Raw genomic sequence first — 72,089 nt, forward strand, 5'->3', positions numbered from 1 at the left:
TCGAGAGGTATCAGTCATGGCCCTCATACGGTATTTTTTTCAAATAGTTTTCCAAGGAAATTGCGCGAGGCTCCGTACGAGTCGTACGATAAGTAGTCTTATTTGTGTATTTTATTGTTTTTAATTGATCTGGTGCAGATCCAGACAGAGGCGTAACGTACTATTGATTGAATAAAACTCGTAAATCATCGTTATAGTTACTGTGGTTAATGAACAAAGCTATAATCTCGTTCACATACGTGCCACTAGTATTCCAAGCGGAGAGGGGAGGAGGGGAGGACGGCAGGAGGGGAGGGAGACGAACACCATGTTAGCTATAACAAAACTAATACACAGCTTATTACTTGACAAGTAATACACACCTGTACATTTAGTTTGTTCTTTTTTAATGCGTTCTTTTTAATTTACAACACTGCATTTCTAACACTTCTTTTATCTTATCCAGAATGTTGGAAAAATATCCAACTGGCTTATTTAGTTGACCATTACTGCTACATGTTCTTTAACTTATCCTTTAAATCTTAACGCTTTTGGCTTTCCTGGTTCTTGGTTGTTGATTTCTAACGTTTTCCTTAGCAACAGCGGAGGAGATAGCCACAGAAGACTGTGTAGATGCAACCCCGCTTGGCCTGATCTTTCGGCGCGTCACTTTGGAGGTTATTCTTATAGAAGGTCGTCACTTCCTTGCCCCCAGCCACTTGTTCGTTCTCGTCTGCGTCGTCATTTGCGTTGTAAAATGTCTTGGTCTCTGACTTATTTTCGTCCGCAGAACGTTTACGGCTGGTGCAACAGCGGAGGAGATAGCCACAGAAAACACGGTAGGTGCACCCGCGTTTCTGAATCGGCGAGTCACTTTGGAGGTCCTTATGGTAGAAGGTCACAGTTTTGGCCCCTGCCTCATGTTTTTCCTCATTTGCAGGTTTGCCAAAAGTCAGAATGGCAAACATCACCAGGAGGCTAACAATAACTGCGGGCTAAAAGGAAAAAAGAGAAATAGAAAAAGAGAAATACAAGATATGCCAACTTTAATATTGTTCATCCAGTTATAAAACGATTTACTGAAGGTGGCAGAACTTTTACCGTGACTGCTTTTAAAGAATGGAACAGCCTAAACATATCTATGCGAAAATTGTCAACGATTAAAGCTTTTAGGAACTCTCTTTGGAAGAGAATTTTTAAAGAACAGCAGTTTTTAAATCATTTTATTCTGTAATTTAGTTACACTTTTACTCTTTTTACCTTTTTAATATTTTATCTCGTATTTCTTGCATTTTTATTTGTAATATTTCATAGTTTATCCATAGTTTTAATATTCGTATTGTTCTGTGTATTTTTATTTTTTATTGTAAATAATTATTGAGGGCCACTGGTTTGTTAGTGTTTTTATGCTATTTTAGTGCTACCCTCGTTAAATAAAGACTTCACTTACTTACATACAAGATGAGAAACAACACAGAGGGGCCAGGCTCACGTTACTACCACTCGGTCAAAATTTGTAAGGATTTGAATGAGACTTTTGATATTCACCAGAATTAAATGTTCCATCAGGTGCTCCTGACTTAACAACAGTTTCGAGTTGCTTTGATCACGGAAATTGTAGAGCTATTTAACTGAAAAATTATTGTATGTATATAGTTTGTATGATGCAACAGAAACAGAGAAAAAAATTAAAACTGCAGTTGCAGTGCATAACAAGGGGCTACAAAACGATCATATCCATTTTGAAACAATTAAAAGAAACACCCACAAGGGAATTTAAGAAAAAATATTGAAAAGGCGTTTTCTGTTTTTTTTTTGACATTTTACGGCCTTTTTAAGGCTCTTGATGCTAAAAGAAAATAAAAAATTAAAGTTAACTAAATTAATCTGTTCCGATATTTTTTTGCGAAAAATTGCAATGGCAGAAACTTATAAGGAACAAAGCACTATCACTGAAATTTGTTGGGCTGTTGTTTTTTGCTTTCCCAAAAATTGTGGCTGGGGAATTTTCCCCGTCACCAAAACGACATTTTCACTTCTTCCAAATCAGAAACCACTATATTTCCCATGTAATAACTGATGGAATTACAGGATTTACGAGTAAACATTTACCAAAATTATCAATTTGAAGGACCCTGATAAATTAACAACAGCTTCGACATGCTGTGATCTTGGATCTTTTAGTGCAGTTTGACTGAAGAATATTCTAATTTCCTTATTGAAGATTCCCTAAAAGTTATAATATATAGTCCCTCAGCTTATTAATAGTTGAAGTCTTGATTTTTTGCTTAGGCAATAACAAAAGGGGCTTCTCGGCCAGAGTACAAACCCATGAGCGAGGTTCAAAATACCTACCTTCATTTTGTCTTCACCGACTGCAAATTGTTCTCAGCAAAACACCTGCAAGATAAAAACAGTCCAGTTAACGATTCGTGCTCAAAAAAATGCGACAGAATTTTCTCCAAAAAAGGCCCACTCATTAAGAACTGATAAAAAGTACCCTTAATTCTGTTCTATAAGGTTTCCAAGCCAATTAAAACCGCGCTTAAAAAAGAAATATTTGTGTGTGTTTATCTTGTTAAAAAGCTCGTTTAATGTAAAAAATGCTTACTCGTACCATTTTACTCGTACCATCGTAATTAAAAAAAAAACTTACCTATCAAAGATCTCAGCGCCTGTGTCGAAAGAGTGAAAGCAGAAACCTAAACGAAAGGAAAGGAATAGAATAAAAATGTTAGAAACACAACTACAAGCTCACATCAGCAAATTCTCCAATACTTACTTGTCGCTGTTCAAAGGGCGAATGAACTTCTCGTTGAAACACCGTCACTGTTATGCCCCAATCGTGTTTGTTTTTCAATTTGTTTGCCACGTTTTGTTTTCTCGCCATTATTGACTAGGGTATAATTACGTCTGAGTGTGATTCTGCCAGAATAAACAAAAGCGAAAGTTAAGATTTTAGATTTAATGGATAGTATTCATATGTTTTTCTTTATTAAATACCCTTAATTCAGAAAGAGATGCATGTTTTGGTTCAAAATTTATTGAGAATAAGTAAATTTTTCTTTAAAAAAAAAAAAAAAACATAACATAAATATACTCAGTATATTAAATTGGAGAACAAAATAAGAAAAAAGAACTTGGCCTCTTACTTTGTTATAAAATAAGCAGTATTTTCATAACGAGAGCAATAAATTAAACTGTCAAAACTTCTGTTTTTCAACTATGGGAACACCGTGCCTGTGTATATAAACCTCAATTTATCCTTTTAACGAAGGTTTTAGAGACAAAGCGTGTTCCTTAACCTGAACCAACACCGTATAAAATTAGAAGTATTATCAAAACTTGAGCAATGAATTAAACTGTCATAACTTCTGCTTGTCAACTAAGGAACACAGTGATTCTGAATTTTAACATCAATTAATCCTTTTAAGGAAGACATTATTCTGATTATTAAAAACAATGCCTGCTTTCTAAATCTGAACCTACACCGTATATTGCTCAGACCAGAAACTTTTAATTGTTATATTTTTTATCCACTTGGAATCAAGTGGAACATTGTTTAATAAAGAGAGGAAGCGTTCTTCAGATCTTTTTAACGAAAATGTCGTCTGACCAACACAGAAGCACTGTCTAGTTCTGTTAAAAGTTTCTTTACTAGTGCGCTAAATCTATTTTTATTTTTTAGTAAGAGTAAACTTTATTGAGATTTATAGGAGCATATTTCCAAAAGCCAATTTTCACAATTAATGTTCATAATTTAAAAACCCCATGCACTATATACTCTTGTCTTAAAATATTTTTCCCTGACTAAAAATAAACGACATTTTCTTTAAATTCGAACAATCTTTCATTTAGAAATGAAAAAAAAAAAAAACGATGAATTTTTTTCTGCTAAAAAATGAGTCTCAAAAATTTAACGATAAAATTAATAGGTTCGAGCCACCTTAAAATGTCGGGCAGTCTTTTCAGATTATGTCAATGGCCTTGGAAAAATCATCAAATACTAATAACAGTTTGCTATCTCCGGCTTCAACGGTTCACTTAAAATGTTTATCTTGTTGTTCTCAGTAGGCACATTTCATGCATAAGCGAAGGTTCTTAGTTCAATTTTGAGCACCGTTTTGGCCAAGAATGCAGCAGAATCCCCGTAATAGTGCAGACAGCTGCAGACAGGTTACGCTTTATGTATTTTATGTATAATATTCGTTAACGAACAATTTAATCCCTTCAAATATGTTTTTAAGCAAAAACAAATACACGAGAAGAAATTTAGCGTTCGTGGAACTTTACGCCTATTGACATAACTTGAGACATAAACTGGAGGAAGCGGCCCGCTTTCTCAAGCCCAAAATCTATTTAAGATTAAAATCTGAGATATTTTTATACGCTGTTTCTGACCTGACCAAAACCGATACCTCATTTCAGATCAGACCCTTACCAAGAACTACTTCGGTTTGCGTAACACTAAAGAAAGGCTTCAAATTACCCGTGTTTACAAATCATACGCGCGAAACGAGAAAACAGGATCCGTGTAGCTCTCTTATTTTTCATGGCCGCGCGAAAGATCGAAAACCGTAGAGATGAATAAATGTTGAATAAAAAATCTCAAGATTATAAGGCATTTTAGTTTACAGTATCGCTCTACATTTTTACTCGTCATTCGTAATTTCAGCAATATTTTTAGGGTAAGTTGTTAATTAAAAAAAAAATGTATTTTAAGTGATTTTACACACTAAAGTGTTTAGCATATTCCATTCATTGCGAGCTTACACAAAGTAGATTTAAAGATCTGCATATGATTGTGATTTAAGATTGAATTTTAACCGTTTTTATGTTTAAAGCAACGCAAACAGACTCAAAATGGGCTTTTAGCTTTACTTGGTTCAAATGTCGGGTTGTATGCCTAACATAATTTGCGTCGCACAGATTACATTCAGATTTATAGTTCAAGCATTAATTATTAACAATAATTGGGGGCTTCTTCTCTGTTGGGGCGGAAACAGCAATTTTCTTGGTACGAAAGACAGGTTTATTTGCCTTTTGACGGAATTAGCTGATTGCTGATCATAAAATTGTAGTTGGCCCACGATAGTAGGGTTGTCGTCACTTGTATTCTTGGATGCATGTTTAGTGTCGATATTAGGCGGAATCGCTGAATTGATTACACAAGTTATTTCGTGTGTTTTGTCTTTTGCTATCAAAGCGTGTTTACACCGACGTCATGCTTTTAAATTAAGATTGCCAAACAGAATCCGGGGAGAGTTAGGATACTTTCCAATTGAATTACGGTACCTTATTCTTACTTATTTTTGCGAGTACTAATTTTTTTGCGATTTTAAAATAATCGCGAAATCTAATACGCTCGATGAAATCAATGCGCGAAATATAAACACGCGAAAATTGATTCCATATTATATACGTCAACAGAACCAAAATTTTAAATGTTCGGAACTGCAACTATCTACCTCTGAAATTATCTTTCCGTCTTGTTTTTGACTATCAATCTTTCTTTGATAAACTGTTTCGCTCTTAAACCTCTTTAGCACAGTCACAAAGTTTCCGTCTGCAGGCTGCTTGTAGTTACATTGAGCCAGACCTTTGTATATTCCCAGTAGTTTCTTAGTCTAAGACGACTGCACCATAAAACACTGACAAAATCGCGAAATTTAATACACGCTATTTTCTTGCAATCGCGAAATTTAATACTCGCGAAATTCGGCTCTCGAACTTTCGCGAAATTAAGTACGCGCGAAAATTAGTAAGAATAACTTAAGTATGTGCAGCGCCAAAGGGTATAGATTTTGACCATTTTGTCTCAAATAAGGTATCATCTGTACCACTCAGGTCATGAATAACGTACAATTCTTGTCTTGAATAGTTGTTTTTATTCGTCTTTTTAAAAGCATGCTTTAATAAACACGGAAAATTTAAAGTCCATCTGAAGTGTAAAGACAAACAAAAGTATTTCTTGGGTATGATCTGATCTGAAAGGAGGCATCTGTTTAAGTCAGGTCATAAATAGTGTATGACAATTTTTACATTTTAATCTTAATAGGGTAAGAGCTTCAGAAGTGGTTAGATTTTCAGGAAGTACCCCTCCTCCAGTTTGTTTCAATTTCAAGGCAAGACAATATATGTAGAGTTCCTTAACGCAAAATTTGTACTCGTGTGTTTTTGTCTTTTGTTTTTAAAATATAAAAAGAAATATATAAAAAAAATTCGATAACGTGCATTATACATAAAAAAATATAGCATAAGCTGTCTGCAGCTTACTGGGGCACTATGACGCGGATTCAAAAACGGTGCTCAAAATTATGACTATAATATCATAGGTGACAAATTACTCCTTAATTTTGGCGCGAAATTTCAACGTTAATTTATAATTTCACATGTGAAATTATAAAATTGCCACGGCAACGTAGTTGGCGGCAAGACAATAAAAGATGCTTTAAGGCTTAAACTTTGTACATTTTCGCTTGAATTTCATCTTAGCCAGCTAGCCTTAGCCATGTACTAAATTTTTTGGTGATATTTTATATTTCAAAACGTCAAAACGACTTCAAGACTTATGCCAATTACATAAATGGCATCGAGCGGATTTTTGAGCGTTTTACACGGTCGCCGTTTTTAGTTCATTCAAGACGAACTATACTCATAATGTGAGAAATAATTGACAGTTGATTAATCTTGAAAACTTTTTGTCAAGGGCAAAAAGAAATCTCTGAACGTTTTTATTCAAAGACTAAAAAACCCTTGCGAACTTAAGCAAAATGTATGCTTTCAACTTATCAAAGCTCAGAGTTCGCGATGCAATGTACCCGTCAAAAACATCTAAGATTGCAACGTAATTTGTCACCTATGATATTAAAATGGAATCAAATGGTATACTCGTAAAGTTAGAAAATAATTTCACTTGCATTTTTTCAAAATTCTAAGAATTTTGACAAAACGCGCGTGAAATTATTTCCTAATTTCACTCGTCACCATTTGATTACCCATACAAAATTCTTTCTAAGTTTTTTTTTAAATTGTAGGCCAAACCTCCGTTTACGCTCTTACTAAAATTGGTCTGACAAACATGTATGTTTGTCAGACGACAGTCTCGTTATAAATATCTGAAGAACGTTTTCTCTTTCTTTATTTAGCAATGTTGCTATCGGATTCCATGTTGATTATAATATAACAATAAAACGTTTTTGGTCTCAAAAATATACGGTGTAGGTTCAGGTTTAGAAAGCATCAGGGGCACCCAACGGAATATTTCGTTAAAATATCTGTTCGAAATACGATTTGAGATCTAGAATTTTCGGAACATTCATTGTAATTTTTTTTTGCTTGCCTGCCTTTCTTAGGATTTTCGAATATCTAAAAAATGGTATAATTGTTCATTTTTAACGGATTTTTTACTCTTAAAAGGTCACCTAGAATTTTCGGGAGCCTTTCTCTTGCTGGAATTTTCGAAAAGGTTAGTTTTGATCCCTATAACTTTCGGATCACTAGACTTTCAGCTAGGAAATCCGAACAGACAAAAAAAATTTAGGGGATAAAAATATGCCTATATCTTCCATTTAAATACGAAAATACGTTCAACGGTGCTATCTTTAAGTGGTTTTGAACTATATTCTCGATGGGTGCCCCTGAAGCATGCCTTGTCTTTAAAATCGTTCTTAAAAGGGTTAAATGAGCATTTAAGAAAAAGACATTGTGATGCCATAGTTGACAAACAGAAGCGAAAAAAGTATAATTTACTGCCTCAAGTTATGACAATTCTGCTTATTTTCAGATAGCTAAATAAATATACGGTTTAGATTCAAGTTTAGAAAACACGCTTTGTTCCCAAAATCGCCGTTAAAAGGGTTAATTGAGGTTTATATACACAGGCACTTTGTTCCCATCAGAGTTGATAAATAGAAGTTTTGAATGTTTAATTTATTGCTCACGTTTTGGCAATTCTGCTAATTGTATAATAAATAATTAAAATAAATATACGACTTAGAATCAAGTTAAGAAAACACGCCTTGTTTTTAAAACCTTCGTTAAAAGGGTTAACGTTAATTTAGTTTTATAAACACAGGCACCGTGTTCCCATAGTTGACAAACAGAAGTTTTGAGGGTTTAATCAAGTTTTGGCAATTCTGCTAATTTTAGAATAAAATAAATACACGGCTTAGATTCAAGTTTAGAAAACTCGCCTTGTTTTGAAATTATGAATTATGAATTATGATTTTTTCTGATTTTTCTGAATTTTACTGAATATAATTCTGTTTTGCAACTAAAAAAAAAATCGAGAAATTTGCTTATTGTCAACAAATCGTAAACCAAAAAATTCTACCAGAATAAAGGGTTTTAAATAAAGAAAATAACATTTAAAAATAATATCCATGATATTTGAAATCCACCTTCGCTTTTGTTTATTCAGTTAGAACCATCCTAGTCAATTATGCTTAGAAGACAAAACGTGAGAAGTTCTTTTCCCTTTCAAAAACGACAAGTAAGTATTGGACAATTTGCTGATGTGAGCTTGTCATTGTGTTTTTTGCTTAAAACCTAAAATTTTGATTCTACTCCTTTCTTTTCGTTCAGTTTTCCGCTTTCGTTCTTTCGAAACGATACCGTAACAGCTAATACAAAAAACACTTAAAAAACAATTTTTCAGACTGGAGTTCTTTTTGCAGTGCAACGCTTTTATAGCAGCGGCGAACCTTCGTTTAAACAAAAATGATTAAATATTGGACCACACTTTCCAGGGGATTACCGGCGCAATAAACCGACGCGGTATGTTGGGAGAACACGAGAAAAGCTTGTAAATCACGAGCCGTCATGCGAGTAACTTTAGCTAGCTAAAATCTAAAATCATTCTAAATTTGGTTCGCTTCAGGTTGCTATAGGTACATAAATCGGATTTACATGAAAAAGCACATTAAAATGTAAATTGACCTGTTCTCTTAATGAAAGGCCTTTTTTAATTCACCAGGTTGAGAAAATTCTGTTGCAAGCTTTTGCGATGCTTAGATTGACTGGACTGTTTCTATGTTGCAGGTGTTTTGCTGAGAACAGTCTTGCAGTCAGTGAAGACCAAATGAAGGTAGGTGTTTTGAACTTCGCTCGTGGGTTTATACTCTTTCCCCTTACCTAGTAGGCCCTTTTGTCATTGCCTTAACAAAAATGGAAGAACTCGACTATTAAGCTGAGGGAATAAATCGTCCCTCGGTTGTTATATGGGAAATATAGTGGCTTTTGTTTGGGAAGGGGGAAATTCCAGCGACGATTTTCGGGAGACCAAAAAACAACAGCTGGAAAAATTCAGGTGATAATAAAATTATTTCGTTCATTTGAAGTTTCTCCCACTGTTATATTCCGCAAACAAATATCGGAGCAAATAAATTTAATTTAGATTATTTTTTTAGCGTAATGGCCCTTAAAATAACCGTAAAATATCAAAAAAAGGAAAAAGTCTTTTCAAGATTTTTTCTTAAATCCCCTTGTGGGTGTTCCTTTTAATTTTTTTGAAAGTGGAAACGATTGTTTTGCAACCCTCAAAGTTATTAAAATTGTTTTTGCCCGTATCTGTTGCATCATATGAGCTATATACATACAAGAATCTTTCAGTTAGATAGTTCAAATATTTCCGAGATCAAAGCAAGTCGAAACTGTTGTCAGGTCACGAGCACCCGATCGAACATTTAATTTTGGTGAATATCTGCTCATAAAGCCTTTAATCCCATCAGATTTTCAAGCCAATCTTCCTAAATCACGTTATGGAAGCTGCTTATGCATCGATACTCACTAGCTTTTTGGATGTAAGCCTTTTTGAATGCCCCTTTTCTCGACACTAAGTCAAGTCTGGTCGAGCCAACATTTTAAATTTTGACTGTTACCTATTTGGTGCTTGTTGTTTATCGTTGCCGATTTTTAGAGCAAAGTTATTTTTTGACTTTCACTTAGTTTCATGTTCTCTGGTTTAAATGCCTTAGAACAGTCAAGAAACGTCACATAGACAACAAACAATGTGAAATTCTAACCTACTGGCTGTTTATTATATTTCATTTCGATATAATCACAAATCATTGTAATCTTGAACCCGCTAGTTTGACCGAGTGAGCCCGGGCTCCCTGTGTTGTTTCTCATCTATTTCTCTTTTTTTCCTTTCAGGCTGCAGTAGTTGTTAGCCTCCTGGTGATGTTTGCCATCCTGACTTTTGGCAAACCTGCAAATGAGGACAAACATGAGGCAGGGGCAAAAATTGTGACCCTCTACCAGAAGAACCTCCTAAGCGACTCGCCGAATCAAAAGCGCGCATGCGTCTACCGTCATTTCTGTGGCTATGTCGTCCGCTGTTGCCAAGGACGAATTGCGGACGAAAATGAGTCAGGGAGCCGGGGACACTCTGGGTTCGAGATTGGGATCATTTTCTTGGAGAGCTTGGTAACCAGACTTGATTTGGTAGCCGTGCCTTTCATCACAATATGAGCTCGAAATTTTCACAGAATATCCACTAAAATGTTCATTCAAACTCTTTAAGAGTATCAGATGTTTGTTTAGAAATGTCAAGCGATGTCAAAAATTATTTTGGTTTTCCAGTTCTTGACAAAATAGCCGAACTTCGGCAGACCATAAAATCGCTATGTTCTCAACACTTAAAAGCGGGAGCTCCCTCCTGAAGAAGAGTTTAGTTTTAGTAAAATCGCCCTCATAAAATAAAGTCTTAGTACCACTACTACTACCACTACCACTCATCAGTACGTACTTGTTTTGAAATACTTCTCCTGCTAGATTTCACTTAAATCTTCTTGAATTAAATACTGAAAGTATTTGAAAAAGTCGAAAATCGTCCGGCTATTTCATTTGGGTTCTCTGAAACGCGCGCGCAGATGATACTGTGCTACGACCGCCAGACAGCGGCTCAATATCGGTGGATGATGGTCCCCGGATCAGTAACTTATCGATGTCACGCAAAATTTTCATTTTCGTTCTGTGGAAACAGTTCTCTCCACGAAAATCGGACTGTTGTTTTTATAGGATTTGAAACAAAAGTTACGGAAACTTTTCAATTAAACTACATTAAATTAACGATAAGTTATGAATATCATTTTTTTTTACGGCTGTATGGCAGCGGCGGCGCAATGGCACTTGAATAGCCTGTTGCGTGACATCAAGATCGGTAAATTATACTTCCGGTGAAACTTCGTGAGAAAATCCTCCCTCTCTGCCTTTTTTACGAATGAATGTATAATGGCCAACCAGCCACAAACGGTAAGACAATTTAGTTCAAGTCACTCTACATTTATATTCCTACCAGTGGAGGCTTATAAGGCAGAAAAAAATTCCAAACGAATGCACAAAATAGCTTACTTGGATGTATATCTTTGTTCTCAGCTCAACATCGCCAACCAACAAGTGGCCGATTTTCTTTCCGAACTTCCCGCTTACTTTTTGATGCGGTAGGTAAAAGTTACCTGGAAATTTAAAACAAAGATTGTTTAACTTCTTATTAGCTTTTCAAGTCGTAGCACACAACGAAAACAAAATTCACAGAACAGATTGTTAAATATTAAAATCACTATTAAAAAAATAAAAATAATAATAATAATAATTACAAATTTGTTGTGCGCAAATTCCATACATAAATGTTCAAATGCGCATTACAAAGAAAAAGAAAAAAAAAAAAGAGAAAAAAAAAAATGAACGTTACACGCCAAAAGTTAAAATTACAACTTAAAAACTAAAATTCTTAAAAACTAAGTTATAGGTTAAAAATTACAAGCGTTAAAGTACAATTTATACCTAACTAAAATCTAAAATTCTAAGAAATTACAATTCTATTCGGATTTTAATAAAAACGCTTTAGAAAACAAATATGTTTTAAGTTTGCCTTTAAAATCGGCAAAATAATATAAAAATAGTTAAAAGGTTACAAAAAAATGCTTAAAATCTTAGACTAATAAAAAATGTTGCTTAAAAGTAATAAAAATGCTTTTTTTAAAAAGGAAAGTTTTAAGTTTATGTTTAAAAAGGGACACTGAGGAGCTGTTCTTAATGTCAGAAGGTAGAGTATTCCAGAGTGTAGGAGCTGCCACGGAGAAAGATCTTGCGCCATATAAGAGTTCCTCTGGCAGATGGTTGGCCGGTTCCCATGTAATCTCTGCTGGAGAGTAGTTTTTCCAGTGAACGAAGTATTCTTCTCTACCTGCCTTAACTCGTTTTGCAACAATGCGCTCAACTTCGTAAAAACCCATAACAGATGGCTTAGATCTGGGACGGTATTTCAAAGTAAAGCTTTTGTCGCGTGCCTCGAATAACGATGCGTAATAACCGCGCGCGTGTCTCGTACGTTTTGACATGTTGACTCTTCTGAAGTCTTTTGCAACTGAAAAGTTACAATCAAAGTCGACTTTTCCTATCTTTTGATCAATCGAAACGGATCCAAAGTTCTAAAAGTTGAATAATTTTTCTTAAGAAAAAATAGAATGCGAATTCCCACGAGGCGCTGGTTTGTTGTATTTTTCAGTTTTACATGATCAACGCTGCAAAAGAAGTATATTTTGTTTATTTCATGCACTTTTCTCCTCATCATTCTTTATAAATAAAATCGTTTTGGTAAACTGTCAGTCGCTCTTTCACACAAAAAAATCACGTGCACGCTCGTCAGTCAAAGCGCTCGAACAATTTTTTTAGGACCTTCTACAGAGGAGCGGAATAAATTATTTGCGCATGCGAAATTATGTGAAACTCGGGAGAGATAAACGTTTGAAAGACAGAGTGCTACTGATACTGCTACTGCCACTGCCACTGCTACTGCTACTACTACTACTGCTGCTGCTGCTGCTGCTGCTGCTGCTGCTGCTGCTACTACTACTACTACTACTACTACTACTACTACTACTACTACTACTACTACTACTACTACTACTACTACTACTGCTACTGCTACTGCTACTGCTACTGCTACTGCTACTGCTACTGCTACTGCTACTGCTACTGCTACTACTACCACTACTACTACTAGAACACTCAAGGAAATTAGAATTTTTTAAAGTTTTTAAAAATGAATACGTTGCATCTGATTATTTACAACAGTTAAGATATTTTAATGAAAGAAAAAATCTTGTGAAATTTAAATTAAGTAATCACAAACTTATGATTGAACTGGGTAGATATCAGACTGACCATATACCCAGAGCAAATAGATTATGTCCATTGTGCAAGTCAAATCAAGTAGAAAACGAAACACATTTCTTATTAGATTGTAGCAAATACTCTTCCCAAAGGCGGACATTCTTAAAACGAATCAATGAGATAGTACCTGACTTTGAAAGGAAAACAACCTCAGAAAACATTAAACTTCTTATGAACTCTAATGATTATCATGTTAATAAGCTAGTTATGAAGTTTATTTCTTCATGTATGAATTTACGTGATGCATTGTTATTATCAGGTGAAAGCGATGTAACTTAATCAAGTTTTAGTATGATATAATAGGATCGTTTTGTTACTTTTAGTTTAGATATGCTTTTGCAACACTGTAAACGGTAACGGTCATGCAAATAAAGCAATTTATTACTATTACTATTACTACTACTTCTACTACTACTACTACTACTACTACTACTACTACTACTACTACTACTACTACTACTGCTACTGCTACTGCTACTGCTACTGCTACTGCTACTGCTACTGCTACTGTTACTACTACTACTACTACTACTACTACTACTACTACTACTGCTGCTGCTGCTGCTGCTGCTGCTGCTGCTGCTGCTGCTGCTGCTGCTGCTGCTGCTACTACTGCTGCTGCTGCTGCTGCTGCTGCTGCTGCTACTACTACTACTACTACTACTACTACTACTACTACTGCTGCTGCTGCTGCTGCTGCTGCTGCTGCTGCTGCTGCTGCTGCTACTACTACTACTACTACTACTACTACTACTACTACCACTACTACCTCTACTAATACTGCTGTTGTTGCTGCTGCTGCTACTACTACTGCTGCTTTTGCTACTGCTACTGCTACTGCTACTGCTACTGCTACTGCCACTGCTACTGGTGCTACTGCTACTACTACTGCTACTGCTGCTGCTGCTATTGCTACTGCTGCTGCTGCTGCCACTGCTACTGGTGCTACTGCTACTACTACTGCTACTACTACTGCTACTGCCACTGCTACTGCTACTGCTACTGCTACTGCTACTGCTACTGCTACTGCTACTGCTGCTGCTGCTATTGCTACTGCTACTGCTGCTGCCACTGCTACTGCTACTGCTACTGCTACTGCTACTGCTACAGCTACTGCTACTGCTGCTGCTGCTGCTGCTGCTACTGCTACTGCTGCTGCTGCTGCTGCCGCCACCCCTGTTGCTGCTGCTACTGCTACTGCTCTTGCTACTGCTTATATTACGGTTTTTGCTTTTTTGCGCTAAAGTCCCACGCTTTACTACTACTACAAGAAGTCTTTGCGAGTTTGACGTCATAATTTGTGTTATCCAGTATGAATTTTTGTTGTATGTACTCCGCTCATTTTTTTTTTATTACGAAATGCGGGTATGAATTTAGTAAGAAAAACAAACAAATCAGCGTTTGATATTCTTTAAGTTTCACCAACAATAGATCAACAGCAAACACAACCCAACTGAGTGCATGTAATTGTCGTCTGTATGGCGTAGGTACATTAATTTGAAAGAGTTCAAGTTGGACACATGTAATTGGTCGCCCACGTGATCGCAATAAATAAGCAGTAGGAGAACCAGTAAGAAACAAAAAATATTGTTGTTTAGATAAAATCCTGAACTGCACGACGTGTGGTCCAATTATCAATTCATTGAACCAAAAAGTTCATATATTCAAAGTCTGTAAAGAAGTTCTTTTGCGAAAAACATCAGTGATGAATCGAAATCCATCAGTAGAAAGGACAACAACAACAACAACAAGGAGGAACAACAACAACAACAACAAGGAAAGGAACCCAATTTAAGTGCACGTTATTGACGTGCGAATTGCATAAGACACACCTCTGTAACAGACCCAGTGGAATCTTTATCCTCACCGGGTTTTTGGAGAAAACGTCACTGGGTTGGCCAATTTCCCACTGGGTCGGCTTATCTTCGGCTGGGTCTTTAAATAGGTGTATTCGAGAAAAAATGGCCAGTTGTCAAAAATGAGGGGTTTTCTATTGTTTTTACATTATCCCTTTCCCAAAAGTGGCTACTTTATAGTGGCTAAACTGAAGGAACTGTCTTAGTTACTGCATTAGATACCCGTTAATTTCAACATTCTTTCCACAACTTCATCTCTTGCCAAGATGACAAGCAAAGAAAAATCTGTTGAGTCGTATGAGTGCAGAGGCGTAGCAAGGTTTTTTCAAATGGGGGGTCACACTGTGTCTCACCCAGGTTACTTATCAGATTATCATGTCGCCATACATGCTGTGTTTTACTTAAAGTGACATTTTTTTCGGATGAGCAATTGGACTCTCTAAAATGCCATTTCCTGGGTTCCCTTGACTGGAATTGGTTAACCGACCGGAAGGTCGTTTTGGCATTAACAAATGCTCATAAAAATAAAATGTTTCGGATTTCGACTTTTGCAGTAGCCGTTGTTTTATTATTATTATTTTTATTATTTTTTTTGTTTGTTTGCAAAACTATGCTGGGTATGTAAAATTCACACCGCACATTCACTGGGGAAGCATAAAAATAGCCAGGTAAAATCAAAATATTCGCTGGGTACTGGGGAGACTAAATTTTCACTGGGTAGGGGAAAATAATCCACTGGGTCGGGTTCCACTGGGTCTGTTACAGAGGGGTGTCTTAAGTGCGCAATTTTTCAGCTGCCCTGTGTTAAAACACTGAAATTAAACACCAACAAGATCGCGCCTTAATTGCGTTTCAATTGGGCACGCGGAAAACTGACCAGAAATGACTTCTTGCACTAACATACAAAATATCGCATTTCTATATAATAATATTTCACAGATATATACGTGTTAGTCCAAAGGCATTACGACCTTCGTGCTTACCTTATGAAATTAACGCGAATTCTCAAAATTCGCGTTAATTTAGGTCGCGTTAATTTTTGTGAGCGTTTATTTCTGCAACATTATTTAAGTGGAACGTTAATTTCCAAGACCTTATTAAATTTCATTCCAAATACTGGATACTGTCCGAACACATATAGAAACTTGGAAACAAAATATCTTTTCTTTTCTGTACACTATTTTTTACAATGGTAAATATTTTTAAAAAGATGTCATCTGCAATACTCTCAGTTAATTCAACTTTCTGAAGAGCAATACAACAGCCAAAATATCACTAAAACGTAGTTGAATCAGCTCGAACAAAAACAGAACGCTGATGTTTTGTTTACCAATTCTCCTTTTCTTCTTTATTCAAAGGTAGACAGCTAAAACAGAAGTCACGCAAACATAAATTGATCGGAACAAAATTAAATGAATTTGAGTAGCAGTACACTAATTTTAAAATCGCTTTGTTTAGCATATTTTTCCTCGGGTTTTTCTGTCTCGGAAATGAGGTAAAAAGAATGAAGATTAACCAGAGAATTATACAATAGTCGCCTTTCTACAGCTGAGCATTTTCAATTGTAGTAAAACTTGTGTGCTAGATGGAAACTGCGTGGGGAATTCTTTGTTCTGGAGCACATTACAGATTATTTCTGCTAAGCTGAGTTTTTAGCGAGTGGCAGATGGCGGGAAATTTGAGATCCTTTTTAGACTTCAGTCAGTTGATTAATTGACAGAAAATTAAATGTCAAGAGAAACTGCTAATAATAATGATGCAGAAAACAGTGGCGGGTAGCAGTACGTTAATTTCGAGTTCCCTTTGTAAACAATTATCCAAGAGGAAAAACTTAAAGTCAATAAAAATAGCTGACACCTTGTGTGTGAAAAAAAAAAACTGTTATCCAACTGCAGCTTACACTTACGCGGCGATTTCTTGTTAAGTTAAATTTGATTTTCTGTTCAATCGGGCCAAACAGACAAACCGAACCGTTCGTTCGATGTCACGCCATCGCTTAAAAAGTATAACCTCTTATCGAAAACAGTTAACAAGTAAGCCAATGCGCCAGAACAAATTTGCGTCGGGAGTTTGATAAACCCGTTGCTTCAGGCTTTATTGCAGCTTAACAAAACTGTAAAATAAAAGTGAATACAGTTTAATTTTGCTAACTGAAAACGAAGTCATAAAATGACCTTAAAAAAACTATGCAACATACGCGTGAACTATATGCAAACTTCAAAATGAAGATTTTTCCTTCTGTATGTAAGGAATAAATATTAATGCCTGACCGGTGTCCTCAAATTAATTTTGACAAACGCCTTGTTTCTTTTAAAAGCGCACACTTTAACAAGATAGTTCAAATCAACTTTTTTGGTCGTATCTTAAACGAAAAAGTGCAACGAGATTGAAGTTTTCGCTTAACAATAATTTTTTCGTTGGCTTTGTTAAAAGAGAGGAAAACACATAAACGACCTCGGTTATAAATAATCGCCTTTCCACAGCTGAGCATTTTCACTTGCATTAAAACTAATGTGAAAGATCAAAGTTGCGTAGGGAATTGTTCGTTTTGGACCACATTGCAGACTGATTATTTCTGTTATGCTGACTTTTTAGGTGGGTGGCAGATTACAAGGATATTGAGTTCCTTTCTAAACTTCATTCACTTGATTGATTGACTAAAAATTAAATGTCAAGAGAAACCTAATAAGAATGACGCAGAAACAGTGGTGGGCGGCAGTACGGTGGTTTCGTGTTCCGCATTTAAACTTTTATTTAAGACATAAAAGAAAGAAAGAAAGACTCAGGAATCGACCTCGTTTAATACCTGTTTTGGAAAAAGGTAAGAAATGATGGATTACTTAAGAAATTCGCGATAATTTAAGTTTTGTTATTACTTAATAGGGCGTTAATGTTTAGAAGCAAACTTCATAAAGTTTGTTTTAATTTTTATCACACTATTTTTATTATTTTCAGCAGGGGAGGATGACGATTTTTTTTACTCAAAATTTTGAATCTTGCTTAAAAGCTTTCTCTGCTTGACTTTTTCAAGATATTTATTTATTTTCTGGAGCCCTCCTTGTTTTCGCATATCAAGGGATTTTTTTCGTCACCTGTGAAAGGTTAGCTAATTTTACCATCCACGTTTTAAAAATTTAATTTCTTTTTTTCGAATAGTTTAACCTTCTCTCATTGAAAGAAGTTAAGAAGTAGAGCACGAAAGCTAATGCGCCAGAGCTCGAAAAATTCGTTGTTTCAGCCCTATTACAGTTGAACAAATAGAAAAAAACAAAAGTGAATGCAGTTTCGCTAAGTAAAAATGATGTCACCTTTAGATAGACCTAAAACAATATGCAGCATATTCGTGATTAAATATATTCACTTGGAAACTAAGGTTTGTTTCCTCCTGCATGTAAAGACTACATAGTTATGACAGACCGGTGTCTTCAAATTATTTTCACATTTACAAAACGTCTGCGATCGAAGGAACTTGTTACAGAAACGCTTATTTTTAGTAGCGCTTACTTCAAGAATTAACTTTATTGCTCCAGTCTTTAGCGAAGTAGCGCAACTAGACCAGTGTAGACTGGAGTTGTCGCTTGAATTTTAATTTCTTCACTTTATTTCAAAAACAGCGAAAAAACGTTTCACTTCCCTATTTTTGGAACAGAGGTAAATACCAAAAGCTGATTAATCGACCTTTCTTTTTCGCTTTCTTTCTTTCGCGGCTCAAAAGGATGCGTCGCAAATATTTAAAAATTTTTGCGACGCATCCTTTGAGGCAGGAAACTCCTTACAAACAACACCTTTAAACTTATCACAATTTAAAGCAATGGTCACCATACATCAAGCAAGGCTTCATATATATCAGCAAATTATCGTATAACCGTTGGTTTACGCAAAAACAGATAACTATGAGTGTAAACTGAGACCGAACGAACAATTCCTTTGTTTCAGAAGTCTGTTTGTCAAAAAAAATTCTGGATTGCCTAACTATAAGAACTTTTAGAAAACAAATCGAAAATATTTTTAGTATTTCTATCAAGTTATAGAAACACTCATGAAATTTGGTATAATCCAAAGAAGAGTCATAACACATTTTCTATTCTTAAATGGAAGTGGCTATTAGTACCACCTAACACGCTTTAGTAATTACAACAACAAATAAAACACAATGATCGATCACAAAGAGAGCCGAAGCCCGATTAAAAATTTACTAATAACCGATAATTGCAGTCGTGACATTTTTTGTGTTAAAAAGAAAATTTTCGTCGTGCCGCTGTCAGTAGAGAGAGACGATAACATATGAGGACAGAAAATTAGAAATACGATCCCAAAAAAGATGGAAATTACTAACAATGATTCTTTCTTCAACTGCAAACAACTTTCATTTAAATTTTTATAAATTGTCTCCTGTCCTTAATTTAAATTATTTTGCAGAATACCTAAATAAAAATTGCGTCGAAGTTTTATAAGCTAGTCTGGTGTTTAACTGTTCGAGATATTTTACCCTCCAAACTGGCATTTTATTCTACCAAGTAAACTTTAACAATAATCAAGCTTATTTGGAGAATTATACCACCGCTGAACATTTTCACTTGTGCGTGATAAAAATTGCTTATGAAAATCTTTGTTTTGGACCACAAGGCCGATTCTGTTCCCGCGCTAAGCTGACTCATAGTTTTAGCGGGTGGCAGACGGCCGGATTACGGAGATCCTTTCTAGAATTAAGTCAGTTGATTGATTGACAGAATATAAAATGTCAAAGAGAAAGCTAATAGCAATGATGCATAATTAGTGGCGGGTAGCATTACGTTAATCTCGAGTTCCGTTTTTTAACAATTATTCAAGACATCAAAAAAAAAAAAAAAGAAAGACTTGGGAATCAGTCTAGTTTAATTCTTGATCAGAAATAGGTAAGAAACGATAGCTAATTTTATAACAGAATAGAGTGTTAGTTTTAAAAACGAACCTCAAAAAGGACTTTTAATTTTTGTGACACTTTTTTTTATCAGTTTCACTTCAAATCTTGAACCCGGGCCTTAGTTAGAACGAAATTAAAATATATATACATACTAACAGCAGCTTTCGTTTCTTGACAATTTATTCAATCGATCTGTCGAATTCTTTTTTCTTCTTTTCCTGTTGTTTCTCAGGAGTTCCCTACACATATTGCTAATAGGCAAAAAATGTTTATTAAAAAAATAATCCAACAGTGTAATCTGTAATCGAACGAATTTTGTTATATAAAACTGTCCCTGTATTGTTTACAAATAGTGTTTTTTAACTGCATTTGGAAAGTGCCCCAGCAAAACAATGACTTTTTCGGTGAATTACGTAAAACGAGACAATTAAAACTCACTTCTAGCTACATAGCAAATATTCTTGGTTTTCATGTTACGTCATAAAATTCTGAAATCAAAATTCACTAGGCCTAGTAAATTTTCGTTGTCATTAGGTGAAAAATAAACTAACAATACTTATTTTTTCAAATTTACAGATCGATAGTCTCATTCGTTTTTAAAACAGAGCATTTTGAATATTTGAGTTCTACGTCGTATGTGACATCAAGCTGAGTGCCGTGACAAAGCTGCTTTGTTTGAAAATAGGCATTTCCTTTCCATTTTGTGCAGATTGAGCATTTCAGATATAATAATCAATGTTTATGTGAAAGTGTATTAGCTCTTAAGCCAAGGATAGCCGCTGTTGTTAACATTATCGAGTTCCAGATGGTTTCTCTGACATCACGGCGGCCATTACTGTGTCCCTCGGAAGGTGTTAGGGCTTACAGTACAAGGAAACAATAAAAAACTAACAGGAATAAAGAAAAAAAATAAGAAGAAGTTATAAAAGTATTTACATGCGTTACAATTTGTTTTACATACAGTGCATACATTTATCGTTAAACTTAATCATGCACGGATACAAAGAAAAAGTAGAAATAGTAGTATTGAGAAAAAGATAACGTACTTGTATTTATGAGGAAAAAAAAGGGAAAAAAAACTACAACAGATTTTTATATATTTCTTTGAATTCAGGCAGTTTGTTATTTTGGATCGCGATTTCTCTTTGTATATTAAGTCTTTCTTTTAAGAGTGACAGAAAACTTTCGAAGCATAGTTTTTCATCGTGTATGCATTTACAGAATATAGAGTATTTCGCAATGAGAAGCGTGTAGTTTAAAGAGTGCGAGTGCGTCTTTTTGTCAAGAAATTCATATAAAATCATACTGTTTGATAATGTGATCTTTTCTTTCGTTTTGCTGGACCACCAGTTTTGAAATAAATTCCAAAAAGATAAAGTTGAAGAGCAGTATAAGAACATGTGATCTAAAGAGTGTCTGTCAGTGAGACATTGAGGGCATAAATCACTATCTGATATTTTGGCTTTAAAAAGGCTAACTTTTGTTGGAAGGATATTAATGAATAAGTTTATATTGAAACATTGATATCTTTATGTCATTTTTTGTCTGGAAGGGTAATTCATAAACTTTGTTTAAGTTTGTTCGGTTAAAACCGTACCATAAAATTTTGCTTTCAGCAGTTGGGGGTTAAAATACGTTTTTTGACATAGCGGAGTAGACATTTTTGGTAGAATTTATGTTTGTTTTATGATTTCCATTTTCTGCTGCTTCCCGGGGAGTTCTTTTAATTCAGCTTGTAATACACAATCCAATATGAATCCAAAGTTCTGGCTCTCAACAATAATAGTAAATACTATTCTCACTGCATACATAATTAGCCCGTCACGCGGGAAAGTCCGTTAAATTCCGGCGTGATGCATTGCGAGCTTCGCTTCAAATATCACAGTTTCAGTCACCTATTGGCCAGTTCAACGGAGTTTGGTGAAGTGACGTTAAACGTTTCGCCTCTCCCACCTCCCCTGGTGGCGGTCAATTACTGCTGTAACCTACATTCTACACGCCAATTGTCCTGGCAGTCGCGGGTATCCTCCCATAACTTAGCTTCCCGTGTCAGGGCAATTGTGTACAGTAAGAATGTTTTACTGTTGTTATGCAATCCGTTTATTTGACAGTCAATCCAATATGAATCGAAAGTTCTGGCTCTCAGTTGCTTTCTTGATGTCCCGGATTGGTATATTTGAAGCTGCTGTCCAATGTGACCAGGAGGAAAACTCCATCGGGCAAATGTACCTCAGAGGTCACACATTCAAAACGTACAAGGTCGGATGGCCTCACGAGTGTTTTTTATGGTGTTAAGAAGAAGTGACGTGCCAAAGTTTTAACTTCCATATTGGTCAAAAAGTCTGCGAACTCAATAATAGAACTAAGGAAGCAAGACCGGAAGATTTTATGCCGGATCGGACAAAGTACTACATGAAACGGGCAAACAACAGAGGTGATTTTTTTTCTTGTTTGTTTCTTATTTCCAACGCGGCAACGCAGTCATTTTTAAGGCCACAGCTTCTTATGCTAGTTGATGTTTTTATCTAATTTCGCCTCGAGCCTAGTATGTTACAGACCTCGCTGGCACAAACATTCTAACGAAATCCATACATCTAAAAAATAGAAAAGAATACCGTTCCCACATCGTCCCAGCAACATACAATAGATCATCGGTTGTGTTTTTGCTTGAGGAACAAAGCCTCTGTTTCTATAAGAATGATAACGTAGACCGATGCAGTGTGGAGAGTGATTAAGCTACAGTCGAGAGTTCTCATAGCCATTCGACTGAGCAGTATGAAGACTATTAACGTTATCGAAGCTTAAAAACAGAGAAACTGAAGTTTATTTCTCAGATAAAATTTTAGTGTAAGGTTACATGAATGCAAAGCAGCAAGATTAAGATTGGCAAGTTTTATATTTATGCTTGTAAAATTACTTGAGGCAAAATTTAACGCGTCTCACTATTTAAGATCGCGATAGATTTGCTATAACAAAGTAACGGTCGAGAATTGGAGCCCGGTTAAAGTATAAATAATCACATCACTTTAATCGCAATTATTCCACCATGATCTTGCAAAACAATCGATTTTTAAGAAGTTCATTCCTTTATCTCGCAGTCCCTATCGGTTCTATTCCGGAGCTTCCTGCCGAATCTTGCAGTGAGATCAAGGCCAGTGAAGGAAATGAGATGGTTAACGGGGATTACTGGATATACTCTGATGGGAATGGTCAGACAATCCTTGCTCGCTGTGAAGGTATGACCTTTTAATTAACTGATAGAGTATTTTATAACCATTTATCGCCTCCATAATCAATTAACATCATCATCATCATCATCATCATCATCGTCATCAAATTCATCATCATCATCAGAGTAGCTTCCCTGGAGGAACTACTGTAAGAAACCTCACAGCGACGATTCGTAGTCTACGCCTGGGCAGTCTTCATTCTCGTTCCCAGAGCCACGATCCTTTTGGTCTGCACCAGGGATCGATTGTTAGCGCAGACAAGAAGAATTGGGGGCCCAGGGAACGACAATTTGAACATTCCTTTAGTATAAAGTTATTATCCTGCACGTGTTTCTAAAGTTTCCAAAAAAAACTATATAAACGTAACCTTAGTGTACAAAGGAAGTTTTCCCTTTCTCGGGAACTTACTCTAGGAGCTTATGCACAAGATTAGAAAAAAAAAAAAAAAAAACAACAAGAGAACTTATAAATCACAATGAACGCATTTTACCCAGTGTTATGCTCCAATCATTTTAAACTTGCAATTCTCGAGATATTCCACAAGACCTTTGCGTAGCTCAAGACAATTGTTTTATTGTAGCAAGCACAAGTACTCGCGTGCACGATTTAGTTTCGTGTCCTGTAGTCACCGTTGCGCATACGCGAAACCTGATGTGTTTACAGCATGTATAAACTTTTGATATCTGCGATAATGTCTATTGGTACTACTTTGTAATTGTATAACCCGGCAGTGTTTACTAGGTATCTAATTATGTATCTTCTACTCGGCTTGTCTGCAAACAGGCGCCCTTTGACTCCCTCTTTCTTTTACATATTACTGATTTAGAGCTAACAATTTAGCTTTTTAGTTTCTAATTGTGTTATTTAAATTATTTTTTTATATAAAATTTTAGGAAACAGGCAGAAGATAAACACAGAACCTGTCTGCTTTGGAGCACGAGATGACGAGTATGGTGCCTTCAACATCACAAAAATAGGTCACCAAGGGTGACATGAGTCTAATGCCGTATGGCATAGTGATACAGATTGCGCGGTTTTCGTAAGCCGGTTAAAATTGGTTAGAGGTTTGTGTTCGGGAGTTTAATTTAAAATGCTTATAGCAAGCTAGGGGCATCGTGGATGATTATGGATGAAAACGAAACAGTCATAAATGTTATATGCTTCACAAAATTTAAAGTATGAACAGGAGTTGATGTTACTTCTTCCGTATTGTCCGTAAAAGCAGAAACGATTAAACATTTGGACAAGATTGCGTGACGATTTACAAAAAGCATGTTCATTACAACAAGGGTTGAAGAACTTCACATCGTTTTCTTTCAGATTTTTCACCATTTTGATGATGACTCTTGAAACAGATTTTGCAATAAAAGCACTTGAAATAGTGACTGTTACTCCATTGTACTGTAAGCACTTAGTGACAGATTTTCCTAAAAACAGGTGTAAATGCTCACGTCAATATAATGATGACCTTTTGAACGCTGGAAACTAGGCAATTAATATCAAGCTACCATACACAGGAGCGAAGACTGTTTATCATGATGTACAAATTTCGCGAATCATCACTTCCATATCAATGTAACCATTTTATGATTTTTCTAGCTGTAAGAAGAACTTAAGATCTCTGAGAGTCGTAAAAGCATGAAATTCGATTTCAGTGTATGGCAAAGGCCGGGACAGTGTAATACTGCAAAGCGGCCAAACAAACGCATTTTGATTTAGTCGCGTAACTTGATTTACATTTATCCATGTACATCTTTTATTTTTGAAGGTTTTTGTTTGCACTGTAAAGAAAAAAATGGTCAAAATTCGAATGACTTAAATACAAAATACGAGGTAAAGTTTTCTATTTTTTAAAACAAAATAAATATTTGGTCGCATTGTGTAAATAAACGCGAGTCGCCGTCGAAATATTTTTTCTCAAAGACGTCTTGCTTTTTAAGCAAGACGAAAACACAAGTGCTTAACTGAACTGAAAACGAAAATTTATTTTCACAAAAAGCTTACAAATGTCTTAACTGGAAAATTATTACGTCCTGTTCAAGTGTTGAATAATCGTGACTTGAGAAAGAACTTTTAATTATGCGTGGGAACACGTGTCGCTGATTGGCTGTTTTTAATTGAAACTAATCGTGCGTGTCCATACGGAGTCCGTTCTTGCAGCTGATCATTGTTTTCTACATTACAGCGAACGATTATCGATCCCGAACCATTCCCTTGGGATTGCTAACAGCTTTTTTCATATAACAAAGAGTCTAATGCGCATGCGCAAAGCGCACGCAAGCATTAGACTCAAAAAGTGGACGTATTAAGACAATGAAGCTCATCCACAAATCCGGGTTGATCAAATGCAACCCAAACGAAAATGCATCCTACTGGGGTTGTAGATACTCAGCAAGCTATGGCAATAACGGTTTATTGACCATCATCACAAATGCCAAAAAAGAAGCCGTTCTGCCTCCTGCTGCAGACTTGAAAGTAGCCAGCGGTTGCTACAAAAAACATTTTTACCGTCTTGATGGAATTCACCACACATCTCCAGAGCTCGTTTTCCGCCACCTATCCAATCAGTTGACTGTGTCACGCAACCAGGAATTTCAGATATGGTACGGACAGGATTGGATTGACTGCAGTGAAGATAACAGCAGTGGCACAACATGTGTTGACGTGTATGCGTGGTATGCTTAAAGCAACTCACGCGAGCCTCTGGCTTTCTGGAACATTTTGGAGTATGCAATCAAATAAAGTTTCATTTAAACAAAAACACTGAAAACGTCAAGCTAAACGCTTCTAATATTAATACTGTTTAGTAACATAGTTGCATCGTAGCAGAAAATGTAAAAAGGCACTGATGAATAGCACCTCACTAAAGTTAAGAATAGTTTTAACAAGTTTCGCAAAACATTTACTAAGGCGACAAAACGTATCATGTGTTGTCATTTCCTGATACTTTCTGCTGGCGGCTCTTAAAGCTAAGGATCTGTTCAAATGGCAGAAATCTTATAGTAGTTCTACCTCCAGTGTGTTTTCCGTAAAGGTATTAGCTTCGTTCCGTGCTATAGTATAGATACAGTATGAAAAATCTTGGAAACATAAAGGATTTATAACAGTAAATAAAAAAATAAATTGCAGATTCCCTAAATTAACTGTAGTTTTAACTTTTGCTTGTTTCTATTTAAACTTTTGGTCTTGCTTTTATCCTGTGTATCGTATTTTTTTTTTGCAATTTGCAGGTTAATATGCTTTGCTAGTCAGACTTGTAATTAAAGTTTGTTTACATAAATTAAAGAAACCCGACTTCGTTACTCCAATACTGACTTCACTCACCATACACAAATTCTGACGGAGTGTTTTATCCAGCCCGGCCTTAACCGGCGTCAAGTCTTTGGAAGGAAGAGATTAGGAAATTGAAGTTCTTGACTATCAATAAAAAAAAAACGATAACAGTTAAAAGAAATCACTGAAATATTGCAAAAAGGGGGGGGGGGGGGGAGAGTGGAAGGGGGGCACCCTCGTCATATTAGAATAGGTGTGTGCCACAAAAGTTCTTAAACCTTAGCCAATATTTTTGACTAGAAAATTGAAAATGAATACTGTTTTTTAAGGCGAAAGACAAAGAAGGGGGAGTTGGGTAATGCTCATTTGTGACCTCTCACGCGAAAACGTTCCCTAGGACTTGCCGTTTTGACACGGATAGCCGCGCGTTTGCCGTTAAGTAGCCGTGTGCACGGAAAGGGATGCCGTTTGTGCCGTGTAAGCTATCCGTGTAACATAAATTAAGGGCCGTTTGAGCCGTGTGGGCGTTCCGTGTAAAAAAAATTGTTCGCCGTTCGAGCCGTGTGACCGTTCCGTGTAAAGAAATTTACTAGCCGTTTGAGCCGTGTAGTCGTTCCGTGTGAAGAAAGTTACTAGCCGTTCGAGCCGTGTAGCCGTTCGTGTGAAGAAATTTACTAGCTCTTCAACCGTTCCATGCAGAGAAAACTTTTAGCCGCTCGAGCAGCAAAAGCTATCCGTTTAAAGTTCGTCAGCCCTCGAAGCGGCTCAAGCTACACGCTACATATACAAAAAAATTGGCAGACGTTCAAATGGCATGAGCTTAAAACTGCACCTTAGTAAAATTAATGTGTTGTTTACAAGCACCTCGTTTTAAACAGACACGGTTTTTTTTCTGCTCTTGAAATATCTTTGCTTTTTTAACAATCGATCATCGATAAAAAATTTATCTAAGTTTATCTAAGTTCAATTCAACGACACGCGTAGAAGCATTAAAACGAAAAACTAAGAGAAAAAATCTGCTTGGATGCTTTGACTTTGAAATGATTTCTCACCGCAGGACAGTTAAAAAAATGGCTGCCTTTTTTTACTTAATTTTGTTACGCGCGTAGAAGCATTAAAACGAAAAACTAAGAGAAAAAAATCTGCTTGAATGCTTTGACTTTGAAATGATTTCTCAGCGCAGGACAGTTAAACAATGGCGGTCTTTTTTACTTAATTTTGTGACGCGCGTAGAAGAATGAAAGCGAAAAACTAAGAGAAAAAAATCTGCTTGAATGCTTTGACTTTGAAATGATTTCTCAGCGCAGGACAGTTAAAAAAATGGCCGCCTTCTGGTATCTTCTGATGGCCCCTGAACTGATCCTCGGTGGCAAGGGATGGTTTGCACAGGAGTCACGAGAGACCATTTTCGACTCCAGAGGACTTCTGTTTTGTGCATAGTTGACAGCGCCTTCATGATGCCGTCAGAAGCGTAAATACTGAGGTCGACAATGAAGAGAGACGACTTAAACGGGCAGGAAGGTAGCCTGTTTCAGCGGCGAGTCTTACAAATGTGCGAGGCAGCGAGGCGTGCGAGGCAAGACAGCGAGGCATGCCAAGCGAGGCAGCTAGGCATGCGAGGCAGAAGTCCCTACTCAAAATAAAAAGGAGCTAGGAGCGCAGAAATGATGATTTGCACTTCAAGAGTACTGAAAAGGTTTGACGACGGATTTCAATAGATTAAAACTTCCTCTTTCACGCTAGGTAGTTTGTGGTTTCAAATTGTGGTATACGTTTTGAGTTATAGCTATGTTTCTGTCAGTTGGTACAGATCAAAAAAGGTCTCACATGAGAACGAGGCTGAAAATGGCACTCAATTTATTCATAGAAACTTATTCATTAAGAAAATAAATGTTATCCAGACAACTGATAGGACTCAATAAAAGTCGATTTTATGGAAAGCACCACGGCTTGAAAAGAAAACACATGGCATTTGTTCTCGTTTTGTGTGACGTGTCACAGCATCCTCATTCGCTGTTGCATAGGAACAGAAACGTTTCGCTCACGTTCACCTGCAAACCATTTGCTCTTTCAATTTGCTCTTTCCGCACTTAAGAGGGGTTTGCTCTACGGACCGACTAAGGTATGCAAGATAGCAAAGACCGATTTTCCCAAACTTTGCCAGAATAAAGGCCTCGGTAAACTAGTTCTAAAAATATAAGTTTCGGATCCTTAAGAATTTTTTTGATTTTTTAGTAGAATTTATAATATTTTGCCCGTGGCGGCACGCTAAATCAACGCCGAAATAGCGACTTTTGTGGAAGCTGTTATTCATATATTAAAAGCTTCCTAGAAAAAAATTACCAAGGAACTTAAAACCTTTCATTTCCTCTGTCTATAAGTGGTGTTCAAATTATGTGGAACAAAAACTGGAATTTTTAACGGAATTTTTAAGTTTATACATTTTGACAGTCGTAGCAACAGCCGAATTTTGCCTAAATTCACGGGTCAAAAAATCACTCTGGTACACGACTTTACCCTTTAAGACTATACGCCGTAGAAAGAGAAATTTCCCATCTACAGTTTCCACGAAAAAAAAATTGGGATAAACGAAACGACGAATTTTGAAAGCGTTTTGAAAATAGGTCACTCGAGTCACATGAGTGACCTTTCGACCTTCCGTGTCAATAACAACAACTAACGGAAGGTCTTCAAATGTTACGTTTCTTCGTTAAAATACGTGTAATTTCCACTTTGTTGCATGCTTTTAAATAAAAGGAAACCAGGTTTTTTTGCGGTGGAATTGCTTATTTGCTATGTTGGCGAGTTTGTTCGAAACTTTCGCGAGAGTTTTGAAATGCGAGCTTATCTTCTGCTTTGAGCGGTTCCGGTACGTTGATTACCAAATTATACTTTCGAATCTGCTTTCAACGAGAATGTGGCATCTACAACGAAGTAAATACCAAATCTGAGCAATATAGAAATATTTCTTACCTTTATGATTTTTCCTAGTCCAGAAACCACATTATTCGTACCAAAATACGGAGCGAAATGCCTCTTCACGTCTTCTTGTCGCACGCGATCATGTTTCAATGTAACGTCCATGTTAACGATTAACTTGGCAAAACCGCATAATTCAACAGGAAGTACAGTTCACTGAGGCTTTCTTGGTAGTGCAGCAGCGCATCTTCCCGATCTTACTTTGACATCTCAAATACTCGACGCTGTCAGCTGTGTTCTGAGATGTGATGTGAATGTGCAAAGCTAGACTGGATAACTCCAATTCACCCCGGAAGTGGCGCGGCCACGAAGCAAATTTTCAACTACCGATTATACTTGCTGTCACTCCAGTGCAGTTCATTTTGACAGAAACGACTGTGCCGGCTTTTGCTTATGGCCGCGTGTGAATATGGACAGATTGCAGGGGGAGAATGTGGTCCTAGTGTGGACAATCCGGCAAATACGAATAGTGTCGTCATTGCTAAATGTACCAAAGACATACAAGGACATCTACGTGCATACGACGTTCGAGACGCTTCTATAGACTCGGAGCCAAAGCTATTACTAGCACGAGCAGGTATGTTGTAGTTGTACGGATATGTTAGTAACTAATAATTACCCGCTTAGTTTTATTCTCAAGCACCCAAGACATGTATGATTCTCGTGAATCTGACTAAAATTTAGAACAATAAAGTGAATACGAAGCAGGTGAAGGCACAGTAATAATTAATAATTACCAACAATAAGCATAACACTTTTACTGATCTTTACTTTTATGTAAGATTAAGTAAGGTCTGCATACAAAAATAGTGGACCATAAATTACACCCGGAGCTTATCTTGGTTCCCGTGGCATGGGTAGCCTAGGATGGTAGTCCAACAGAGGGTTATCCCCATCATTAGAGAGGTTAAGCATGAGGTTTACGGCAAACGGCAAACGGCAAAACTGAAACTTTTGCCGTGTCTCTTTAGTTGTGTGTACAGTGGAGTGAAATTATTTGTATTTGCAATGAATAGTAGGAGACATTATTCCATTTTTGTGTGCTTTATTTACGGATTAGAAGAAAAGAACTCAAAATCAGAAGTTATCTTTGCCGTTTGCCGTCTGCCGTTAACGTCATGCTTAACCTCTCTATTAACTCGCCGGTACCCAAGGTAGAGAGAGGTACTGTGAGAGTAAAGTGTCCTGCCCAAGAACACAACAGTGACCCCGGTAAGGGCTCGAACTTGGAGCGCTCGGTTCGGAGCTACTAACCGTTGGGTCACCGCGCCTGGCAGGTGCATAGCGACTTTTAAACGTGGAATTGAAGCGTGACGAATGCGTGACAAATGCGTGACGAAAGTGGACTATGTTTCTAGTACCCAGTTTCCTTTTGGCTTAGCTCACAAAAGAAGAGAAATAGCTTACTTAGACTGTAGTGAAAGGATACAACATATGAATGCAGTGACGTGTCATCAATGGTAAAAACAATTATCAAGAGAATATTGTCAAATGTTGTTAAGCACAGTGCCTTGATTGTTTTCTTTTAAAAAGGCATTTTCAATGTGGGCGAAGATCATCTCAAACTCACAATTTGCCCAAGACACCGCGACAAGTTTGGCATCAGATGGCGTTCAAATAAAAGAAATTGTGCCGCTCCAAGTGGATGGTCTTCGCATGGGAAGTCAGTATCAGGAGTAAGAGGAATATCTCTTTCTCATGCCAAACTACTCCACCATTTAACTCAAGTACTGCTTCCTGTAGGCTCACGTAAGTTTTCAGCCATATAACACGTTTACACGTTTGATACTTTTTGTTACTCCATATTAAACCGAAATAAGTGGTATACACAAAATAAAGAGTTGCTTTTTAACTATATTGAGACCAAATTAAGCCCCGAAGGGTTTGGAAAGATTATTTTCCAGAGCTGACCCCCCTCTTATTCCAGGGCCTGGATGATCGGGGGCCCCACTTAGCTGAAGGTCTGGATCGGCCACTGACTCAGCACGAAACGGAGAAAAACGAATAAGAACAAGAAATCAAAGATTTTCTAGTTATACATTCTAGCTAGGTAGAACATGAAATCCAGCCATTTTTTTAACTCCTTAGGAATATGCACACAATGTCGAAGAAAGCTGGAGGAGTCATCTCCTATAGAAAGCACTGCCCAAGAATCTGCAATTTCACCTATCGAAGATCAATGTGGCCCAGAACTTGAAGAGGACATATCAGAGAATATCGCAAAGGTAAGTAATATGCATCAGCTACAGAGGAGGTTACTCATTGCTGATCTTAACTATGGTCGCTGCTGCTGCCGCAACTCAATGGGTTTTTTTTAAATCCACCGGCCAAGTTATTTTCTACTAACTCATCTTCACTTGTACGCAGTAAAGGTTATCATTCAAGCTATTTTACTTGCTGGCATAGCCATATGGATTGCCTTTTTATTCCCAAGTGAACATAATTTTTTTCTGTTTAAAACACAGAGAGCAGATGCAGCTAGTTCAGAAGTCATGCAACAACTTGGTGACTCAATCTACCACCTCAAGATAGAAGACTATAGTCCGTGCCAGCCCGACTCTCAACTTGATGACTCAATCCGTCACCTGACGATAGAAGAAGAAAATCTGTCTCAGCCTGATTCTACACTTGGCGATTTAGTTTACCAACTGACAACAGAGGAGACTAGCCTATATCAACCAAACTCACAGTCGGCAAGCAGCGAAACCTCTAGCGGCAGCGACACACCAACAACCAGCCTGACCACGAAACGTTTACTACTGAATGATTTCTTACGTTCATGTGATACTGATACTGTCGGGCCATACAAACGGCGTTGGGAGGAAGCTACCGTACGTACGAGAGCTAACCATGTATCCAAGGCGAAGTCTGTAATTGTGGCTGGCCTTAATGTTATCGCCCCAGGAGATGCAGGCTACCTCTGGGAGGCCGTAAGAAATTCCGGGTCAGTCGAAAAAGAACTCGGTATTGGCGAGCCTGAGGAGCGAAAATATCTTGTTGCTCTGGCAGAGTCTTACAAAAACGCATCATCCTGGGAAACAAGACGTCAAATATTGTCAATCATGGCGGACCTCACAACTTTCAAACACATCCAGAGCTACATCCCAGGCCTTACCGAATACCGGTTCAAAATGGCAAGACAGCATTCTCTTCGGTATGGGCGTGGAGTCGAAGTACCCCGAGCAAAAAGTCCGAGAATGAGAGTGGAAAGAAAACAGCTTGACCACTTTTTAACTTACATAACGAGTCCGCATGTCATCCAGGATATCCCGTTTGGGCAGCGATACCTACGCCTCTCCTCTGGGAAGATACTAGAAACACCAAATGTCATCAGGACGATGATCCCCAGCAGACTAGTAAAGCAATACCAGACTTACTGTGTGGAAAAAGATTTCACTCCATTCAGCCCGGCAACTATGCTAAGAGTCTTGTCGGCCTGTGCGGCTACTACCAGGAAATCCTTGCAGGGTCTGGATTACGTTGCAGCAGACGGTGCGAAAGGTTTTGAAGATCTGTGTTCAATGGTGGAACAGCTTAAAGAAAAAGGGGGACTGGACAGAGAGACTGCTAAAGGCTGGGAGATATCCCTGAAGGAAGGGAAGGAATATTTGAAGGCTGACTATAAGGTAACACAAATTATTATTTTTTATTTTGTTTTGTTCTGTGATGCGCTTTTCTCTCTTTATTGCTCCCACTTTGTCGTTACGAAAAATGTTTTGATGACCACGGCTGGAAAAGAATATGTCTGGTATTCATTATTGCACCTGCCTCAACATTTCGAAAATACTCCCAACCCCTACTCCGAAATTCAGACGGAAGCCAAATATTTCCCAATTATAGGATAAGCATTACCAAAGATGAGCCTACGGGCTAAGATTGATTTACTAGCATATTCTTTTTCAAATATTAAACCAAAAGGTATTTGTTACGCACATTTAAATCCGAAGATAAGCCACACCTTTACCAATCCCCCCCCCCCACCTTTATTTGAGCGCCAGCGCTTTTGTCACTTTATGGTTTTTGCTCAGTCTCTTTTCTACAGGTGCATTGTAAGCAACCAAATTGGAAGTGGATGTTTTATTCATACAAGTTACCTTATTGGTACTAAATTTTGCGATTTTGCGAGACAATATTTCGCGGGATTTTCTTTTTGCGATTTAGTCACAACGTACGTTAAAACTAGTAAAAATATATCAAAAACGTTAAAAATACGTTTCACGGGTCTTTAATTCGCGATTGTTTGAGAATCGCGAATATTGTGAAATTATAGACCCGCGAAATTAAGTAACAATAAGGTATGTAAATTGCCACTCTTTCTGTTTTAACAGGTGCACATATCCGAGTGCTGCTCTGTTGCAGACCATTGTAGCAGCTATGCCCTTAGCGACAGCAAGAACAGTGAGCTGAGTTCCTTGTGTTCCCACGACCACAGTCTCAAGTGTTCGAAGTGTGAGAGTATCAGTGAAGTACTTTGCTGTATCGAACGATATTTAACTAAATCAACGCTTGCGCCCGAGGAGGCGGAAGACTTCTCTTACATACATAGTCAGGCCGTCCAGGCAATCCAGGCCTGGAAAGCACACCAACTCAGAACTGTTAAACAAGACACAGCACGAACAGTGTGTTTAAGTGCTTTGGACGAGAGCAATGTCATGATAACGCTAGATTGGGCAATGAAATTTCTCCCACTCAAGTACCGAGAGACCCAATCTGACTGGTATGCAAAGAGAGGCATATCATGGCATATCAGTGTCGTCGCAAGAAAGATGAATGGGTGGTTTGAAAGTCAATGTTTTGTACATATCGTGGAAAACGCATCACAAGAGACAACTGATGTAGTGCGTATCTTGGAACACACCTTGAGATCACTAAAGGAAGAAAATCCCGAAGTCGGCACTGCCTCCCTGCGTCAGGATAACGCTGGATGCTACCACAGCTCTGGCTTAATAGCATCATGCCCTCTCATGAGGGCTAATACGGGGATAGATGTTAGCAGAGTGGACTTCAGTGACCCACAGGGGGGAAAGGGGGCCTGCGATAGGAAGGCAGCGACGATTAAATCTCACGTACGCAGGTACGTGAACGAAGGGCATGATGTTCAAAACGCCCAGGAATTAAAAACGGCCATTTTGTCGCATGGAGGAGTTCCCGGGGTCCGCGTTGCCGTTGTTGACGCTACTGTAGCTGCTCGCGCACTACCTGAAGTTAAACTCGATGGAATAAGCATGCTGAACAACTTCGAGTTTTCAAGAGACACAGTCAGAGTATGGAAGGCATTTGACGTCGGTGAAGGAAAGCAAATCTGCAAATCAAAAGTTGAAGGTAAGAAAAATGAAAACAGAAAGAAATAAACAATAAACAGTGCGCAACTAACGATCAACTTCGCGTATTACACCCAGTAAGTTTGTTGCAAGACATCAAATACGTCTAGTTATCACAAAACTAAGGCAGCTGAGAGAGCCGACAAGCGAAATCAAGAAACCAGTGTGCTTTATTTGTGGTAAAAGGTTATCCTAGTCCCTGGGTCTTTTTTGTATGTATCTTTTCATTCTTGATTCACTCTGTTAAAGTGTTTATGACACGAAATCTTTATTGGCTTTTTTCTTTCGTTGATATGCTTAAATATAGGATTGATAGTTAAAATTTGTCCCAAAAAATTTTCCGTCATTTTTTGCCTCCGAAATGTCGCACTCTCAGCCATCTTAAAAATTCATCAAACAAGTAGACGTCACAAAAGTGACGTGACGTACCTATTGTCATAGCGGCGCGGCCAAAAGGTTCGTCACGTCAGCTTTGTGACGTCTACTTGTTTGATGAATTTTCAAGATGGCTGAGAGTGCGACATTTCGGCGGCAAAAAATGACGCAATTTTTTTTATGGACAAATTTTAACTATGAATCCTTTATCGAAACATATCAACGAAAGAAAAAAGCCAAGAAAAGATTTCGTGTTATAGACACTTTAAGCTTAGGGTATAAAATTATGCGGGATTTAGTTTATTTTAATACTTAACCATGACATTCCTTTTTTATAGTTCCTGACATTCTGAAGAGTTGCCGATTTGACTGCCAGTTCTCTCCTGGTGGCTTCGTCCGCGCTTCCCAAGAAAATTCAAAGAAGCCATGCCTTGATGAAACGTTTGAAGAACAAGAAAACGACAGTGGTGCGGTGGAAGATTCCAGCGTCCTGTTTTCCTGCCCAAATGAGGGTTGTGTAAAGGTTTATCAGAGGTATTCAAGTCTGGAGAAGCATATGTCCTTTGGCAAATGCAAGATGTTGCCAGAAAAAGAGACATTGCTTGACAAAGCAAAGAAGTCATACCACATACTCCTTCAAGAAGATGTCAGTTCCGCAAAAGCACTAAAAACAACTGAAGTTGAGGCGACGGAGGGAGCAGGCTTACCCTTGAAAACAGCCAAAAAGCCCAAACGATTTAGTGAAACTCAAAGGAAGTACTTAGAAGACAAGTTCAACCTTGGGCAGGAAACTGGTCACAAACAAAACCCTGAGCAAGTTTCTAAAGATATGCGATTTGCAAAGAAAGCAGACGGGTCGAGGTTGTTCTCCAAAGACGAATTCCTAACTGCACAGCAGATACGGTCGTTCTTTTCAAGAACGGCAGCTAAGTTGCGCAACGCTGTGGCAACTTCCGACGAAGATATTAGAGCTGTGGAAGTAGAGCAAGAGTTTTGCGATGCCCGCCAGGTTGTACTGGATGACGTGCAGTTACGACACCCCATTGTTTATGACAACTTAAACCTGTGTGACATGCACAAGAAGGGGAGAATGAAAGCATTGAGTATAGCTATGCTCAAGACTGTTTGCGAGTTCTTTGGCGTTTCCACGGACGGATTCATCGCAACCCGCAAAGCGGAATTTCTTTTCTCCTTAGAGGAGATTGTAAAGGGGTGCAGCTGTTGTAGCAAATAAGACAGCAGTCATGTTGAGGTCTGTTTTCTGAGATTGTTAAGTGTATAGTTTGTTGGCTTAGGCCGGGTGAGATTGTGAAAGGGTGTATAGATTGTTGACTAAGAGGAGATTGTAAATGGGGGTGGCTCTGAGTAGAGATTAAGACACCTGTCAAATTGTCATCTGTTATCACTTGAATTGTATAGCTTGTCCACTAAGGGTAGTTTGTAAAAGATCATGTCTCTAATTAGAGAGTAAGACACCTGCCAAATTGTCATCTACTATCACTTAAATTATAGCTTGTTCGCTAAAGGGTAGAAGGGGTGTGGCTCTAAGTAGAGAGTAAGGCACCTGTCAAATTGTCATCTGCTTTCACTTGAATTGTTATAGCTTGTTCGCTAAGGGTAGTTTGTAAAGGGGTGTGGCTCTAAGTAGAGACTAAGACACCTGTCAAATTGTCTTCTGTTTTCATTCAATTGTATATCATGTTTGCCAGAGGGTAGAAGGGGTGTGGCTCTTAGTTGAGAGTAAGACACCTGCATCACATGAATTGTATAGCTTGTTCGCCAAAGGGTAGTTTGTAAAGGGGTGTGGGTTTTAGTAGAGAGTAAGACACCTGCAAAAAGTCATCTGCTATCACTTGAATTGTATAGCTTGTTCGCCAAAGGGTAGTTTGTAAAGGACGTGGCTCTAAGTAGAGAGTAAGACACCTGTCAAATTGTCATTTTTTGTCATTGAACTGTATAGGTGTGTTGGCTAAGGGGATTGTAAAGGGGTGTGGCTCTTAGTAGGGAGTAAGACACATGTCATATTGTCATCTGAATACAATTGGCTAGCTTTTTGGAGAAGTAGCTGGTTGGTTTAAGGAAATTGTAAAGGGTAGTGCCTGTAAGTAGAGGCTTAGACATTTGCCACATCTGTTTTCCACTTGAATTGTACAGCTTGCTGACCATGTGGTATAAACCAAACAATAAAGATGTTTCATTGTGGATCTATACTAAATGCACGTACAATGTAGGATGGTATGTTTTATACCGCAGTTTCTTAGAGCTGAATAATGTCGCATGGACGATGGAATTTGCCTGTAAAGTTTAACATAATTTCAATAAGAACGTCAAAAAAAATAAATATACTAAATACACATATACCTATACATTCGCTTACTATATAACTATATTTTCAATTACCGTTTAATGAAGTCGATCAATGAAGCAACTTTTACTGTGCTCAAAATGCTCACGAAGTTTTTGCTTTTGTGTATAATATATATTTTTTAATTGATTAGCAACCTTTACGTACAGCTGGGTAGCCTGTGGCTTTACTTTACAAATCGTTAACATTCCTAAAAGACAAGCAAAAGACCACTTCTGTTGACCGAGAGCGTCGAGAATTTAAGATGCCCAATTCAAGTAACACCGGGAAAACGCACTGCTGCACTACGAAGAAAGACTCAGTGAACGCTGCCATAAGCAAAAGCCGGCACAGTCGTTTCTGGTTCCCCAAGGATGGTTCTTCGGTTTGGACCCTCCCACCCCCTGGGATTTCTAGTTTTGCTTCATACTTTCTTTAAAAAGTTTGTACTATTGAGACCCTCATCCCCCTCGGAATTTCCAATGACCATCCTTGGGGTGGGTATGGATATTTTCTGGAACCGCACATTGTGGGCATTTGCTTATGAAAGTAAGCTGCAGATTGATCTGATTGATACACACTAATCTATTTTCACATTTACCTGTTTTCTATGGGATATATAATTATATATTGTTTTTACCGGTTTCACTTGTAATAATAATAATAATAATAATAATAATAATAATAATAATAATAATAATAATAATAATAATAATGAACTGAAAATAATTAAAGCTAAAAAAAGCGAACACCTCCGCCTTCTCGCCTTATGAGAAAATAAACTTAAGCTTATAAAAGCTCATTTGCTGCTCATATTCAGAATCAAAGCCTTACTACGACTTACCTTTTCTAAATCTATCGAGTATTGTTTCGGTCGTATTTAGCTTGTAATCGATGACAGCAGATTAAAACACCGCAATTCACGAAGCAAAATAACCAAACGTGGGCCATGACTGACCTTAAACCGAAAGCGTGAGGAGTGTCAACGAGTGAAGCCGGTTGAGTGACTGGAAAGATGACCGGAAGTGCTAAATTCAGCGCATGCATAGACGTTCTGCCGCGGTGTCGTCATGATCAGTTTAGTCTCAAACATGTACTCGCATTTTCTTTGTTGCGATTTAAAAATTACACAGCGGGAAAGAAAAATTAAAGTTTGCTTGGCATTTCTATTTTTTTTTTTCAATATTTGTCATGACTACAGTTTTTTTTAAAACCAGGATACGTCTTTGTTCAAGTATGCAGTTTTTTGGATGCCTTTTTTTCTATTTTATTGTCGTTGCAAATAAATTGATGCATATCTTCACCATTTGCCGAGTTGAAACCTGTTCTGTTTTAAATTTCACCGCTTGCAAACTACATTCGTTTATAGTAAAGTATAAACATGTTAGACACTCTTTGCTTTTATAATAATCTTTACTATCATTTTGAATTTAAATGTGGGAAATCAAATGGTTCCAATCCCGGCATCTCGCGGCAGTAGTGGGGCCGTACTCTTTTCTAGTAGGGCCGTATGGCTTTTTCCGGCTCTGTCAGATCGAGAGGTATCAGTCATGGCCCTCATACGGTATTTTTTTCCAATAGTTTTCCAAGGAAATTGCGCGGGGCTCCGTACGAGTCATACGATAAGTAGTCTTATTTGTGCATTTTATTGTTTTTAATTGATCTGGTGTAGATCCAGACAGAGGCGGAAATAAGTGTCATGTAACGTACTATTGATTGAATAAAACTCGTAAATCATCGTTATAGTTACTGTGGTTAATGAACAAAGCTATAATCTCGTTCACATACGTGCCACTAGAATCCCAAGCGGGGAGGGGAGGAGGGGAGGACGACAGGAGGGGAGGGAGACGAACACCATGTTAGCTATAACAAAACTAATACACAGCCTATTACTTGACAAGTAATACACACCTGTACATTTAGTTTGTTCTTTTTTAATACGTTCTTTTAAATTTACAACACTGCATTTCTAACACTTCTTTTATCTTATCCAGAATGTTGGAAAAATATCCAACTGGCTTATTTAGTTGACCATTACTGCTACACGTTCTTTAACTTATCCTTTAAATCTTAACGCTTTTGGTTTTCCTGGTTCTTGGTTGTTGACTTCTAACGTTTTCCTTAGCAACAGCGGAGGAGATAGCCACAGAAGACTGTGTAGATGCAACCCCGCTTGGCCTGATCTTTCGGCGCGTCACTTTGGAGGTTATTCTTATAGAAGGTCGTCACTTCCTTGGCCCCAGCCACTTGTTCGTTCTCGTCTGCGTCGTCATTTGCGTTGTAAAATGTCTTGGTCTCTGACTTATTTTCGTCCGCAGAACGTTTACGGCTGGTGCAACAGCGGAGGAGATAGCCACAGAAAACACGGTAGGTGCACCCGCGTTTCTGAATCGGCGAGTCACTTTGGAGGTCCTTATGGTAGAAGGTCACAGTTTTGGCCCCTGCCTCATGTTTTTCCTCATTTGCAGGTTTGCCAAAAGTCAGAATGGCAAACATCACCAGGAGGCTAACAATAACTGCGGGCTAAAAGGAAAAAAGAGAAATAGAAAAAGATAAATACAAGGTATGCCAACTTTAATATTGTTCATCCAGTTATAAAACGATTTACTGAATTTGGCAGAACTTTTACCGTGACTGCTTTTAAAGAATGGAACAGCCTAAACATATCTATGCGAAAATTGTCAACGATTAAAGCTTTTAGGAACTCTCTTTGGAAGAGAATTTTTAAAGAACAGCAGTTTTTAAATCATTTTATTCTGTAATTTAGTTACACTTTTACTCTTTTTACCTTTTTAATATTTTATCTCGTATTTCTTGCATTTTTATTTGTAATATTTCATAGTTTATCCATAGTTTTAATATTCGTATTGTTCTGTGTATTTTTATTTTTTATTGTAAATAATTATTGAGGGCCACTGGTTTGTTAGTGTTTTTATGCTATTTTAGTGCTACCCTCGTTAAATAAAGACTTTACTTACTTACATACAAGATGAGAAACAACACAGAGGGGCCAGGCTCACGTTACTACCACTCGGTCAAAATGCCGGCGTCAAAATTTGTAAGGATTTGAATGAGACTTTTGATATTCACCAGAATTAAATGTTCCATCAGGTGCTCCTGACTTAACAACAGTTTCGAATTGCTTTGATCACGGAAATTGTAGAGCTATTTAACTGAAAAATTATTGTATGTATATAGTTTGTATGATGCAACAGATACAGAGAAAAAAATTAAAACTGCAGTTGCAGTGCATAACAAGGGGCTACAAAACGATCATATCCATTTTGAAACAATTAAAAGAAACACCCACAAGGGGATTTAAGAAAAAATATTGAAAAGGCGTTTTCTGTTTTTTTTTTTTTTGACATTTTACGGCCTTTTTAAGGCTCTTGATGCTAAAAGAAAATAAAAAATTAAAGTTAACTAAATTAATCTGTTCCGATATTTTTTGCGAAAAATTGCAATGGCAGAAACTTATAAGGAAGAAAGCACTATCACTGAAATTTGTTGGGCTGTTGTTTTTTGCTTTCCCGAAAATTGTGGCTGGGGAATTTTCCCCGTCACCAAAACGACATTTTCACTTCTTCCAAATCAGAAACCACTATATTTCCCATGTAATAACTGATGGAATTACAGGATTTACGAGTAAACATTCACCAAAATTATCAATTTGAATGACCCTGATAAATTAACAACAGCTTCGACTTGCTGTGATCTTGGATCTTTTAGTGCAGTTTGACTGATTTTCATTTTCATTTCACTGCCCATTGTGCCCACTGGCACGTAGGGCAGCAACAGTTTGACTGAAGAATATTCTAATTTCCTTATTGAAGATTCCCTAAAAGTTATAATATATAGTCCCTCAGCTTAATAGTTGAAGTCTTGATTTTTTGCTTAGGCAATAACAAAAGGGGCTTCTCGGCTAGAGTACAAACCCATGAGCGAGGTTCAAAATACCTACCTTCATTTTGTCTTCACCGACTGCAAATTGTTCTCAGCAAAACACCTGCAAGATAAAAACAGTCCAGTTAACGATTCGTGCTCAAAAAATTGCAACAGAATTTTCTCCAAAAAAGGCCCACTCATTAAGAACTGATAAAAAGTACCCTTAATTCTGTTCTATAAGGTTTCCAAGCCAATTAAAACTGCGCTTAAAAAAGAAATATTTGTGTGTGTTTATCTTGTTAAAAAGCTCGTTTAATGTAAAAAATGCTTACTCGTACCATTTTACTCGTACCATCGTAATTAAAAAAAAACTTACCTATCAAAGATCTCAGCGCCTGTGTCGAAAGATTGAAAGCAGAAACCTAAACGAAAGGAAAGGAATAGAATAAAAATGTTAGAAACACAACTACAAGCTCACATCAGCAAATCATCCAATACTTACTTGTCGCTGTTCAAAGGGCGAATGAACTTTTCGTTGAAACACCGTCACTGTTATGCCCCAATCGTGTTTGTTTTTCAATTTGTTTGCCACGTTTTGTTTTCTCGCCATAATTGACTAGGATATAATTACGTCTGAGTGTGATTCTGCCAGAATAAACAAAAGCGAAAGTTAAGATTTTCGATTTAATGGATAGTATTCATATGTTTTTCTTAATTAAATACCCCTAATTCAGAAAGAGATGCATGTTTTGGTTCAAAATTTATTGAGAATAAGTAAATTTTTCTTTAAAAAAAAAAACATAACATAAATATACTCAGTATATTAAATTGGAGAAAAAAAATAAGAAAAAAGAACTTGGCCTCTTACTTTGTTTTAAAATAAGCAGTATTTTCAAAACATGAGCATTAAATTAAACTGTCAAAACTTCTGTTTTTCAACTATGGGAACACCGTGCCTGTGTATATAAACCTCAATTTATCCTTTTAACGAAGGTTTTAGAGACAAAGCGTGTTCCTTAACCTGAACCAACACCGTATAAAATTAGAAGTATTATCAAAACTTGAGCAATGAATTAAACTGTCATAACTTCTGCTTGTCAACTAAGGAACACAGTGATTCTGAATTTTAACATCAATTAATCCTTTTAAGGAAGACATTATTCTGATTATTAAAAACAAGGCCTGCTTTCTAAATCTGAACCTACACCGTATATTGCTCAGACCAGAAACTTTTAATTGTTATATTTTTTATCCACTTGGAATCAAGTGGAACATTGTTTAATAAAGAGAGAAAGCGTTCTTCAGATCTTTTTAACGAAAATGTCGTCTGACCAACACAGATGCACTGTCTAGTTCTGTTAAAAGTTTCTTTACTAGTGCGTTAAATCTATTTTTATTTTTTAGTAAGAGTAAACTTTATTGAGATTTATAGGAGCATATTTCCAAAAGCCAATTTTCACAATTAATGTTCATAATTTAAAAACCCCATGCACTATATACTCTTATCTTAAAATATTTTTCTCTGACTAAAAATAAACGACATTTTCTTTAAATTCGAACAATCTTTCATTTAGAAATGAAAAGAAAATCGGTGAAATTTTTTCTGCTAAAAAATGCGTCTCAAAAATTTAACGATAAAATTAATAAGTTCGAGCCACCTTAAAATGTCGGGCAGTCTTTTCAGATTATGTCAATGGCCCTGGAAAAATCATCAAATACTAATAACAGTTTGCTATCTCCGGCTTCAACGGTTCACTTAAAATGTTTATCTTGTTGTTCTCAGTAGGCACATTTCATGCATAAGCGAAGATTCTTAGTTATATTTTGAGCACCGTTTTGGCCAAGAATGCAGCAGAATCCCCGTAATAGTGCAGACAGCTGCAGACAGGTTACGCTTTATGTATTTTATGTATAATATTCGTTAACGAACGATTTAATCCCTTCAAATATGTTTTTAAGCAAAAACAAATACACGAGAAGAAATTTAGCGTTCGTGGAACTTTACGCCTATTGACATAACTTGAGACATAAACTGGAGGAAGCGGCCCGCTTTCTCAAGCCCAAAATCTATTTAAGATTAAAATCTGAGATATTTTTATACGCTGTTTCTGACCTGACCAAAACCGATACCTCATTTCAGATCAGACCCTTACCAGGAACTACTTCGGTTTGCGTAACACTAAACAAAGGCTTCAAATTACCCGTGTTTACAAATCATACGCGCGAAACGAGAAAACAGGATCCGTGTAGCTCTCTTATTTTTCATGGCCGCGCGAAAGATTGAAAACCGTAGAGACAGCACTTTAGGAAAGAAAATGTTGAATAAAAAATCTCAAGATTATAAGTCATTTTAGTTAACAGTATCGCTCTACATTTTTACTCGTCATTCGTAATTTCAGCAATATTTTTAGGGTAAATTGTAAATTTAAAAAGATTGTATTTTACATGCAAGTGATTTTACACACGAAAGTGTTTAGCATATTCCATTCATTGCGAGCTTACACAAAGTAGATTTAAAGATCTGCATATGATTGTGATTTAAGATTGAATTTTAACCGTTTTTATGTTTAAAGCAACGCAAACAGACTCAAAATGGGCTTTTACTTGGTTCAAATGTCGGGTTGTATGCTTAACATAATTTGCATCGCACAGATTACATTCAGATTTATAGTTCAAGCATTGATTATTAACAATAATTGGGGGCTTCTTCTCTGTTGGGGCGGAAACAGCAATTTTCTTAGTCCGAAAGACAGGTTCATTTGGGACACCATTGTCTGCGCTCAAATTTTTTATTTGCCTTTTGACGGAATTAGCTGATTGCTGATCATAAAATTGTAGTTGGCCCACGATAGTAGGGTTGTCGTCACTTGTATTCTTGGATGCATGTTTAGTGTCGATATTAGGCGGAATCGCTGAATTGATTACACAAGTTATTTCGTGTGTTTTGTCTTTTGCTATCAAAGCGTGTTTACACCGACGTCATGCTTTTAAATTAAGATTGCCAAACAGAATCCGGGGAGAGTTAGGATACTTTCCAATTGAATTAAGGTACCTTATTCTTACTTATTTTTGCGAGTACTAATTTTTTGCGATTTTAAAATAATCGCGAAATCTAATACGCTCGATGAAATCATTGCGCGAAATATAAACACGCGAAAATTGATTCCATATTATATACGTCAACAGAACCAAAATTTTAAATGTTCGGAACTGCAACTATCTACCTCTGAAATTATCTTTCCGTCTTGTTTTTGACTATCAATCTTTCTTTGATAAACTGTTTCGCTCTTAAACCTCTTTAACACAGTCACAAAGTTTCCGTCTGCAGGCTGCTTGTAGTTACATTGAGCCAGACCTTTGTATATTCCCAGTAGTTTCTTAGTCTAAGACGACTGCTCCATAAAACACTGACAAAATCGCGAAATTTAATACACGCTATTTTCTTGCAATCGCGAAATTTAATACTCGCGAAATTCGGCTCTCGAACTTTCGCGAAATTAAGTACGCGCGAAAATTAGTAAGAATAACTTAAGTATGTGCAGCGCCAAAGGGTATAGATTTTGACCATTTTGTCTCAAATAAGGTATCATCTGTACCACTCAGGTCATGAATAACGTACAATTCTTGTCTTGAATAGTTGTTTTTATTCGTCTTTTTAAAAGCATGCTTTAATAAACACGGAAAATTTTAAGTCCTTCTGAAGTGTAAAGACAAACAAAAGTATTTCTTGGGTATGATCTGATCTGAAAGGAGGCATCTGTTTAAGTCAGGTCATTAATAGGGTAAGCGCTTTAGAAGTGGTTAGATTTTCAGGAAGTACCCCTCCTCCAGTTTGTTTTAGTTTCAAGGCAAGACAATATATGTAGAGTTCCTAGACGCAAAATTTGTACTCGTGTGTTTTTGTCTTTTGTTTTAAAAGTATAAAAAGAAATATATAAAAAAAATTCGTTAACGTGCATTATACATAAAAAAATATAGCATAAGTTGTCTGCAGCTTACTGGGGCACTATGACGCGGATTCAAAAACGGTGCTCAAAATTATGACTATAATTTTACAGGTGACAAATTACTCCTTAATTTTGGCGCGAAATTTCAACGTTAATTTATAATTTCACATGTGAAATTATAAAATTGCCATGGCAACGTAGTTAGCGGCAAGACAATAAAAGATGTTTTAGGGCTTAAACTTTGTACATTTTCGCTTGAATTTCATCTTAGCCAGCCTTGGACATGTACTAAATTTTTTGATGATATTTTATATTTCAAAACGTCAAAACGACTTCAAGACTTAAGCCAATTACATAAATGGCATCGAGCGGATTTTTGAGCGTTTTACACGAGCGCCGTTTTTAGTTCATTCAAGACGAACTATAGTCATAATGTGAGAAATAATTGACAGTTGATTAATCTTGAAACTTTTTGTCAAGGGCAAAAAGAAATCTCTGAACGTTTTTATTCAAAGACTAAAGACCCTTGCGAACTTAAGCAAAATGTATGCTTTCAACTTATCAAAGCTCAGAGTTCGCGATGCAATGTACCCGTCAAAAACATCTAAGATTGCAACGTAATTTGTCACCTATGATATTAAAATGGAAATAAATGGTATACTCGTAAAGTTAGAAAATAATTTCACTTGCATTTTTTGAATTTTGACAAAACGCGCGTGAAATTATTTCCTAATTTCACTCGTCACCATTTGATTACCCATACAAAATCCTTTCTAAGTTTTTTTTAAATTGTAGGCCAAACCTCCGTTTACGCTCAACTAAAATTGGTCTGACAAACATGTATGTTTGTCAGACGACAGTCTCGTTATAAATATCTGAAGAACGTTTTCTCTTTCTTTATTTAGCAATGTTGCTATCGGATTCCATGTTGATTATAATATAACAATAAAACGTATTTGGTCTAAAAAATATACGGTGTAGGTTCAGGTTTAGAAAGCATGCCTTGTCTTTAAAATCGTTCTTAAAAGTGTTAAATGAGCATTTAAGAAACAGGCATTGTGATGCCATAGTTGACAAACAGAAGCGAAAAAAGTATAATTTACTGCCTCAAGTTATGACAATTCTGCTTATTTTCAGATAGCTAAATAAATATATGGTTTAGATTCAAGTTTAGAAAACACGCTTTGTTTCCAAAATCGCCGTTAAAAGGGTTAATTGAGGTTTATATACACAGGCACTTTGTTCCCATCAGAGTTGATAAATAGGAGTTTTGAATGTTTAATTTATTGCTCACGTTTTGGCAATTCTGCTAATTGTATAATAAATAATTAAAATAAATATACGACTTAGAATCAAGTTAAGAAAACACGCCTTGTTTTTAAAACCTTCGTTAAAAGGGTTAACGTTAATTTAGGTTTATAAACACAGGCACCGTGTTCCCATAGTTGACAAACAGAAGTTTTGAGGGTTTAATTTATTGCCTCAAGTTTTGGCAATTCTGCTAATTTTAGAATAAAATAAATACACGGCTTAGATTCAAGTTTAGAAAACTCGCCTTGTTTTGAAATTATGAAAAAACTGCTCATATTATATTAAAATAAAACACAAGTTTTTTCTGATTTTTCTGAATTTTACTGAATATAATTCTGTTTTGCAACTAAAAAAAATATCGAGAAATTTGCTTATTGTCAACAAATCGTAACCCAAAAAAAATTCTACCAGAATAAAGGGTTTTTAAATAAAGAAAATAACATTTAAAAATAATATCCATGATATTTGAAATCCACCTTCGCTTTTGTTTATTCAGTTAGAACCATCCTAGTCAATTATGCTTAGAAGACAAAACGTAAGAAGTTCTTTTCCCTTTCAAAAACGACAAGTAAGTATTGGTCAATTTGCTGATGTGAGCTTGTCGTTGTGTTTTTTGCTTAAAACCTAAAATTTTGATTCTACTCCTTTCTTTTCGTTCAGTTTTCCGCTTTCGTTCTTTCGAAACGATACCGTAACAGCTAATACAAAAAAACACTTAAAAACAATTTTTCAGACTGGAGTTCTTTTTGCAGTGCAACGCTTTTATAGCAGCGGCGAACCTTCGTTTAAACAAAAATGATTAAATTACCGGCGCAATAAACCGACGCGGTATGTTGGGAGAACACGAGAAAAGCTTGTAAATCACGAGCCGTCATGCGAGTAACTTTAGCTAGCTAAAATCTAAAATCATTCTAAATTTGGTTCGCTTCAGGTTGCTATAGGTACATAAATCGGATTAACATGATAAAGCACATTAAAAAGTAAATTGACCTGTTCTCTTAATAAAAGGCCTTTTTTAATTCACCAGGTTGAGAAAATTCTGTTGCAAGCTTTTGCGATGCTTAGATTGACTGGACTGTTTCTATGTTGCAGGTGTTTTGCTGAGAACAGTCTTGCAGTCAGTGAAGACCAAATTAAGGTAGGTGTTTTGAACTTCGCTCGTGGGTTTATACTTTTTCCCCCTACCTAGTAGCCCCTTTTGTCATTGCCTTAACAAAAATGGCAGAACTCGACTATTAAGCTGAGGGAATAAATCAGTTTTGTTTTGACAAGTTCTAAAAATCTTCAATACGAAAGTTAGAATATTTTTCAGCTAATCTGCACTAAAAGATCCAAGATCATGGCATGTCAAAGCTGTTTTTAATTTATCGGGCGCATTCAAATTGATAATTTTGGTGATTGTTTACTCGTAAATCCTGTAATATTCCGTCGATTGTTACATAGGAAATATAGTGGCTTTTGTTTTCGAAGAGGTAAAAATATCGTTTGGGAAGGGGGAAATTCTAGCGACGATTTTCGGGAGACCAAAAAACAACAGCTGGAAAAATTCAGGTGATAATAAAATTATTTCGTTTATTTGAAGTTTCTACCACTGTTATATTCCGCAAAAAATATCGGAGCAGATAAATTTAATTTAGATTATTTTTTTAGCGTAATGGCCCTTAAAATAACCGTAAAATATCAAAAAAAGGAAAAAGTCTTTTCAATATTTTTTCTTAAATCCCATTGTGGGTGTTCCTTTTAATTTTTTTGAAAGTGGAAACGATTGTTTTGCAACCCTTGTAGTTATTAAAATTATTTTTGCCCGTATCTGTCGCATCATATGAGCTATATACATACAAGAATCTTTCAGTTAGATAGCTCAAATATTTCGGAGATCAAAGCAAGTCGAAACTGTTGTCAGGTCACGAGCACCCGATCAAACATTTAATTTTGGTGAATATCTGCTCAAAAAGCCTTTAATCCCCTCAGATTTTCAAGCCAATCGTCCTAAATCACCTTATGGAAGCTGCTTATGCATCGATACTCACTAGCTTTTTGGATGTAAGCCTTTTTGAATGACCCTTTTCTCGACACTAAGGGTGCGTTTCCTTGGGAAAAATCCAAATCCGGATTCTTGATCCAAAAACGGATTTTGCGTTTCTTTACCTATATCCGAAAATGGATTAATCTGGGATCAATGATCTGAAGAATCCACACTTCGAGTGGATACATCAGATCATATCTGAATCCGGATTTTTAGGATTCATGATCCGTGCGTTTCTTTGGGAAAGGATTCGAAAAAAGTACCTTGGCCCAGCGGTCTTTGCTGTGAAAATACAGGTTCGCTCTTTGTAAACACTGCCATACGGAAAGTTTTAGGCGGTTATTTCGATCAAAATACAAAAATATTTCACGATAAAAGGAAACGGTAGCTTCAGATAGGTATGTAGTATCATTTTAAACGGGATACAGGTTTTTAGAACAGCCACTGTGTGCCTACGGAAGTTGTATCCTTTTGAAATTGTCACGAGTTAAATTTGCACTGATCATTTCGAAATCATTCTTCGCTTTCAGATGCTTTCTCGCCACATTGTGCTTAACGCTAAAGAAGATCTACTTCGACGGGTGGTTTTTGTAAAAGATTTTGTATGCTTAAATTATTTTAGCTACGATACATTCGACGAAAAATAAATTTGTGCTGATCTTTTATGTTCTGTTGAAATGTGTTTACGGGGTTGTCATGGCAAAAAATCCGTTTTCGGATTCTTCGTTTCTTTGGGAGTAAAGTATCCGTGTGATCAGAGATCAATGATCCAATTTTGGATTTTCCCAAAGAAACGCACCCTAAGTCAAGTCTGGTCGAGCCAACATTTTAAATTTTGACTGTTACCTATTTGGTGCTTGTTGTTTATCGTTGCCGATTTTGTGTTCAAAGTTATTTTTTGACTTTCACTTAGTTTTATGTCCTCTGGTTTAAATGCCTTAGAACAGTCAAGAAACGTCACATAGGCAACAAACAATGTGAAATTCTAACTTACTGGCTTTTTATTATCTTTATTTCGATATAAATTTTACCTATAAAGTTTGACCCAGTAGTCATAACGTGAGCCCGGGCTCCCTGTTTTGTTTCTCATATATTTCTTCTTTTTTCTTTTTTCAGCCTGCAGTAGTTGTTAGCCTCCTGGTGATGTTTGTCATTCTGACTTTTAGCAAACCTGCAAATAGGTACGAACAGGGGGGGGGGGGGGGAAGCAACTTCCCATACATTCTCTTATATGAATTCTGAGCGATGCTCTCACAACTTGCAAAGCAATCATCGGGGCGGTAGTCAGCGGATCTCTTTACGGCGCATGAGCAGCTCCTTTCTTTGTGAACTTGCCAAAACAATAACAACATGGGACCAGTGAGAGAGTTCGATTATTCTTTTTTTATAGTAATGAAAAATAAGGCTTTCTAAGTTTTGTCTTTAAAGCAGCGAAATTTCTCCGGAAGGGTTCTTGGTGTAAATATGTGGTGTTTGTTATGAAATAAAACCATCACAGAAATGGTAATGAAAACGAATATTCCCGCGCCGGTCGGAGCTATTGTTCTTGCTCTATTGTTTCGAGGTTGTTTGTTGACTTGGTCGTTCTTTGTTTTACCTCATTTACAATCCCCATGTGGGCCAGTTGAAAATCGTGGTACAAACATTTGCATTTCAGCACTGAAAAGTAGCACGGTATCACAAAATTCTGCGTTCTTAAAACTACACGACGATGACGAAATTTTCGGATGAAAACACTGCTTTTAGATTTTTAGTTAAGAGAATTGAATCCCTTTATAATAAGTTATTCCACGGCATGGTAGTCGTGATTGCCATAGCTTCCATTTCGCGGGAACAGATTGCCTGTTGCATCGTACAAAAACCGCTGACTACATCGTGAATTGATCGCGTTGCAAGTTGTGAGAGCATCGCTACTCGGTCCCAGACCTCGTTTCTTCCCCCCCTGCTTTTGTCGCGTGCCTCGAATAACGATGCGTAATAACCGCGCGCCTGTCTCGTACGCTTTGACATGTTTCCCTTCAGAAGTCTCTTGCAAGTGAAAAGTTACAATCAAAGTCGACTTTTCCTATCTTTTGATCAATCGAAACGGATCCAAAGTTCTAAAAGTTGAATAATTTTTTTTAAGAAAAAATAGAATGCGAATTCCCACGAGGCGCTGGTTTGTTGTATTTTTCAGTTTTACATGATCAACGCTGCAAAAGAAGTATATTTTGTTTATTTCATGCACTTTTCTCCTCATCATTCTTTATAAATAAAATCGTTTTGGTAAACCGTCAGTCGCTGTTTCACAAAAAAAATCACGTGCACGCTCGTCAGTCAAAAAACTCGAACAATTTTTTTAGGACCTTTTACAGAGTAGCGGAATAAATTATTTGCGCATGCGAAATTATGTGAAACTCGGGAGAGATAAACGTTTGAAAGACAGACTGCTACTGCTACTGCCACTGCCACTGCCACTGCCACTACTACTACTACTACTACTACTACTACCACTACCACTACCACTACCACTACCACTACCACTACCACTACCACTACCACTACCACTACCACTACCACTACCACTACCACTACCACTACCACTACCACTACTACTGCTACTGCTACTGCTGTTGTTGCTGCTACTGCTACTACTACTGCTACTGCTACTGCTACTACTACTGCTACTGCTACTGCTACTACTACTGCTACTGCTACTGCTACTGCTACTGCTACCGCTACTGCTACTGCCACTGCTGCTGCTGCTACTGCCACTGCTACTGCTGCTGCTGCTGCTGCTGCTGCTACTGCTACGGCTACTGCTGCTGCTGCTGCTGCCACCACCGCTGTTGCTGCTGCTACTGCTACTGCTCTTGCTACTGCTTATATTACGGTTTTTGCTTTTTTTGCGCTAAAGTCCCACGCTTTACTACTACTACCAGAAGTCTTTGCGAGTTTGACGTCATAATTTATGTTATCCAGTATGAATTTTTGTTGTATGTACTCCGCTCAGTTTTATTTTTTATTACGAAATGCGGGTATTAATTTAGTAAGAAAAACAAACAAATGCGTTTGATATTCATTAAGTTTCACCAACAGTAGATCAACAGCAAAAACAACCCAACTGAGTGCATGTAATTGTCGTCTGTATGGCGTAGGTACATTAATTTGAAAGAGTTCAAGTTGGACACATGTAATTGGTCGCCCACGTGATCGCAACAAATAAGCAGTAGGAGAACCAGTCAGAAACAAAAAATATTGTTGTTTAGATTAAATCCTGAACTGCACGACGTGTGGTCCAATTATCAATTCATTGAAACAAAAACGTTCATATATTCGAAGTCTGTAAAGAAGTTCTTTTGCGAAAAACATCAGTGATGAATCGAAATCCATCAGTAGAAAGGACAACAACAACAACAACAAGGAGGAACAACAACAACAACAACAAGGAAAGGAGCCCAATTTAAGTGCACGTTATTGACGTGCGAACTGCTTTAGACACACCTCTGTAACCGACCCAGTGGAGTCTTTATCCTCACCGGGTTTTTGGAGAAAACGTCACTGGGTTGGCCAATTTCGCACTGGGTCAGCTTATCTTCGGCTGGGTCTTTTAATAGGTGTATTCGAAAAAAAAGGGCCAGTTGTCAAAAATGAGGGGTTTTTTATTGTTTTTACATTATCCCCTTCCCAAAAGTGGCTGCTTTATAGTGGCTAAACTGAAGGAACTGTCTTAGTTACTGCATTAGATACGCCTTAATTTCAACATTCTTTCCACAACTTCATCTCTTGCCAAGATGACAAGCAAAGAAAAATCTGTTGAGTCGTATGAGTGCAGAGGCGTAGCAAGGTTTTTTCAAATGGGGAGGGGGGGGGGGGGGGGGGTCACACTGTGTCTCACCCAGGCTACTTATCAGATTATCATGTCGCCATACATGCTGTGTTTTACTAAAAGTGACATTTTTTTCGGATCAGCAGTTAGGGTTTTCGATAACATTTTAAATTCTTTAAAGTACCGGATTTAAAGGTTTAACTAATGGGCGTGAGCCGCGAAGGGGGTTCCGGGGGCATGCTCCCCCGGGAAATTTTTCAAATTGGACTCTCTAAAATGCCATTTCCTGGGTTCCCTTGACCGGAATTGGTTAACCGACTGGAAGGTCTTTTTGGCATTAACAAATGCTCATAAAAATGAAATGTTTCGGATTTCGACTTTTGCAGTAGCCGTTGTTGTATTATTATTATTTTTATTATTTTTTTTGATTGTTTGCAAAATTATGCTGGGTATGTAAAATTCACACCGCACATTCACTGGGGAAGCATAAAAATAGCCAGGTAAAATCAAAATATTCGCTGGGTACTGGGGAGACTAAAAAATGGGTCGGGTTCCATTGGGTCTGTTACAGAGGGGTGTCTTAAGTGCGCAATTTTCAGCTGCCCTGTTTCAAAACACTGAAATTAAACACCAACAAGATCGCGCCTTAATTGCGTTTCAATTGGGCACGCGGAAAACTGACCAGAAATGACTTCTTGCACTAACATACAAAATATCGCATTTCTATATAATAATATTTCAAAGATATATACGTGTTAGTCCAAAGGCATTACGACCTCCGTGCTTACCTTATGAAATTAACGCGAATTCTCAAAATTCGCGTTAATTTAGGTCGCGTTAATTTTTGCGAGCGTTTATTTCTGCGACATTATTTAAGTGGAACGTTAATTTCCAAGACCTTATTAAATTTCATTCCAAATACTGGATACTGTCCGAACACATATAGAAACTTGGAAGCAAAAAATCTTCTCTTTTCTGTACACTATTTTTTACAATGGTAAATAATTTTAAAAAGATGTCATCTGCAATACTCTCAGTTAATTCAACTTTCTGAAGAGCAATACAACAGCCAAAATATCACTAAAACGTAATTGAATCAGCTCGAACAAAAACAGAACGCTGATGTTTTGTTTACCAATTCTCCTTTTCTTCTTTATTCAAAGGTAGACAGCTAAAACAGAAGTCACGCAAATATAAATTGATCGGAACAAAATTAAATGAATTTGAGTAGCAGTACACTAATTTTAAAATCGCTTTGTTTAGCATATTTTTCCTCGGGTTTTTCTGTCTCGGAAATGAGGTCAAATGAATGAAGATTAACCAGAGAATTATACAAATAGTCGCCTTTCTACAGCTGAGTATTTTCAATTGCATTAAAACTTGTGTGCTAGATGGAAACTACGTGGGGAATTCTTTGTTCTGGAGTACATTGCAGATTATTTCTGCTAAGCTGACTTTTTAGCGAGTGGCAGATGGCGGGAAATTTGAGATCCTATTTTAGACTTTAGTCAGTTGATTAATTGACAGAAAATTAAATGTCAGGAGAAACTGCTAATAATAATGATGCAGGAAACAGTGGCGGGTAGCAGTACGTTAATTTCGAGTTCCCTTTGTAAACAATTATCCAAGCCGTCAAAAGAAAGAAGGTATCGGGAGTCGGGCTAGTTTAATTCCTGATTCGGAAATAGGTAAGAAATGAAAGATTACTTTAGAAATTCGACTGCATGTTATTTCTTCATAGAGTCATGGATCATTATTTTAAAGATATTAATTTTTACGGTTCTTTCTCAGGAGCCTCTTGCACTCGCATTACGAGAGTCATCAAGGAATCTTTGTCACCGTCGGTAAAAGGTTTATAGTTTTTCATTAATTTTATTCACGAGAGTTCTTTTATTAAGAAGTATAACCTCTTATCGAAAACAGTTAACAAGTAAGCTAATGCGCCTGAACAAATTTGCGTCGGGAGTTTGATAAACTCGTTGTTTCAGGCTTTATTGCAGCTTAACAAAACGGCTGTAAAAAAAAGTGAATACAGTTTTGCTAACTGAAAACGAAGTCACCTATAAAATGACCTTAAAGGAGCTCAGTCACGGACAACTCATTTTGAAAAAACTGGCAGGTTTTTTCAAGTTTGTCAGTCGTAATCCGTCTTAATCTTCGTCAGACGAAACCATCCATGGTTATTTTCGGGTTTTGATTACTCCTTTGTTGTTTTCCTACATTACACAACTATTATTCTGAGGTTTCCTTCAATTTGGACGTGATCGGAAAAACGATTTAAAATATCGTGACAAATCTGACCATGTCCCTTTAAAAAAATTATGCAACATACCCGTGAACTATATGCAAACTTCAAAATGAAGATTTTTCCTTCTGTATGTAAGGAATAAATATTAATGCCTGACGATGTCTTCCAATTAATTTTGACAAATGCATTATTTCTTTTAAAAGCGCACACTTTAACAAGTTCAAATCAACTTTTTTGGTCGTATCTTAAACGAAAAAGTGCAATGAGATTGAAGTTTTCGCTTAACAATAATTTTTTCGTTGGCTTTGTTAAAAAAGGAAAAACACATAAACGACCTCGTTTATAAATAATCGCCTTTCCACAGCTGAGCGTTTTCACTTGCATTAAAACTAATTTGAAAGATCAAAGTTGCGTAGGGAATTGTTCGTTTTGGACCACATTGCAGACTGATTCTTTCTGCTATGCTGACTTTTTAGGTGGGTGGCAGATTACAAGGATATTGAGATCCTTTCTGAACTTTATTAACTTGATTGATTGACTAAAAATTAAATGTCAAGAGAAACCTAATATGAATGACGCAGAAACAGTGGTGGGCGGCAGTACGGTAGTTTCGTGTTCCGCATTTAAACTTTTATTTCAGACAAAAAAGAAAGAAAGACTCAGGAATCGACCTCGTTTAATACCTGTTTTGGAAAAAGGTAGGAAATGATGGATTACTTAAGAAATTCGCGATAATTTAAGTTTTGTTATTACTTAATAGAGCGTTAGTGTTTAGAAGCAAACTTCATAAAGTTTGTTTTAATTTTTATCACACTATTTTTATCGTTTTCAGCAGGGGAGGATGACGATTTTTTTTACTCAAAATTTTGAATCTTGCCTATAGTTATAAGAAAATTCAAAAACATTAACAGTAGTAATGTACTACACTCTGAGGCAAAAAATTTTTTGCCTTAGAGATTTAGTACATAACTACTATCAGCACTGGATTCCAAAAACTGAAGCCAAATCTGAAACCAAAACTGAAGCCAAATCTGAAACCAAAACTGAAGCCAAATCTGAAAAACTAAATCTGAAAAACTAAATCTGAAGCCAAAGTGAAAAACCTAAACTTAAATCAAATCTCAGAATCAACCCTAGGTCAACCCAAGGTCAAAAAATGGAAACCAAACCTTGAAGCCAAATCTATAAACTAAACCTTGATTAAATGATAAAAATAATCTTTGATTATTTTTGACAATATTTAAAAAAAACTTCTTATACTCTTTTTTAAAAATCTTGCATCTTAGTGCGTTTAAAACAAACCTCGTTGACATAATGAAAATCAAAACCTAGGATAAACAGATGAGTTTGTCTTTAATATCCATAAGGATATGTTTCTATACAGCATAACACCCCTGATCCTAATACCTATGATCTATTGTCAGTATCCATGTCATGGATAATGCTATTGTTGATATGTTTTTGTGTTAAAAGATGTCTCCATTTACCTGCCAATCTGTAGTCATATCCATTACATATATCACATATCCATGATTTATACCGCATGTAACGAGTCTTGCTTCTCCTAATAGCATCCTGTCTATCTTTTTCACAAAAATATCTTTGAAATCTAACCATTTATACAAATACTTTATATATTTTTATTTTCTTATGTGATGTTTTATAGTGCGTTTAAATTTGTTGTAAATCCTTGAATGAAATCCAACTATTGAAATCATTACTATAACCCTTCCATTTGACTAAAGCTTGTTTCTTCTTATAATCCCTCCGAATGACTTTATCAATTCTGAATACATCCTGTTTTGCTTTTAATAATTCAGGTTCATAAAAGCTACCTTGTATTTCCTCATTTCTGAGGTCTTTCAATTTGTATGTAATGGGATTAGTATGTTGGATCTTAGTAATTACGAACATTTCTTCACTCCAATTCGGTGTATAACCCTTATCGAAAACAATTCGTTTATACTTAGATATTCGGACCTTGTCACCAACCTTAAATTTTGGTTTAGCTGATAATGGCTCCATATCACCGTATAGGTTAAAGTATACAGTTCCTTCATTCTTTTTCTTTGAAGCTTCTATGGGTGTCATTTTGATAGAGCTATGTTTTGTATTATTATATTCTTTTACTATTTTTGGAAGTATTTCAAGATACTGTGTATTACCTTGAATAGTAAACTGTTTGTACATTTTATTTTTCAAAGTTCTATTAAATCTCTCAATAACAACAGCTTTACCTTCATTAAAAGTGGAATACATGTTAATATCATTTTGCTTTAGCCATTCCTTGAATGTTTTGTTATAAAATTCAGATCCCTTATCGACCCAGAGATATTCAGGTTTACGCTTGTCATTAATGACAATATTGTTGAAAGCGTTAGTTATTGATGCACCTTTCTTATCTTTCAATTGTATAGCCCAAGCGAATTTACTGAATACGTCAATTATTGTCAATAGATATTTATAACCTTTATTCCATTTTGAAAGTTTATCCATAAAAACTAAATCAGCAGACCATATGTCGTCAATTCCATTTGATATTACTCTTCTAGTTTTAAATTTTCGTCTGATTGGTTTATGTAACTCATCGGCTAATTGTTGAGACCAATCATTTTTACTCAACGCCGTTTTCCGTTTTTTGGCTTTTTAACACCGAGCCCTATTTTAGCCTTGGTTGCAATTACATTACGAGCGATAGTATGACCCCATTGACGTTGAGAATAAGGGGTAGAGTCGAGCTCTTGGATCATTTTTTGGTCAGCTTTATGCTTGCAACTTAGTTGTTTAGATTTTGCTTTATTTCCACAAACGCTGTATGCAATATCATGCCTCATCGCTATTTCATCCGTTCTGCCTGTCGGTTTTTGAAATATTTGAAGTATTTCACCTGTATTTGGATCATATTTCACTTGTTTTTCGAGAGGATTATAAGGACCCAAAAAGGCATAGCCATGGGGTACCCAGCCGGCTTTTGGTTTTGGCAATTTCCCAATCAATTTATGTATATCAAGAGCGCCTCCTTTAATAAATTTGCTTTTTTTCTTCCTGCATATTTGACAAACTGATTTTTCCAGAAGCCGACCATTTTTAGCTTTTACCTTTTTAGAGTTTAATGATTTGGTTTGTTTTTTACACGATAGACAATACGATTGGCACATTATATATATTGATTAGATATTTAATCGCAATAATGATTTATCCATTTTCCATTTTTATACTCACTGAAATTGCATTTGGGATCGAGATTTTCATTTTTATATGCACTAGCAGGCTTCCAAAAATTAGATGTCTGAATCCCGCTTTTTTTATTAAATATACCTTTAGCAAAGTCACCGCGCCAATATTTTTTAAATAGATCTTTATCAGCTCCCGTAACTGACATGATACCCGATGCTAAGTCTTGAGCCTGTTGAAAAAATGGAATTTTATCACCAATCTTTTTGTTAATGGTTTGTCCAACTCCTCGTCCTTTTTTCTCACTCACAAAACGAGTTTTAGTAATACCACAAGAAACGCATTTCGATTTGAGTATTAAACGATTGTTTTTTGTTCTCATATATTTTTCAGAATTAGGAACTGAATTAGTTTTTATTTTTTCACGTACACAATACGATTTAGTCATTGTATATATATTACGTTACATATTTTTGAAATAATGTTGAATGAATTTTTCATTATTCATTGTGTCATATATGTCAAACACTTCTAATAAATTATAATACGAATTCCCCTTATTCATTTCGTTAAGAAAGTATAAAGAGAAGTATCCGCATGTGGTTGTATTTATATTCTGTATCTGATTGTTTTGATGTATCAATGTTAAATTCTTCTTTTTTGCGTGATCGACTATTTCTTGAAATGGAGGCATACCAAAACTATCAAAATAATTGATTACCTTATCTTTTACATAAGTTGCAACCCAATGGCTACCGCTCATATAAGATGGTTCAAGATTGTAAATAAATAATGCTTGTCTATGGTTATGTGGTACTCTTTCATCCCTTGACAAAACATCACTGATTGGGATGCTTAAATATCTGCACCATTTTATTAGATCAAAATTACTCATCGGTATATTCTTATGGAATGTTGGCTTTCTTACTTTCTTTTTGGTTTTAAGATCTTTTTTTTTGGAAGCACCAATCCGCCTTTAAGAAATTTATCATATTCAGCCCACGAACCAATAATTGGAGGACTCCTATAAGATAATGCATCTTTCTTATTTGGTAGTTTAATTTTGCCACCGTTTTTTGATCTTTGTTTCCTAATGATTTGTGGTGAATAATAAGGGTATTCTATTTGCATTCCTGTCCCTCCTTGAGGGGGAGTGACTTGAATTCCTTTTCCAATCACCTTTCGCATTTTACTTATTTGTGTTTTAGATAAACTCAATGTAATGCCTTTACCCTCACTTTTTACTTTATTATGCCGTGTTATTTGTCTTTTTGTAAGGTATAACTCAGTATTACCCTTCTTTTTGATCTGATGCTTATCAATCAATAAACTCACTTCACTTGAATTTTTGATTGCTCTGGCTAGCTTTTTCATTTGGCCTTCTGTTAAAGGAATATATGTTGAAATATATTTTGTGCTCATAGTCTTGCTCTATATATAATAGTGTTAGATTAAATATTACATAAAAATAAGTTCATTCCCAATTTTGTCAATTACAATTTTTTCTTCATAAAGAACTACAGCGTATATCATATAATCGTCAGTAGCTTGTACATTCAATCTGTAATGAAACAATAACTGTTTTGGATCATCAGTAACCGATTCCTTATGATTTCTTAAATCGAAATAGATAACAGGAAATAATTCAGAATAATTTTGTAAATTTAACTGAGTTCCTGTATTGTAGTCGTTGGTTCTGAATGCATATTCTTGAATGTCATTATATAATCTTGGTTTAAAATCACAATCATACTCTAGTTCTGGAGTAAAATATGAATTCCCAAGTTGCAATCGACAGGTAGATAGTGTACATGCATTATTACCCGCATTTATTTTAAAAGTATCAAAAATAAAGGGATTTTCTAATTCATTATTTGACTTGTTTCTTTGCAGATATACAAAAACATGTTTTGCATTTTTAATAGCTGGTGTAATTTGATATATCCCAGAAATAGCAGTTGTTGGTGATGAATGTTTAATAAATTCTCTTAAATATGTCCATTTTGTTGCTGTTAAAAAACTACTATTCACTAATTTTTGTCCTGCTGATGTAAAGTTCAAACGTGGTAACCATAACTGAAAATCTAGAACCACATATCGTATTTTACCTCCTGAAGTTATCATAATGTGATTTATAATACTGGAACTATCATTTATCGTTGACGTTAGCACAGGTGTTTCTAGAGCATTGGCATCGATAGCTGTACCATCAGCCTTTTTTTGAAGTTTGTATTTGACGATAAAGTATCCGTTATACCAATCGAACCAAGAAGAACGATCAGTCATATTGAATATATACCCTGTTTTTTCCTGATATAAGCCATTTGCCGGCTGAATAATGGGTGTTTGCAGATTGAATCTGAGATAATCAACTTTTTCAACATTTTCTATGCTTCTGAAACTCATTTATATTATTAGATTAGATAATTTACTTCAATTGTGCTAATCGTTTCAAAATAAGATCCCCAGCTTTTTCACTTCTATTTAACACGGTTTTTAAACTTTTCTTTTGTGCTTTGATTATTGGTGATTTATTGATATCTTTTATCATTTTTTTAGAATATTGTCCGATATTTGATAAATCATTAGTTATTAAACCTGATCCTTTATGGCGATATTGATATAAACCTTTTTTAGGGTTATAAAATTTTGACCATTCGTATACTCGATTCATTTTATATTATTAGTTTAGATTAATTCACCTCTTTGATAACGATATGAAACGCCGTATCGATTTCATTTAAATCAATGGGACGATTATACGAATCGGTTATATATAGTCTGATTGAATCAATACTATTTTTATTAATTGGTGAAAATTTTAGTCGTCTTGGTTGAAGAGTGAAAGGGAATGATCTACGAATGCCTTGTGCAATGATACTAAAACAAAATAATACATCTCTGGATTCATCTGTCAAGGATCTGTTAGTCAAATCGCAATGAATACATATCATATCAACGCTCCTTGTTAAATCAGGTATTTTGTCACTTATATTACTCCCTGAAGTTAAAATTTTCTTTTCAAAACCCAGAATCAAATTAAAGTCTGATACAGATAGATCTAATTCATAATTTGGCTTTATGGTTATTATTGTTCTAAATAATGATAAATCAAACGTAACTGAAAATGGATAATTATCACCATCTTTACCAGTTGTATTTTTTAAAAAAGTATCAATGTCTGTATATGAATACATTCCATTAGGAAATTCAATATTTTTAAAACTTGTATCACTACCAACGGTTTTTCGATATCTTATTTTAGTATTAGTGAATGAGGATGCGATATTGTACCAACTATATGTCATCGTTATAATCTCATCCAGTGCCATTTCATAATTTTTATTTTGATCCAAGAAAAGTGGCTGTTCAAGATAAATAGTGAAATCATGTGCTTTCTGATTATAATTATTGGCTTGTCTTTTCGCCCTGAATGAACTAAGTATCAAATGCTTCTCCATTATATATATTTAAATTAGATAAAATAGTTGTTATAAATTTTTTCATAAAGACGCTTTGTAATTCTTTTCACTCTTAACAGTTCATCTATTATTGTAATACCTTGGTTTTTTAATTCATAACTCGTATTTCCAGCGGATATGCTTCCACAAATTATATCCAATTTTTCAATAAGTTTTTCAGGGTCTCTGTAATAAATAGCCTTATAATTATGGGCTAGACCACTGCCTTCCCACTCATCTTCTTCTCTATCAGAATCAGGCGCTGTCTCCCTCCTAATACCCTCTATCTTATCAAATAATGCTTTTTCTATAGCTGGTTTTTTCTTATATTTAGTTTTACGGGGGGTCTTTTTTAATTTTTTTGATTTTTCCTGTAAATCCGAAGCTGAGAAAGGAACTTTGTTGTATTCCATTCTTTGCTTTTTTTGTCTAGTCAGTAACAGCTGATCTTCGATTCTATCAATTTTTTTTGTAAAATCTTCGGATAGTCCCGACAGCTCATCATATGACTTTCCTTCATATTTACCTGATTTGATAAAATTTTCACCACTTTTTGAGAGCTTCCCTAATAAAACGTTGACGCGACGCCTTTCTTCAGCTAGATATTTGCGTTCATTATCTAATTTCTTTTGATCAGCCTTTTTGAAAGAGCTAGGTGTCCATTCTTTTCTCTTTCGTTCTATTGAGGGTGGTAAATCAAAATCAGGCATTTCATCTTCATCTTCTGTTTGAGCTTCATCAATGGGTGGCGGTGGATCAAAATCGGGCATTTCATATTCATCTTCATCTTCTGTTTGAGTTTCATTAATTGGTGGCGGGGGTGGATAATTTGGCATTTCATCTTCATCCACATCTTCATCAATTGGAAATTCTGGAAGAGGGTCAAGCTCTTTTAACCCTTTATTATTCAACTTTTTAGTTGCTTCAATTTGTGTATCGAGACGAGATGTTACTGGTTTAAACATTTTTGTAAATTTGATTTGTCCTAATTCATCTGCCAATTTTGAAGACATTATTTGATTATTAATATTCTTGATTTGATTTTCAACTTCTTCTTTTTGATTAGCAATTTTTTGCCAAGCTAATAGACTCATTTATATATATTAGTGTAGATTATTATCAATCTTTCATCAGTCTTTCATCAGTCTTCCAGAAGTCTTTCATCGGTCTTTCATCAGTCTTTCATCAGTCTTTCATCAGTCTTCCAGAAGTCTTTCATATTATATAATTAAATAATATAAATGAAGATACCAAATTATGACAGAAAATCATCAAATAAGCCCGAGAGAAAGTTATGCGATTTTATAAGCGAAGATTATAGAATGCTCGTAGCGGGTAGTAGCAATTGCGGTAAATCAAACCTAATGATGTTCATGTTGAGAAAACCGCTTGTCTTTTATGATAAAATATTTATTTTTACCCATAATCAGCATCAAGATAAAATTCAAGATCTTATAAAGTTAATGCAGGAAATATCTGGTTTTGTAGGTTATGATGTGCTCGAAGTTGGTGGTGAAGATGATATAAAAAATACAAATGAGTATCAAGATGATAACAGAAAAGTTGTTATTTTTGACGATATGATGAATTCAAACAATAAAATTCAAGATAAAATAGCTAACCATTTTACTGATGGTCGACATCATAAGATTAGCCCTATATATCTGAGTCAAAGCTACTATGATGTTCCGCAAAAAATTCGGTTAAATTGCTCTCATATGATTCTATATCCACCCACGACAAAAAATAACCTCCAGATGATTGCTAGAGAAAATCTGATATCACCGAATTTGTTTGATAAACTCAAAAAATATGAGTTTTTATTTCTTGACAAACAAAAAAATACCGTAAAAAAGAATTTTGACGAATCTATATTATAATCTAATATATTAACATAGATGGGTTACATTAATGACGAAAATGATTTTATATCAACTAAATATTCTCAAAGTACAAAACCTGCAATTGGTTTTAAATTGACTAGCCATGGTAACTATTATATGGACAAAAAGAAAATATTCGGGTTAAAGACACAAGATGACGTTGCAGTGGATGCTGATTATGATTCATATGCAAAAGACTTGAGTAGTGCTATTAATAAGAGATATCTTAATCAATTTTGTTTAAAAAAAAATAGAGATGAAACTACTTTTGATTGTGTTGGACTTTCACTTCAGAACACTGAAGCTTACTATGATGGGTTGTATAACGACTTATCAATACCGAATGTTGAATACGTAAAATTGGAAGACAATAAAGTCAAAACTGAACTAAACAACAAACTCACTGATAAAGCCGATCTTAGTACCAATAACGAACAAACGTTTAACAGCATAATAAATGTCCCGAATTTCGATCAAGGCTATAGCAATATGTCTAACGTAATGAATAAAGAATATATTGACTCCAGAGACGCGCTTAAAGCAGACAAATCATACACTGATAATACATATTTAACCAAAAATACCGGAGCTATTTTATCTAACAGTATTCAGAGTAAGGCTTCGAAGGTATATGTAGACAGTACTTTTCTAACTAAATCCGTTGGTAATGGCTTAGCTCAGAGCATACAAAATAGGCTCAATATTCACGGTAGTAACATGATGCAGGCAAATCTCCATATGGGTGGGTATAATATAACCCATCTAAAAACCCCAACCAATGATACAGACGCTGTAAACAAAAAATACATGCTTGATCATGTTGGTGAAAGTCATGTTCAATCAGCTAATGGTGAAAATAAATTCAAATATATAATGGATGATCCCAATGCACAAGTGAGTGAAGAAGATGATGTCGAATTGGTGAATGTTGTAACCTTTCAAAATTCACCACATAAGGTAAATAAAAAGGTTGTTGACATGAAATTATTGCTTGACAGTTCTAAAGGCTATTACAGTTCAAGAATTGGACTAAATCTGTATTTATTGACCAATGATCAATATACTGCTGTTCTTGAGATTATGTGGGTTAGTGATGATATTGACCCTGACAGTTTGGAAATATATGGCACATCATCCATAGAAACTATTCATAACGTTAGCAGAAAAACGTTCAAAACACAAAAATATGTCAGATTGATATGCCAATTCACAAAAAGTCAAAGCATCGGAAACAATTACTTGTATCTCGATTTAGTCATGAAAAATAAAACAGGAAGCTCTTATGCCCCTAAACTACAGACATATTTTACTGTTTATGGAATATCTGGTCATCAATCCAATGTCGAACCAAGTATTTATGATCAAATATATTATATAGCTAATGACCAAATTAATTTCAACACAGCGATCAATATGGATAATAAAGCTATTTATGGTATTGAAGAGGGAAATAGTGATAGCCAAGCCGTCAATTATAAACAACTGAATAGCTTCAATGATAATCTTAAGGCCTATCTTGAAACAAAAATATTATCACTCCAACCCAAAAGTTATTATAATGAAGTGTTTGAATACTTTTTTGATTTATTAGATCCATCAAATTTCATCATGGCAGATAGCAACGGCGCTGTTGTTTCTGGCTTAGGTAGTAATCTCGTTTTTCAAACTACTAAATTGTTAACAGAATTTGAACCAAAAAAGGGCTTTATGAGTGGTTTCGAAATTAATTTAAATGAAAATATAACTGGATCCGATGACTGGACTATATATATGGCATTAAAATATGACTATAAGACCGGTGATAATAAAAGAATTAAAATAAACTTCAATAATGGGAGTAGTTTTCATTACCCATGGTTCAAAATAGAGTCTAATCAGTTATCAATCGATTATGATTTAGATGTATCTTATGAGGAAATTAGATCTGCTTATATAGGTAAATATTTGAATCTCTGGTATACTAAAATAGGGAGTCAATTTCGGATCGGTATTTGTAACAATGGTATTAGTCTCGATAAAATTTTCTCGGGGTATACGCTGAACGCATCTAGCCTCCAAATTTCTTCAGGTTACTATATACAAAGAATCGGTTTTAGTAAAAATACATACCCGATAAATGGGCCCATATTTCATAAAATCCAATTTTTAGATAAAACAAAGGGTGTATTCTTCGAATAAATTATCTAACTCCAACGATTTTATCTAATTAAATTATATGAAAACAGTGAAATTGGTTAGCAATATTATTGATTCTATTGAGAGATTAATTCAAAACATAAGGAAGCTGTATTACACAATAAAGAACAAGCGCAATGCTAAAATGACAAAATGATAAAACAAAAAAATCATATATAACTAATATATATGACTGAACATCGAAAATGCATATTTACATGGAACCATATATCAAGCGAACTTACTGAAGACCAAATTATAGAATTGAAAGCTTATTATCAAACATATCATCGAAAATGTTGGGCTTACAAGCAGGCTGTTAAACGTTTCAAAAAATGGAAATTACTGGGTAACTCTTTGTCTATTCTCTTTGCATCCGGCTCCCTTGCATCAAGTATTGCTACAGGAGGTGTTAGTTTGGTTGCAATTAGTACAATAGCGCTTTTAATACAAGGCTGGATGCATCACCAAAATCTCGATTTAAAAATTCAAAATAGTACATATGCATATCAGAGCTACCAGCATTTACTCAACTCAATTAAAAACACGATGAGATGCGGTGATTACAATCCGTCTAGCGTCATAATTTCAATGAAGAACATTGACGATTATGTGACGGATACCGGTCCGATAATCGACAAGTACCTACGAAAATATGATAAGAAATTTATTGGATGATCCCATTTATTTCGCCAAAATTTAAAGACAAAATCTCATTCCAATACAATTGATAAAAGGCTAACGTTTTCTTGTTTGTGCTAATTTTGATAAATTCACAAGGTAGATTCATCATCAAAAAAAGCTGTTTAATTATGAATTTGGTTGATATGAGTCTTTTTCTACCTTTGTTTACAACAGGAATAGCGGATTCGATAATATCAAACACTTTATAAATCCGATTCCTTTGATCACGAGTCAATTGTACCCTATTTCCATAGCATATACTATTTAGCATATTTTCAATATGGTACTTCCGATGATATACCGATTTTCGCCGTATTCTATACATATTCTCATAAAAATCAATGTACTCACTGACATAATCATAACTATGAACCAAACCGCAATTTAGACAGACATCCATACCATTTATATTTTCTATATCCTGCTTACTACAGCATGGCTCAGCATCCTTGTTACCTTCTATCAATAGTTGATCGCATAAAGGGCATATAGGTTCTTTTAAAATTTTTAATTCATCGTGGATTTCAGAATTACAAACCATTATATATATATAACACACATAACTTCACGGCACAGCTGTTTTTGGCAGTAAATTTTAGAGTAAACTTTTTGAGTAAACTTTACTCAAAAAGTTTATAAATAAAAAACTTTTTACTTGTTGAAATATGATTGGTCAATAGAAATCACGTCATTAAAAACATTGTGGAACCATCTTTTACTCATTAATCATTTATAACTTATGGCTAAAACCGTAAACTGAATAATTATGTATTTAATGTTGATCCTTACGAGGCCTTCCACGTTTTTTCTGGTTTTTAGATATACACTCTAAACGTACATGATTTTTGTCTTCATTTGATATTTCAGATAGCATTTTAATAATACAAATATTTGTTTTAAGGATGCTCTGAATACAATACATTTTATTAATGAAGGCTATATCATTCGAGCTTTGATCAGATTCTAAAAGGTGTTTGATATTTAATGTTATATCAGTCATTCTATATATATATTAAAGAAAATAATTATCTGTTTAAACGCACAATATATTTATAGTAAAAGATATAAAGAAATATCATTTATAGTATAATAAGAGAAAATGGGAAGAAATTTAAAGTATGATAACGACGCTGATAGAATAAACGCTATCAAAAATTCAAAGACTAAGTATATGTTAAATAAACGATGGAAATGCGATATATGTAATTACGATAGTTCATTAGCAGCTAAATGGACACATTTGAAGTCAAAAAAACATATCAAAAATGCTGTTATCAAAGCAATAGAAGATGATGATAGATTTGAAATAATTGATAATAACAATACACAATAAAACACTTTCATGCACTTTAACAATGACTAAATATATAAATATATCTAGTTATTCAAAAACATGAAATTAAAAAAATAAAAAAAAAATAATTTTACTATAAGACACTTAAAGAAATAATAATTTCATATAGTATAAAAAATGGAAAAAAAAAATTTTAAAAACCCGCTAAAAACTCAAGATGAGATCACATCTAAAAACGCTATTAAAAATAATATCTCTAATTATAATATGGAACAAAATACCATTGATCATAACAATAAACAATTTTTTATAAATAGTGTTGATAACACTCTTGGTGCTACTTCGGATGGAGATATACTCAATATTCCAAAAATGAAAGTAGTTAAACCGGCTATTGATAAAGATGGATATCCTTATATATATATCGCAGAAAAAGACTATGACAACCCTTATAATCTCAAGAAAAAGATATTAGTGAAAGACTTTATATTTAGAACATTTTATAACGAAATTCCTGATGATAAAGTCGTTGTAAATGAAAATAGTGACAAAAATAATAACAGTATTGGTAATTTAGTGTTGATTGATAGCATGACAAAGGCTGAACACAAACTCGTAACCAAACCAAAACCCCAAAACAAACCAATAGTTGAACCAATAAAGAAACCAACAAACAAACCCAAACCCAAACCAAAAACTAAAACAATAAGCTTTATCAAACAATTATCCAATGATTACCTAGCTGATGCTAAAAAAATGGGTTTTTCATGGATGAATTTGGTGAAAAAGAGTACTAGACAAGCAGTGATTAACAAAGTACATAAATATCGAAACGATAAGACTTTGGATAAGGCTATACGGGACAAAAACGATAGTATAATACGTGATGCACAACTCAGTCAAATGGAAGATTCAATTAGAAAAACTCATAATAAAAATATTGAAGATCAAATCAAACGAAAGCACAAAAAATTAATACAGATTAAGCAGTCAAAAAATAAGCTCTCAAATGAATTTAATTTCGATGACAGCATTTTTGATACAACATCCAATGACCAGCCTCTATTCAAAATAACCGAAATCGGAAATACAGCAAATAAAAAATTCAATGCTTATACCAACGAATTTAAAATAAATGTCCGAAAAAATGTTATAAACAATAAAAATGATGTTTTCAGTGTCTTTGAAAAAATGGTTGAAATGACAATAAAGAAAAGGCAGTTAAAAGGAAATGATAGATTCAGATTGATAATTTCAAATGATGAATTAGATCACCCTATCTCAACAAAATTGTTAAAAGTTTCTGATTTCAAGTTAAATCAACTTTCAGATGTAATCAATACGTTGGAGTATAAAGAAATAGATTTAGAAAATTGCAAAATAATTATTCAATCTGTTAAAATACCGGCAGGAAAAGGACGGTTATATTTATCAAAACAAACAGTGAATAGAAAGCAATGCATTATCACAATAAAAAATAATGACACAATATGTTTAGCAAGGGCCATTGTAACAGCTTATGCTAATCTACATCCTGAAAATTACACCACAACTCAGTTGAAAGATGGGTTCAATAAAAGCCGAAAACTACAAGAAATTCAAGCAAAAGAACTTCATAATAATGCAAATGTTGAAATTAACGAGTATGGCAATACTTTAGAAGATGTAAATAGCTTTGCATCACATTTAGATATTGAGATTAACATTATCGATTCTGAGCAGTTCAATGAAATCATATATACATCCAATAATGGTAAAACGGATAAAATTTATTTATACAAAACACGGAATCATTTTGATGTCATAAAATCAATGACAGCCTTTTTAGATGTAGCATATTACTGCCATTCTTGCAAAAAAGCTTACACGAAACGTGATAAACACAAATGCCCCCAAAAATGTCTATCTTGTTTCAAATATTTTCCAGATGGAAATAAATGTAATGGTAAAGACGTTACATGTAATCAATGCAATCGTGTTTTTCATGGTAATACTTGCTTCAAAAACCATACTAGTAACCGATCGAAAAAAGATAGTGATGATTCAGTATGTAGCAGTGTAGCTAAATGTTTAAAATGCAATCAAATCATACTAAAACCATATATTAAAATACATAAATGCGGTTTCAAAATGTGTAATAATTGTAATAAATATTGTGAAAGCAAACATGAATGTTTCATGAAAAAGATAAAAGTTATGGGTGGAAATTGCATCAAAAATAGCAAAAAACCATGCCGATTAAATAAAAACATTCTCAAAAAAGATTATTGCCAGTCATGTAAAACGTATAATGAAAAATATTTATTTTTTGATTTCGAATGTACCCAAAACACTGGAATACACGAAGTCAATTTAGCTATCTGTCATGATTTCGATGGTAATGAATTAATCTTCAATGATATTAATAGTTTTTGTAATAAAATCGTCAATGAAAAATATAAAGGATATACACTTTTGGCTCATAATAGCAAAGGGTATGACAGTCATTTTATACTAAAATGGTGTATAGATAATGGTTTCAAACCTTATTGTATTTACAATGGTGCAAAAATTATGATGATGGAAATTTCACAATTAAGAATCAAAATAATCGACAGCTTAAATTTCATTCAACAATCGTTATCATCGTTTCCTAAAACGTTTGGTTTAAACGAGTTGAAAAAAGGATATTTTCCACATTATTTCAACAAAGTTTGTAATCAAAAGTATATAGGAGAGATGCCTTCCAAAAAACATTATGGCTATAATCAAATGAAAACAGAAGATAGACAGAAATTTTTACAATGGTATGACGATCGTGTTAATGAAAATTATGTTTTCGATTTCAAAAAAGAGATAGTTGAATACTGTCGTTCGGATGTTGATATATTGAGGCGATGCATGCTAAAATTTAGACAAGATTTTATAAATGAAGAAAATATTGATCCACTAAAATACATCACAATAGCTGGTGTTTGTATGGCTATTTATAGAGGTAATTATATGCCTAAAAATACCATAGCTGTAGTTGATAACGTTGTTCAAACAGAAAACCATAGTGCAGTCAGTATTGCATGGCTTGATTACATTGCTGAGAAAAATAAAATTAAAATTCAACATGCCTTGGAAGGTGGTGAAAAAGTTATCAAATGCAACAATAACAAATTAAAAGTAGATGGTTTTTGTGCATCTACAAATACTATTTATGAATTTCAAGGCTGTTTCTGGCACGGCTGCCAAGATTGTTACAAACCTGATGTTATCAACACTAAGAACCAATGTGATATGGGGACTTTGTATAATAAAACACAAGCTAAAAATAACAAAATAACATCTGCTGGTTACAATCTTATTGAAATGTGGGAATGTAAATTAAAAAATGATAAATGTTTCCAAAAATATTATAAAAATGATTGGAATAGAGAAGTCGTCGCTCCATTAAATCCAAGAGATTCATTCTTCGGAGGTAGAACTAATAGCACAAAGCTACTTTATAAATTCAAAGATGATGAATACGGAAAATACGTAGATTTTTGCTCCTTATATCCCACTGTTCAGTTCTATAAAAAATACCCCATTGGACACCCTATAAAAATTATATCACCAGAAAAATACGATAAAAAATGGTATGGACTAATAAAATGTAAAATTTTACCACCAAAAGGGTTATATCATCCTGTTTTACCAGTGAAAATCCAATGCGAAAAAGCTGAAAAGCTAATGTTCCCTCTGTGTATATCATGTGCAAAAACAAAGCAACAAGAAAGATGCCAACATAGTGAAAATGAACGAGCATTTATTGGTACATGGACAACAGATGAACTAAATAAGGCCATTAAAAAAGGCTATAAAATTACAAAAATATATGAAGTTTGGCATTTTGAAAACTCATCCGACGAACTATTCAAGGGATATATAAAAAAATTTATGAAACTCAAACTTGAATCAACGAAATATAATTTTAAAAATAACAATGACGAGATGAATTTCAGAAATAAAGTCAAAAAGAATTTAGATATTGATTTAGGTGAATTAAATGAAAATTCAGGCTTACGAGCCATTGCAAAGATGTGTTTAAACAGTCTTTGGGGAAAATTTGGGCAACGAAATAACATGAATCAATGTAAATACGTAACTGACATAAATGAATTTTATCAAGTACTTCTCGACGACACAATAGATAATTTAAACATGAATTTCATAAATGAAGAAATGGTTCAAATGAGCTACACTTACAAAAATCAGTTTGTTGATAACAGCTATAATACGAATATATACATTGCATGCTTTACAACTAGCTCAGCTCGACTAATGTTATATGAAAAACTAGACTATTTAGATAAACAGGTATTATATTTTGATACAGATAGTATTGTGTATATCGAATCCCAGAATGGTAAGACAATAGAAACAGGCGATATGCTAGGCGATTTAACAGATGAGTTAGACGGTGATGTTATAAAAGGTACCTTCGTAAGCGGTGGGCCTAAAAACTACAGTTTCATATATGGCGATAATAAACAGAAATGTGTTATTAAAGGTTTTTCCCTTAATCATGAAAATTCACAAATACTAAATCACACAAATATGATTAAGATGGTTAAGGGCGATTTTAAAGAACTCACATTATTAAATGAAAATAAGATAACCAGACAGAATAAACAAATTGTTAACAAATATGAGGAAAAGGTATACAGCTTTGGATATGACAAGCGCGCAATAAAACACATATCGGATAGCTGTATAGAAACATATCCTTATGGATATTAAAGACA

The 72,089-nt window shown here is 35.4% G+C and overlaps 6 protein-coding genes, 1 long non-coding RNA gene and 1 pseudogene across 9 annotated transcripts in view; 6 read left to right on the plus strand and 2 right to left on the minus strand.

The window, feature by feature from the left end:
- Window positions 1–369: 369 nt before the first annotated feature.
- LOC144630094 (uncharacterized) lies at window positions 370–2,826 on the minus strand. The gene is made up of 4 exons (XM_078488376.1): window positions 2,762–2,826; window positions 2,636–2,681; window positions 2,335–2,379; window positions 370–974 (listed from the first exon to the last, which is right to left on the minus strand). The coding sequence occupies exons 3-4, from the start codon at window positions 2,338–2,340 to the stop codon at window positions 573–575; spliced, it is 408 nt and encodes a 135-aa protein (XP_078344502.1). The 5' UTR covers window positions 2,341–2,379; window positions 2,636–2,681; window positions 2,762–2,826; the 3' UTR covers window positions 370–572.
- A 2,360-nt stretch (window positions 2,827–5,186) lies between these two features.
- LOC144629624 (uncharacterized) lies at window positions 5,187–12,138 on the plus strand. The gene is made up of 5 exons (XM_078487858.1): window positions 5,187–5,270; window positions 9,022–9,067; window positions 10,135–10,407; window positions 11,359–11,423; window positions 11,997–12,138. The coding sequence occupies exons 2-5, from the start codon at window positions 9,062–9,064 to the stop codon at window positions 12,136–12,138; spliced, it is 486 nt and encodes a 161-aa protein (XP_078343984.1). The 5' UTR covers window positions 5,187–5,270; window positions 9,022–9,061.
- Window positions 12,139–22,038: 9,900 nt separating this feature from the next.
- Window positions 22,039–26,259, plus strand: LOC144630276 (uncharacterized; annotated as a pseudogene). Its single transcript, XR_013566495.1, has 4 exons — window positions 22,039–22,351; window positions 23,016–23,153; window positions 24,041–24,124; window positions 25,435–26,259. The product of XR_013566495.1 is annotated as an uncharacterized LOC144630276 (transcript).
- A 4,870-nt stretch (window positions 26,260–31,129) lies between these two features.
- LOC144630983 (uncharacterized) lies at window positions 31,130–34,780 on the plus strand. The gene is made up of 4 exons (XM_078489335.1): window positions 31,130–31,148; window positions 31,488–31,624; window positions 31,865–33,025; window positions 33,728–34,780. The coding sequence occupies exons 3-4, from the start codon at window positions 31,892–31,894 to the stop codon at window positions 34,748–34,750; spliced, it is 2,157 nt and encodes a 718-aa protein (XP_078345461.1). The 5' UTR covers window positions 31,130–31,148; window positions 31,488–31,624; window positions 31,865–31,891; the 3' UTR covers window positions 34,751–34,780.
- A 4,573-nt stretch (window positions 34,781–39,353) lies between these two features.
- On the minus strand, window positions 39,354–41,746 carry LOC144630084 (uncharacterized). The gene is made up of 3 exons (XM_078488364.1): window positions 41,701–41,746; window positions 41,401–41,445; window positions 39,354–39,962 (listed from the first exon to the last, which is right to left on the minus strand). The coding sequence occupies exons 2-3, from the start codon at window positions 41,404–41,406 to the stop codon at window positions 39,561–39,563; spliced, it is 408 nt and encodes a 135-aa protein (XP_078344490.1). The 5' UTR covers window positions 41,407–41,445; window positions 41,701–41,746; the 3' UTR covers window positions 39,354–39,560.
- LOC144630085 (uncharacterized) lies at window positions 41,042–41,290 on the plus strand. Its single transcript, XR_013566451.1, has 2 exons — window positions 41,042–41,167; window positions 41,232–41,290. It is a non-coding gene; the product is annotated as an uncharacterized LOC144630085 (long non-coding RNA).
- A 2,170-nt stretch (window positions 41,747–43,916) lies between the features above and the next one.
- LOC144630825 (uncharacterized) lies at window positions 43,917–50,011 on the plus strand. Its single transcript, XM_078489186.1, has 5 exons — window positions 43,917–43,947; window positions 44,216–44,372; window positions 47,675–47,720; window positions 49,725–49,789; window positions 49,999–50,011. Exons 1-5 carry the CDS (start codon window positions 43,917–43,919, stop codon window positions 50,009–50,011), a joined length of 312 nt encoding a protein of 103 aa, XP_078345312.1.
- A 4,227-nt stretch (window positions 50,012–54,238) lies between these two features.
- Window positions 54,239–72,089, plus strand: part of LOC144630233 (uncharacterized) — a 28,135-nt gene continuing 10,284 nt past the window's right edge. Inside the window, exon 1 of one of the 2 annotated variants that reach the window (XM_078488564.1) lies at window positions 54,239–54,267. Coding sequence is in view for 1 of the 2 variants with exons in the window: in XM_078488563.1 (XP_078344689.1) it covers window positions 55,233–55,362 (130 nt within the window). In the remaining variant the exon portion in view is untranslated. Of the gene's footprint in view, window positions 54,268–54,939; window positions 55,363–72,089 lie in introns of those variants that run through there. The other variant, XM_078488563.1, reaches the window with a different exon arrangement.

This window comes from Oculina patagonica, chromosome 11, assembly GCF_052425735.1.
Source record: "Oculina patagonica isolate OP01 chromosome 11, crgOcupat, whole genome shotgun sequence".
NCBI lineage: Eukaryota > Metazoa > Cnidaria > Anthozoa > Scleractinia > Oculinidae > Oculina > Oculina patagonica.

Bases quoted from the DNA above. Each gene is read 5' to 3' on its own strand.
- LOC144629624 (XM_078487858.1), top strand. The intron at 10,408-11,358 runs GTAACCAGACTT...CTTTGTTCTCAG, and splicing joins TCATTTTCTTGGAGAGCTTG to CTCAACATCGCCAACCAACA. The intron at 11,424-11,996 runs GTAGGTAAAAGT...ATGTTTAAAAAG, and splicing joins CCCGCTTACTTTTTGATGCG to GGACACTGAGGAGCTGTTCT.
- LOC144630983 (XM_078489335.1), top strand. From the start codon at position 31,892: ATGCAACAACTTGGTGACTCAATCTACCACCTCAAGATAGAAGACTAT. The intron at 33,026-33,727 runs GTAACACAAATT...CTGTTTTAACAG, and splicing joins ATTTGAAGGCTGACTATAAG to GTGCACATATCCGAGTGCTG.
- LOC144630825 (XM_078489186.1), top strand. From the start codon at position 43,917: ATGGGCTTTTACTTGGTTCAAATGTCGGGTT. The intron at 43,948-44,215 runs GTATGCTTAACA...ATGCATGTTTAG, and splicing joins CTTGGTTCAAATGTCGGGTT to TGTCGATATTAGGCGGAATC. The intron at 47,721-49,724 runs GTAGGTGTTTTG...TTCTTTTTTCAG, and splicing joins TCAGTGAAGACCAAATTAAG to CCTGCAGTAGTTGTTAGCCT.